General features: G+C 37.3%; 3 protein-coding genes and 1 long non-coding RNA gene across 6 annotated transcripts; 3 read left to right on the top strand and 1 right to left on the bottom strand.

Annotated features, from left to right (window-relative positions):
• The first annotated feature begins 26617 nt into the window (after window positions 1-26617).
• Window positions 26618-43395, top strand: prickle1a (prickle homolog 1a). 3 transcript variants are annotated; one of them, XM_065277322.1, is made up of 8 exons: window positions 26618-26849; window positions 37567-37749; window positions 39143-39256; window positions 39828-39965; window positions 40050-40253; window positions 40353-40539; window positions 40644-41465; window positions 42137-43395. In XM_065277322.1, the coding sequence occupies exons 2-8, from the start codon at window positions 37576-37578 to the stop codon at window positions 42967-42969; spliced, it is 2472 nt and encodes an 823-aa protein (XP_065133394.1). In that variant the 5' UTR covers window positions 26618-26849; window positions 37567-37575; the 3' UTR covers window positions 42970-43395. The 3 variants fall into 3 exon arrangements, with proteins under 3 accessions (XP_065133394.1, XP_065133392.1, XP_065133393.1); XM_065277320.2 differs by having other exon boundaries at window positions 37564-37749; XM_065277321.1 differs by lacking the exon at window positions 26618-26849 and adding an exon at window positions 34528-34724 and having other exon boundaries at window positions 37564-37749.
• Window positions 43396-43553: 158 nt separating this feature from the next.
• On the bottom strand, window positions 43554-51648 carry LOC135768157 (uncharacterized). Its single transcript, XM_065277323.2, has 9 exons — window positions 51585-51648; window positions 51255-51295; window positions 51076-51122; window positions 50799-50957; window positions 50506-50567; window positions 48353-48465; window positions 46215-46270; window positions 45833-45952; window positions 43554-43909 (listed from the first exon to the last, which is right to left on the bottom strand). Coding segments are annotated over exons 2-9 (786 nt in total). The 5' UTR covers window positions 51256-51295; window positions 51585-51648; the 3' UTR covers window positions 43554-43681.
• An 816-nt stretch (window positions 51649-52464) lies between these two features.
• Window positions 52465-59116, top strand: gxylt1a (glucoside xylosyltransferase 1a). The gene is made up of 8 exons (XM_065277319.2): window positions 52465-52739; window positions 53508-53600; window positions 54578-54764; window positions 54837-54968; window positions 55047-55298; window positions 55630-55753; window positions 56032-56204; window positions 57987-59116. The coding sequence occupies exons 1-8, from the start codon at window positions 52576-52578 to the stop codon at window positions 58146-58148; spliced, it is 1287 nt and encodes a 428-aa protein (XP_065133391.1). The 5' UTR covers window positions 52465-52575; the 3' UTR covers window positions 58149-59116.
• A 2879-nt stretch (window positions 59117-61995) lies between these two features.
• LOC135768120 (uncharacterized) lies at window positions 61996-70076 on the top strand. The gene is made up of 3 exons (XR_010542083.2): window positions 61996-62075; window positions 66244-66324; window positions 70016-70076. It is a non-coding gene; the product is annotated as an uncharacterized lncRNA (long non-coding RNA).
• Window positions 70077-72089: the final 2013 nt, after the last annotated feature.

Genomic DNA, 72089 nt, shown 5'->3' with positions numbered 1-72089 from the left:
AATCGGGCAATGGACCTTGATCGGCTCCGAAGTTCGGCCCAGATTATCCTGTAATGTGAGACGTTTAAAAGTCTAAACTTACACCTTGCGATATGCTCTCAAGCAAATCGGGGCCGCCCCGATCTTATCAAACATGTTTGATATTTAGGATTTTAAATCCGCATAATTACGTCAGTACTTTCACAATAATCAATGAGAGACGGAGATGATTGACAGCTTTCGGGACCGCGAAACAAGCTGCAGTACGGGTAGACAGCGCAGCCGGAGAAATAGTTTGTGGAAGTTAATGTTTCATTCTACTTTCATTCCGCCACAACTGCAGCTCGTTGGGGCAGACAGGCGATTTAAAATATCGAAATGAATTCCTCGCTTGATTCACGTTGTTCACTGTTTTATAAACATTATCTAAAATATCTTAAAAACAACAGAACATGATGATGGTCAGTCACATCACGCACCTGCAGCTATTCTGTGTATAGAGGAAATTTAATAAAATAAATAGGCATACACGAAATATGTTTCACTTAAATAATTAGCATATAAACAAAACGAATTTAAATTGATATGACGATTTTCAGTTCTTTTTTGTGACGTGCTCCACAAACGCACAGAAACTGATTGCTGAAACACCGCACACTTGTGAATCTGATGCGCCTCATATCCAGACTTGCAACGTTTCACATTAAATTACATATTTGTCCAGAACCATTGGTAATGTAAATACTGAATTTGACACTAGACACTACACTGCAAGATAGAATAGATTAGAATAAAATAGAAACTTTACTGTGATAATAAAACTATAATGAAATTTGTTTAGAAGCTCTCAAAGCAGTAGCCTCAGAAGAATAAATAAGAAAAATAGAATTTACATAGTATATAGCTAAAAATAATATCACTGCAGAGCAGTATATAGGCTATACAGTGGAATTAAATAATGCAAACAACAGTGCAAAATAGAGTTTAACCAAGCATAAGTCATTTAGCAGCAATGCTTATAAACCTACAATAATATTCCCGTTAGGAAGAAACAGGAAAACAGAGCATTGATAGAAATAGCATACATCACTTAATAGTAACTCCTAAATGTGCAAAAAAAAAAAAAAAAAAGTGATATATAGACTAGCCAATTATATTTAAAATATGTTTTTAAATAGATGTTTAAATTTAAATAAATCTTGCATAGGGATTAGACCTGAGTTGGTGCTAGATTGTGCATACATATACAGTATGCATTCAAACACTGCCTGCATAACACATCCTTAAAACATATCATGATCATTGCCATAAACAAGAGCTGAGGCGGAGAAATCACCTAGGTTTCAAAATGAAAGCTGATACTTTGTAAATATTTAAAAAGAAATCATAATAAATGTATCATAATCTTCATTCCTTTATATACTCTTCTCCTGAGGTGACGTGAAGTGCTTGCTCTGGCAAGATAATCCTAATAATATCCTTTAGTGTGTGATGCACTAGTATTTTAAATTCCTGTAGTGTGAGCATGTTTAAGATTTGAGAGAAGAATATCTGACAAGATTCTCCTTATGTGTGTGCTGCAACCAGATTTCATAATCTGCCAGGATTTAAAAAATCCTGTAGTGTGAGCCAGGCATTACTCATGTAGGAGTCACAGATTTCTCTATCAAACCCTCCATACAAACAGTGTGTAACTGAACAATCCTCATTTCATTGTCTTACTGCTTCACACCCAAGTTAAAAACAGCAAAATCTTTTATGAAATTATCCCGTGTGCACATGTCTGTAACACAGAAACCTTGTCTTAAAGCAACACCATGTAGTTTCCATGTAAAAATGACTTCCAGCTCCCCCATGTGGTTGAAAAGCGCAACAGTGCCTGGTATCAGGCACTCTTCTGCAGGCAGGGGGAGGGGCGGGGCTGTGTTTCCTACCCTCCACCGCCACTTTCAGAGTGTGCTTGTAGCAGCTAGGAGGCTGCTCAGGTTGCAGCAACAGTACAATTTGTCCAGTTAAAAGTTGTTCTATCACAGAAATAATTTTAGAGACATTTTTTAAAGGTAAAAAACTACATAGTGTTGCTTTAAATCAGCCTCACAGGTTTAGTTTATTCTCCCTCTCCAAACAACTGTGAAGGACTTCAAATTCAATTATGAGAAGATTTGTTCTGCACATTGTCGATAAGGTCGGCACATTAATTTTGCCTTCATGTCCTGACTTCTGATTTTAATTTCCTGCAAACATGATACACTATCAAAGACTTTAACACGCATTCTTGATCATGGAGTCGTGACAGATCTCCAGCAGGAACACAAATGAATTCAGAACAGTCCAGATACAGTCCATGATCAGATATATCATGATCCTTAGTGTTCAAAAGGCTCAAAGGTCCTAAATATCTCAGATGCCTTAGACCAATCAGGAAGCGCAACGTCATCAGAGCGTCACAGAAAGAGGAAGAAACTGTTCTAAGAGAAAAAGCAGGTGCTGCACGTGAGAAACTTATCGCGTGCAAACTAACTAATCTAAGCTTCATTTAAATCTAACTTCAAGTGTGTATTGAGTTGCTGTGTGTGTACATGCAAAAAAACCACACACAAGTTTGTAATTCAACAAAGTCTTCAGTAAAGCAAGAAAAACTTTACTATGTCCTGTAGTGCTTCTTTTCACAACTAAGCATCTCATTCAGTTCTGACCGACTGCCTGCTGCTTTCCGCACCTATAACTATTCACTACATTCCGAACCCTACACTTCACTTAGCATCTTACACTTGAAAACATCTCCAGTGCCTCCAGAACTTTTATTCAAACCTCATTACTAACTTTAAAATGTGATATAACGTACAAAATTGAACAGAAAACATGAAGCAGAAATAGAGAGAGCGCGAGAGAGAGAGACAGTGAGCGAGCGAGTGAGCATCATGCCTGTGTAATATTCCAGATGATGATCCCATGAATCCAGTCTGTGGAGTTTCATTGAGTCTTTATCATCCATGTGTGCTCATTAGAAAACTTGTGTCATATTTTTAAAGTGTTGAATACTCCAAAGAACATCAACTTAAAGGAGGGGTGCATGATCTCTGAAAGCCAATGTTGATATTTAAAATCACCTTAACAAACACACCTCTACCCCAATAGAATCTGGACCTTCTGTTGATAGACCCGCCCACACAAACGCAACCCAGGCAACGATGTCGTTCAGTAGACAGTAGACAAGACCATAACTACACAATACAAGCACAGATCCAACTACAAAATCCATACAATCAGTGTAGAATTGATCTGAGAGTGTCATTAATATTAATGAGGTGATTTAATGATCTTTGTTTTTTTTTTAAAGCTAGCTATAGACACTTTCAGCAAAAACAACTTAAACAAAAGGCTTTTGTGGACGGTCTTCAAATTCTTGTTGTCTGCCAAACCTCTCAGCACAGTTGTGATCCATGCTCGTCATCCCCAATCGTCTATTTAGCAAACTAAAAGATTTAATTTATGATAAGGTATTTGTTTCAGATATCAGTTAAGCTTCTAGTTTAAATACATAAATAAATACAGACTGGAAGTTTACATCAGTTCAGACGTGTAACCACTACAACACGCATGCGTCCGATGAAACCGTCGTCTATAATGGATTTATTTCTAGCTACCAAACTGTAAGACATCTTAAAGGATTGTGTTTTAAATGTGAAGTGAACAAGCATGTAGATTTCCAGTTGTAATGTTTACTGTACTACTGTATGCTGTGCTGGAATCATGTATGGAGTGAGAATATACAGCCACTGTTCTCAGATCTGCACACAGATGAGATCATTCAGATTTAACACAAGCGTTAACTTGAGCAGGAATAATCATTAAAACTCTTCTGAAAGTGGACCTGGACAGCATCTTTGAAACACTTTGAACTGATCTCAGATCAGTAAGATGTTTCCTCCAGTCTCTTATAGTAAAAGCATCATATATCCTCCAGGCTTGTAAATGGTCAAACTAAAGATGCATACGTCTGTCATTTGTTCTTCACTCGTCTAGAAGAGTTTGGCTAAGTGAGAAGACTTCACCCACAAATCCTTCAGTCCATGATTGCGATTTCAGGTCTTGAAGAGATGTTTGTGTTATCAGGATGATTGTTAAACGGTGTCACATCAGACGTGTTCATGTAGGATTAACTGCTGATCCATACTGTATATCTATCTCTTTATTAACCATTTACATGTCATCAGATTTGAACATAATGAGAAATGATGCTGACGCTTGAGAAATCAAGACAAGAGTTGTTGTGTAAAGATCATTCACCTGAGGTCAGAAAGCTTCACATCATTCCATCTGTGCTGTCCTCTTATACAAACCTGCTGCTCTTTTACTATCGTAACAAGACTGAGGTGCAGGAGTTTGTTAAGATGATTACACTAAAACTGTATGATACATGAGTGATGCTGACCTCAGATCATTTATATCTCATGAGTGCACTGAACTGTGTTGATGTTTCAGTTTTGTGAAGCTCTGTGATCTTTGAGCAGATGTTTGCCTGAAGGAGCTTTGAGTCAGATGATTGTTATTTTAACACCAGTATGATACAGATGTGTGCAGTAAATTCCCACCAGAAACCATACTTAATATATCTTCATATTATCCTACACAAGTGCGTGTGTGTGTGTGTGTGTGTGTGTGTGTGTGTGTGTGTGTGTGTGTGTGTGTGTGTGTGTGTGTGTGTTTAAAGTGGAAGCTTGTTAATCCACTAACATAGCAGAGCAGATTCTCATCAGTTAATGGACGCTGACCGGCTTTACAAACCGCTGACACATCAGATTCCAGTGTCTGACCACAGACTCTATAACAGATGAAAGGTGATGAGACATAAGATCTGCGTGCATGCGTGTGTGTTTATGTGTGTGTGTGTGTGTGCGTGTGTGTGTGTGTGTTTTTGTCTCTCTGTGTGCGTGATGTTTTATCTGTGGATGCTGTGGGGGTTCTGTGTTCAGTATCCCAGCGTGCCGCGGTCGCTCAGCTCCAGAACACAGATCTACTACAGGAAATAACAGTGTGATGTCCACCCTGTGTTTCCTGACCTGTGCGTGCGTGCATGTGTGTACATGATGTACATATTAACACATGAAGCGCTGTTCATTACGGTGAGGAGAAACTTTATGATGAAGTTGGCAAAGACAAATAGACCAAAGGCGATACACAAATACTCCACCAGTGTTGGGTCTGTGAGGTGTCTGATGTGTATTTGTTCTTTGAGTGTTATTTCAGGGAAATGAATAAAGAGATTAAAATCATCAGTAGTTTTTCTTTAGGCTGGTTTAACTCAGTCATGTCGTCTCAGATATAAAAATAACTTGGTTTGGTTTTAGAGTCAGCACATAAATGTTTAAAGTTTTACAAGAGACTCATCCGACACAGTGAAGCCTTTTTAGAACAGAAATGAACTTGAAATAGTTTGAAAGGTTTGTATTGTTTACTGTAGGTTGTGATTTTGTTGCAGATTAGATTTGGTATTAATTTAGATGAATCATGATTTTATATTATTACATCAATTTTATAGAAGGATTGTATGTGATTAATTTTCCATTTTAAGAAAATAGAAAAATGAGGCACACCTGCGTAAAAAAGCCTTTAATCAAAAAATGGCTACAAGCCAACGCATTTTAACTAAAGAGTTTTCATGAAGGCATGAATTGTTTGTGCATAATTTATATATTTTTTCCTTCTTCTTTTTTCTAATATTCCAGTTTATTGGACAGTTGAAGTGTTTGGGAAACCTTTAAAAATGAAGTATCAAGATTTTTGCTCTTGGCAGTCTTTTTGAGCATTTTTTTTTAAGCATAACTTACATTAAGATGACAGTAAGTCAAGAGAACAATGGCTGAAAATATGGATTTTATCTACTGATGACATTTAAATCACAGATACTGAGATTTCTGATTTCTTCCAGGGATGTGCCCCAGTATAAATGTCAAGTGTAAATTTGAACAATTGACTTGAATTGTTAGTGTATTCATTTGCACTGATAATCATGGCAAAAAATCTGAATGCATTGCAACATAGTAACCCATTTATTAAACACTTATTAAAGCGAAGCATTCACACTTTAATCGAGTACACAAAAACTGACCCAGAAGTCCATGTCCAAGCGTGACTATGTGTTGCCACGTCTGCAGCCTTCTGGCGAGTAAAAATTTGTGCTACTTTTAAACTGTTTCTATGATTTAATTTTTTTCAGTGGCTTAAAGATGAAGGGATTTTGTTCATTAGCTGTTGGTATTTGGGCTGTGAATGATCATTGGGATGCTTCTGGGCTTGTTTTCAATGGCCAATTAGGCTGGTTATGTTACGCAGATCTGGTAACCAACACATCCGTGCACACAAGTCCAGCTGACGATACATGATTGAGGTATGAGAACATGAAGAAACTAAAGTGAGTTTCTTAATCTAGATCATCTTATTTTAATTTGATTATGGCTCCTGTAGCTGGACAGAGAAGCAGAAAGGAGAGATGATGTGGAAGGTCAGGTAGACTTTATCAGATAAAAAACCCAAATTCTCAAAAATTACATTATTGCTGAGACAACACATGTTTGTGTTCTGTACTGTCTTTGATTGTGTATCAATTAATATTTTAGATCTGAAATTAATATTTAATTCACTACCTCTAGTTAAAGAACTATATGGCTGAGAGCCTCAGTATTTTTAATGCATCCATGTTTATCTGTCCTAGTACTTTCAGGATACGGAATAGTGGGCTAAGGGAAAATTGTGCTGCACGTAAACTTTTAAGAAAAAGTGATGGGGGCTTGTGCACCAGTACAGCTTTATGTCTAGCAACGCCCCTACTATTGTCACTTCTCTAGACCACAACAATCTTACAGAAAGTACATAAACCTCACTGAAATCCCCAGAATTTATTGTAAAGATTATTACTGTAGTATTATTAATATAGGCTGTAAAAGAGCAGTTTTTATGCTGGGTCATCATGGGCCGTGAGAAGAATCTGGTCCAGTATGAAGAAAACACTCATACATCCAGTTAAACAAGATCAAGATACTGTACTGTGCTTTCTTCAGGCATTACTGAAATATAACAAACATAAATTACATTTGACAGAAACAGATTAGAAGTGCTTTTGACATGAATCCCAGCTGAAAGTTTTTGAAATTGTTCTGTGACAGATGGGCTCGTCTGAAATACCGACTGTACATTAATTGTTACACAGAATCTGGAGAAAGCACGCTGATGTTTGATGCATCTTTTTTGCATCATTAACGTTTGGATGGGCATTGACACTGAGCAAACGTCAGGATTGAATGACTTTCAGGTTAAACCTCATGAATGACCTCTGCATGCGACCCATATAAAACACAACACAACTACATCTACAGTCATCCACATGAGCCTCACTTTGAGCTGTCTGATCTCATCTGTAATAGATCTTCAGAGAGGTCAAAGTTCAAGCTCATGATTTCACTGCTTCATTCTGAATCTTCATTTCTGATTAGACGTTAAGAGCCTCATCAAATCAGAGAGTGACAGCAGATCTTACCGCGGTACAAGTGGTTTTAATATAGTAAACACTGAAGCCATCACATTCATATGTAGATGTAGATATTATCATATATTTTTGAAAATGTATTTAACCTTCATATATTATCATATATTTCAAAATGTATTTCAGTGGCAATAAAATATTAAAATTTGTATAAAACTGAATAAAGTATAAAATAAATACTGTATGTATGTTAAAATATTTAAAAAAAAATTTTTTTGTTGAAGATATATTTAACTTTACCCTTTTCAAAGCTGAAAACAAAGTTTTTCCAGTGCAATGTTTATTTATAAAATATATTTCAAACTATACAAAAAATTAAAAAAAAAACAATTGATGAAAAATAATTTTTATAACCATATTTCAAAATATATTTCAGCACAAATATATTTTTAAACATATTTAAATAATATTTGAAAATATATTTTTTACTGTGTGAACTATGTAGCAAACATGACATTTTTTATTATGATTTGCTTTATGTCATTTTAACGTGTCAAAATCATTTAAAATGTACTCGCTGCTTTATTTTATTCTCATCTGCCAAAAGCTTAAGTTTAGCAAACAGTATCCAGTTATGGACTATAAAAGAGAAATGTGTGCTTTGGTTTACCAGGTGTCTAAATGAGATGCTATTCCTGAATGTTGTAGTAATCTTCAAACGGGAACTGTTGTCGTGACCCCGCGTCTGGAATGCACCTCAGGAGACGACAGAAAATAGCTGACTGAAGACAGACTAAGTGCTGCCCGAGATAAAATCTGCACGGTGCAACTGATCCGACCTTCCCTTTTTATAGTGCACAACCCAAACCCGCTTCATCCACGGCCCACCCTCACGTCTCTCTGTGCTCCTCTGAACCTTCACAAAAAAACCCACTGAAGTTAACCAGGACCATCTGATCATTGAGTCTAATGTGAGCTGATCCAGAGGACTTTTGGACTGATCAAAGTCATTTCTCAATCCTACAGTACTTAAACTGACATTTACAGCATCATTTGTTAGTTTGAAGTGACAGCTAGCGGAGATTGAGTTCAAGTTTATGGGTGTATTTCATTACAAAATGTTAAGTAATTCATGCAAACTTATCAAATAATATATCATTCAAGTTCATCAACTTTTATCCAAACAAACAATGCAACGTATTCCCGTAATGCAGGAAGTGAACCAAATGATTCTGGATGTTCATTCAAGCCAGTCAGCTTAAAATAATGAAGACATGACATCCAGTAGAGTCTTGTGTTTGTACAGTAAGACACAGCTCTATAAAGGATGTTTTAAGGATGAACACCTGGATTTACCTATGGGACGAACCAGAATAATTTACCAAAGCTAATAAACTCTGAAATCCTGCAGAAGGGTCGGCGAGCAACCTTCTGGCTCTCCATTCCTATGGGAATGTTAACAGCTTTCCACTTTTCTTTTAAAAGTAATTACATTGCTTCTAGTGAGAAGATCTTGCCAGGACTGCGGTCAAAGTTCCTGACAAAAGACAACAAACCACTGAAAGAAGTCAATGTATTCTTGACACACCAAATAGTGATTCTGAAACATGATTTTAATGAAGATCTCATAGAAATGAAGTAAGTTTAGAGCAATGAGATTCATGTGGATAGCAGGGCTCATATCATTTAGTTTTTGACTGTAAAGTTCTGGTCTTGTTTGATTTATTGTTGAAGAATAAACCACTGAACTCAGATTGTTCTTGTCCATTAAAACAGATCCCATGAGCGAGAGGAAAACAATGTTTCAATGACATCTAACTGGCACGTTTGTCCTTCACAGGCACTGACTGCTCAATGACACCTGGAGAAACTTAAGGAGAATGAGATGATCTAAACATCTACACTGTGTCAACTTATGTAAATCTTGTTTTTCCCAACCATTATGTATATGTTGTCTCATTTGCGTATGTTTAACCTTTATTTAACCAGATGGACTCTCTGAGATTAAAAATCTCTTTTCCAGGAGTGGCCTGGCCAAAATGGGCAGCAATTCAAGTAGCTTCATCACAGACAAAACGAACAAGAAAACACATTAAAATATACACTGTAATCAATTAAAACAATTACATTTCGCTGAGTCAGACTCCATGTGCCAAATAATATCCTTAAATTGAGCAAGAGACACCAGATTTCATAACTTCAATTTTGACTGAAGATAATTCCAATCAAATGAGGCTGTCATAATCAAGACTGTTTATATATACTGTATAGTGAATAAAAGGGGACCTAATACAGACCCTTGAGGAACTCCTTTAAAAATCTCCAATAAACCAAATAATTTTCTTTCCATTTGAACACACCGAGTCCATCCACTTAAAAAATTTTTGAACCATGGAATAACTCAATCTAACAGACCGATACTTTATTCTGCAGATCCTCAAAAACTGGTAAAGAAATAAAATGGGTTTTGGGATAAGTTGTTCTTACTGATCCTAGTAAAACATTTATATACCACATCATATGAGCTGGTTTAGGGTTCAACCAGGCTGTTATAAAAAGATGACGACTCTATAGATCTCAACCCCTCGGGCATGAAACGACTGTTCTTAAACAACAGACTTTCAGTTTGAATCGCTCCGTATGTCATGTAAATAAAGACCAGACGGACCTTCACGTCTTCTGGAGGTTTCTCTGGTGGGTTAATCTGTTTGGGGATTAAAAGGATTTAAAGCATCACGTCAAGCAGTAAAGAGACTCATCTTCACACACAGAGAGAAACCCTGCGGTGAGTTAAAGAGAGACTGACTGATGGACGGATGGTCTCGTCTCTTCTCTGCTGGATCTCAACTGAAGACCGCATGTCGTATGGAGGACCAGCTGCCATGAAGAGCTGTGGGGGAGATATTTCACTGCTTATGGATCGAGAGCAGAGATTCGCTGTGATGTTTGATGATGTTTCCTCAAACTCAATGACAGAAAGATATCTTTGTTTTATTTTTATAACATAGGACAACATTTCTAGACATTATTAGATAGATTACAAAAGTGTTATGGTCATATAAATGGACTACTAATACAATGCAGAAAATTCACCTATGAAGAAAAAATACTCTCATCATTATTTATTCTAACACAAATGTGAATTTCTTCTGTTCACACAAACATCTTCCACATTGAAGATATTGTTCACTGGAAATGGTCCAGAGCTGTTTAATATCATTGACATGTGTGAATATTCAGGCTTAAACTCATGAAATATCAGTGACGAAACTCTGTGTTAATTATACACAACATTAATTTAAGTACAATGATGTTACAATGCTAAAACAAAGTTGTGATTGCTGAGTTAGTGCTATATGCTAGTTAATGCTATATGCTAGCAATTAGGCTGACGTTCTACTATTGACATTAAAGTTATGTTTGCAGGTCCATACTGAAAAAACACAAACTTACCACTGAGAAACGTCCATTAACAATCTCCAAACAATTGATTATTCCTCAAAATCTGATACAGACTCAAACATAAGATCTGTTTACACACACACAGAGCTACTGAATGAGAAACAGCCAATCAGAGCAAGGCTCAACATTATTATTCATGACCCTTTCAAATAAGGTAATAATAGACCATTTCATTCTAAAGGGTTGTAAATGGACATAATAAACTGACTCTGGATCATTTTTGCACTTTATAAAGGCACAAAGCTTCTGTGTAGATATCTTAAAACAATTTAAAAGATTATTACAATGCATTCTTTGGCACCTTTAAATAAGCATCAGTAGTTTAATGACACACGCTCCAGACTCCAGCGTGTTAAACTGAGGCAATAATCTCAGTTTTATTTCTGTCTATATCATTGTGAACGCTGTGTGTGTGTGACTGTGAGTTCTGTCCCAGCGGTGAAATTTACATTTGATTGCTCATAAAGTTGTTAACCTACAGTTTTAAGGTTAATGAGTCTGGAAAAGCTATCGGGTTACTTCTCCCTCCTTCCTTAAAGAAAATAACTCATAAATAGACCTTCATAAATCCATGTGTCGTCTTGTGTAAACGTTTATTCAGAGTCGAGTCGTGAAGAACAGGGTGTTCATTCATGGCCTGCGTTCACTGCAGTTCTACAGAGCGAACTGAACGTGATGTTTACTTCATATACACACAACAGACGCATTATTACTTATATGGATTATTGATGACACTAAAACTAAGAGTATGTGTCCAAAGAAAACAACAAATGCAGAGCAAAACCTTCAAATGCTTTTATAAGATCCTGTGCTCCTGTATAGCATTAAAGATCATACACATACTGATGAAAACCTTGTAATGAACTGTGAATTTCTTTGGATTAAAGCATCTGACAGATTGCATAAATGTTATATGTATGTATGTGAGCACCCTTACGAAAAAGAAGTTTATTCAAGTGTGCTATAAGTATACTTCTTTTAAACTTAAAATAAAAAAGTATACTTTCAGTTTACTTTTTATGTACCTCTCTAAAATGTACTTTAGGTACTTCTCAGAAATATACTTAAATTGTACTAAAGTATACTTGACCTATACTGACCGAAATGTCTAAGTATATTTGGCCTATACTTGTTTACTGACATATACTTAAAAGTATTAAGTAAAAATGCAACAACGAAAGCTACATCAAGAAAGCTGCAAAAAGCCATATGAATAGCCCTGGTAAAAAATAAATATACTTTATTGTATTTCAAGTATATTTAACTTAGCATGTACCAACTTTTAATATATTGAAAGTATGCTTACAACATATTTGCTTACAATTAAACTTTTAATATATTTCAAAATAATTATAATTTAATATATTTTCTAAAAGTATACTTTAAAAAAATATACTTGGAGTTAAAGTTCTGTGCAATTTTTAAAGTATACTAATTTGAACTTATTTTAAAGTTTATTTTAGGTATACTTTATCTGTTAAAGTTATCATTATAATAATGCACTGACAGCATATTTATAAAATACATTATTTAGCATCCTTTAGAAACAGTATATTTTAAGTAAATTTTAAAAGTATATGTAGTATACAGTACAAATGTGTATTATCTTCATGGAGAATCTTTAGTGTTAGTAAACTAGTAGGTTATTAATTTGGTGCTGCAGGTATACTTGCAAGTATTCTTTTACTATACTTTTAGTTAACTAGTAGTTTACTACTCAACTTTACTTTAAGTGAACTTAACATCATACTATATATATATATATATATATATATATATATATATATATATATATATATATATATATATATTGCACTTAAAGTACAATAAATTGTTCCTGTGTATTAATTTTTATACCTGACATATACCTTAATTGTACTTTCTATTTGAAGCTAAATCTAAACCTATTTGAAGCTAAATCTTTCGGATGCTATCAGTGAGATAATCAAACAATAAAAAAAGAAAAAAATATATATATAATGGGTCACTACAGTGGACACTGTAGAAATTGTGAGTAAAAAAAGGAATGGAATAATTTGCAAATCTCATAAATTTATATTTTATTCACAATAGAATATAGACTATCTCTGCCCATCTTGACTTCTGAGAGGCACTGCCACACTTTTTATACCCAATCATGTTGCCAATTAAGTTGCAAATTGGTCCTTTAGTTGTTCCTTATGTAAATTTAACTTTTATACTCTTATTGCTACCTGTCCCAACTTTTTTGGAATGTGTAGCTCTCATAAAATCCAAATTGAGCCAATATTTGGAATGACATTTCAAAATGTCTCACTTCAACATTTTAAATGTTATCTATATTCTATTGTGAATAAAATATACGTTTATGAGATTTGTAAATTATTCCATTCCTTTTTTACTCACAATTTCTACAGTGTCCCAACTTTTTCTGATTTGAGGTTGTATATATATCTATATATATGGCTGAACCCCCTGAATATTAACTTTCGTTCTGGACTCCATTTCCCATAATCCCGCATGCCTGGACTGATTAATCTGCACCTGAAACTCATTGGACAGCCTATATAAACTCTCTGGAAACATTCAGTCAGTGCAAAGTCTTGATTTGTACCAGCTGTCATTGCTGAGTGGTTTGCCTGCCTGCTTGCTTATCTATCTGTATTTATTGATCTTTATTTGTTTTACCCGGTTTATGAGTATGTTGCCTGCCCTGACCCTTTTGCCTGTTTCACGACTACGAGATTTGCCCGACTTACATTGCTGTGTTTGCTGTTGTTTGACCTTGCCTGTTGGAATATGAGTGTGTTTAATAAAAACCTGCAGATGGATCCTCAGTGTCAAAGTGCTTTGTTACACAAGCAGTATACAATAAGTTACATACTAGTTTACTAAGAGTACACTAACAGAACACTTCTGCATGTACACTTGAAGTATATGACTAATAAACTACTAGTTAACTATAAGTATATTAAAAGAACACTTGGAAGTATACCTGCAGCACACAATAAGTAACTTCTAGTTTACTAAGAGTACACTAACAGAACACTTGCATGTACACTTGAAGTATATGACTAGTAAACTACTAGTTAACTAAAAGTATATTAAAAGAACACTTGGAAGTATACCTGCAGTATACAATAAGTAATCTACTAGTTTACTAAGAGTACACTAACAGAATATTTGCATGTACACTTGAAGTATAAGTCTAGAAAACTACTAGTATACTCATGAGTTCACTTGCATTACAAATGAAGAACTAATTGTGCACTAGTTGTACACTTAAAGTTGACTACTCTTACACTTATAGTACACTTAGAAGTATACTTTTATATACTAAAAGTGGGCCAATTTAGTCCCAAGCGGTATTCAAGCAGTACACTTACAAGTATACTACTAGAACATAAATGTTAGTACACTTACTACATAAAGTATACTTAAAACTATACTCCAACATTACTTAAGTATACCTAATAAAATTAACTTGAAGTGTACTTCTTTTTCGTAAGGGCATTGAAAGCAGCTAAACTTTGTTAAGATGAAGATGAAGGCTTTGATTTATTTCATCATCAGTAAATAAAGAGTCTCAGTGTGTTTTTCAGAAGCTGCTCATTTGTGAGGCTTTTAGTGTTTAATGTGTCAGCGGTCTCAGTGGAGTCAATTACAGCAGTGATGTATGGAGTAATTCAGTGTCAGACGTCTAAACACATCCATCTACTAATGTGCCTATTAAAAGTTTCCCAGCTGAACCCAACCACACTGAATGAGAAGACAATAAAACATCACAGCTCATCTTCTCTTCTCTTTAGGATCTCTGTTGTCTCTCCATGTGAGACGTCTCAGATGATTCAAGAGATTTTGTGAATGATAACAAACACACACAGAGCACAAACAGGATGTGATGTCATCACATGTGACACCCGTCTGCTTTTTATTATCATCTATCTATTTCATTGTATAGCATAAGTCACAACATTTATTTATTATTTAGCACGTTTGGAATGAAGCCTTGTTACAATTTTTGTTGATTTATGAGAAAATGTTGAGAATTTGTTTTTGCAAACATAAATCAGTGCCTGTGTGACATGTTAAAAGTGTTTTTGTTCAGATCCAGGGCGGGTGGCAGTAAATGAAGGCCTGAGGGTAAATGGGGTGATTACTTCTGTGTCAAAAAGGGCAAATGAAATGTTTACCCTGAAGTTACCACGGTAACACTGCACAGCATTTTACATTTTATTACTTTCCCATACGCAAAAAAAAGCATTTCTTTGGACAAAAATATGTTTAAAATACATTTTATAGAAAGTAAAGCTTAATTAAATATATTTTTGAATTAATTTGAAAATATATTTAGTTTTAATATTTCATATATTACAAAGAACAATTCCCGCACACTATCTGCTTGCTGAATTTTATTTTATTTTTTTTAAATGAAAGTTGCAACGATTCGATCAACTGGGGCCGTATTCACAAAGCATTTTATCTTACCACTAAGAGTACTCCTAAATCGCACTTAAAGATTTTAGCTAGGAGTTTTCTCTTAAAAGTTATTCACAATTCCTTTCAGACCTACTTTTAGTAAGGAAAAATGATAACTCCTAAACTAAGAGTGAGTCTTCGTTGCTACGGATGACGTCAATTCTCATGCACGAGCTGCCTCGCAATGACCACGGTGATTGGTTGTTAGATGACAGGGCTGTCATGCGTAACATAACACAGACGCATAAAATCATGGAATTACAACATCGAAATATGTCTGTGTCCTATACAAAATAATTATAATAGTAATCCCATCAAAATGCATATATAAAAGAAAAATCGTGAATGAAATTTAATTAAATCAAGGTAGCCTAATACCCAAATGAAAACCGCCAATTGCCTAATAATAAAAACGACATTACATTAACACTTCCTTGATTAATGTACATCCTATTAGCCTAAATACACTACTTAAAGCAAGGAAATGTTGCCCATATTGAAGAATCCTAATGTAATAAATAAATGACGGTGGATTATGAACTCGCCAAAACGGAAAAGAAAGCCCAACTGGATGCAGGATCAGTTACTGCTGCTGTCCCAGTTGGTGCTGGAAAAAAGAAACATAATAAAAGGGAAATTCGGCACTGAGATATCAAGCAAAACTAAGCGTGAGACATGCGAGACAATGATGCGCGGGTCAATGTACAAAACAACCGGCACCCGACCAACGTTTTCAACTAACCCGCCCGCAAGTCGGACCGCAAAAAATCCGCGGGTGACCTCAGGCATCCGCTCATTTCGGATCAACCCGCGCATTACTGATGGGAGAGGATTTGTTGCAGATCAATGCAGCATTCCCGCTTGTGTCGCGGACCCCGGACGACTGCGAGAGGCGGTGGTATATGCATTACAATCGCAGTAGAGGGTTGAGATTGCAGTCTTTAAACAGATATGCCTATAATATTAAATATTTAATTTCATTATTGTTTCATGTAATTCTAAAAAACTTCCTGCTTGTCATGAATGTAATGAATTATGAAACAAATGTTATAAACAATATGCTTACATTAAAGTGTGCTTATAAGTATGTGCAATGCTTTTGAGTTGGTGAAACTGTCCATGTTAAGGAGGATCAGCACCTAAGACATTTTAAGATCCTTTGTGAATAGGTCTTAGTGAGTTAGGAGTCCTCTCGACTTCTTTTAAGCTGTCCCAGACTTAGGTGCTACTTTTAGGGCTAAAATGCTTTGTGAATTACTCTTAGTGAAAAAAATTAGGAGTCCTAAATTTAGGAGTGACACGCCCAGTATTTTTAGGAGTTGCTCCTAAATTCGCCAGTTAGGAGCTACTTTTAGCCTTAAAATTCTTTGTGAATACGGCCCCTGATCTTCATCAGTTGCAACTTTCATTTAAAAAAAATTGTAAAAAAAACTTTCAGCAAGCAGATAGTGTGCGGGAATTGTTCTTTGTATATTTTGAGACTTTTTGTCGTCTTATCCTACGCACCTATCCATTGACTTCAGGTGTGCGACGCTAATTTGTTTGAATATTTCATATATTAACATATATTTCAAAATGTATTTCAGGGGCAACAAATACATTTAAAATTGTACAATCTATATGGCAAAAAATATAGTGTTCCTGGCCAAAATATACAAAGTATGTATAAAATATAAAATTATAAGCATATTTTTGCAGTTAAGTTTTAATCTTTTCAAGACTGTTATGTTTATACAAAGTATTTATTCCAATGCAACGTGTGTATAAATGCTTGAAAATATATTTTAAAATATACAGAAAATGGCCAAAAATTCATTTTGGTGAAAAATACATTTTGGTAAACATATTTCAAAATATTTTTGTATATTTTGAAATATATTTACAATTATATTTGAAAATATATTTTTGCTATATGTGTTGTTTGGGTTTTTATTATTTAAATGCTGACACTTCTTTGTGGCACACTTACACACAACATTTATCATAGATTTAAATCAAAAAATAATTCTCAACCTTTGCACACTCATATCTGTCACTAACTCACACAGACACAAATGTTGTTTATCAATAAACCATAGGTACTTTTAGTTGAATTTACTTCTTTTATTAAATCCTCTTGTTGTCTCAGTCGAGATGATTTGTTATTTGACAGTCTGTAGTTAAACTCAAGACTCTGATTGGATTGTTAAATGTCTCTGGATTCTGTTTGACCTTTGACCTCGCTGGACCCAGGGTTCATGTGACTTTGAACCCAGACGTTTACAGGACACAGAGACGAGAGCGAGGGGGGGGGGGTTACGCTCCTGAAGCAGATCACAGAAGGTTCAAGTGCTTTAGAAACAACTTCATATAAAAAACTTCACTTTAATATCAGAAAATATGGTTAACATAGGATGGCATATTTGTAATTAAAATGTAAAAATGTATATATTTTAGTTTTATTATTTATAAAATAAATGTTTATTACAAAAAATTAATGTAAAAAATCAATAATCCAGTACCATGTTTTTTGTGTTTATAGATTGCATGATGTCAAAGACAAGACACCTTTAAAGTAGTAATATCTTCATCTTTGTTACGTTATGATGATCCATGCAGTCACAGATCTAAACACTGAGAAGGTTTTCTGTCCGTCTGTCTGTTGAGTTCACTCCAAACTCTGTATCAGATTCACATTGAGTTCATTTGACAGCTAAAATGATTTTGTATCCAAGTAAAAGTCTCTCAGACTGACAGGTTTGAATCTTCTGCCACTACAAACACTCGTCTCTGAAGGTTTATCAATATGTGTTCAGATGTTTGGCTTGTCTCTGTAGTATTAGATTAAAACTGCTGGAACATCACATCAAACACAGCACCATGAGAATGGATAATAGTGATGCATTATTTTCATTGACTCCTCCGATGGTTTGTGTATTTGCTCTTTAAAGTTTAAAATGACTAACAGATATTGAGATGTATGTCAGAGGGAATGTGGAGACGTTCAGGTGAGATCAAACATTTGAATGTGCATCAGTCACTGAAGATCTGACAACAATCATCTCTGTAAACTCAAAATATATGGGCTGGGAGGAAAGACCCAATCTGTGTGTGTTTATGAAAGAGATTTAAAGATCTTGTGACGGCCAGCACACATTTAATTCATGGAGATAACATAGATGTTTCCTTCAGAAAAAATACCCGCTTTTGCTTGACATCCGCTACACACAGATCTGAGATCAACATTTGCCCACAGAAAGAAAGAGATGAGAAACAGGCTGTAGTTTGACCGTTCATAAGATGATTTAATTCTTGTTGTGATGTATGAGAACAGAGCCATGTGTGTTGTGTTATGCAGGTCTACTGACAGGAGATCTGAAGACTGTGTGCAGAACTCAATTTGTTGAGATATAAGTTATATTACATATGTATATATAGTTTTAGTCATAAGAGTTGTGAAGTATGTCATCTTCAAACATCTTTTAATTATTTTTGAGAATAATTTCTGGGTTGAATTGTTAGATTGTCGCGTGCTAATGAGTGTCCTCATCGTTCTCACTCTGATTGAAGTGTGGGCGTGTTTTTCCAGGGGAAGTGCCCATAAAAGGAATATGGGGTCACTGATACGTAACAGGTACCCATGTTTGAAAAAATCTTTCTGAAACTTGTAGGAAAGATGAGGAGTGAGTTTGGTCCAGAAATACTCTGTCAAACACTCAACTGCTTGTTTGACACTTTGCATTTGTTGAGCATGAGGATTACAACTCTTAATCTGTGTTAATAAGTCAAAATGCATGAAATCGCATTAAACCGCCTCTTTAAGAGCCCCTTATCCTTTATTTTTGCATTATGCTTTTGTTGCTGTTAGTTTCTCTCGCAGCAGACGTATTAAAGAAAACAGACAGCATTTAGTTACGCCCGTCCCTCCCCACCACAGGCGTCATTTTAATCTCCAGAGCATTATTGTGTTGACAGACTGTATCGCGTATGATGGACGGTGTTCTGTAAGCGAGAGGCGATGGTGTGAATCAGATGAGAGAAATCGAGCCGGTCACTTTCAGCTAAATGTCGCCTGCAGGGATGCAGGAGGTTTTCTCCCATTAATCCCCAGTCAAAGCACAATTCCCTTCAAACCACCAGCATCCATCACAGCAGGTGTTTGGACATCACATCCCAAAAACCCAAGCAGTGATTGAGAGAGGAAGCATGGAGGTCTACGATGATGGATGGACACTTTGAAATGAGAAGACATTGCTTAGTGTATATTACTGATACACACCTGGGGACTTTGGCATTCAAAGCTCCAATAAAAGATCTCATCCAAGCAGTATTTAAAGACAGTATAAAGTAGAATGCAACCTTTTGGACAAATTCGGGAGATAACAGTTCATCACTTCTGTGATTTAAAGGGATTTTTAGTGCAAAGATATTAAGGTTTGTTGTCCTGCACTACATACATACTGTTCAGTATACTGGATGTGTTTCTTTTCATTTCTGCAGATGTTTTTTTTTATACACGTAATTGTATTGGGTTTTTCCTGATGCATGATGGGTAAACTGAGCATTGTTCTCAAGACCGTTGGCTTCTGAACTCCATGCATGAGCTGCAATATACTGATGAGAGTTTATTGATTTCATATAAATCATGAATATAAAAGAGCTGAATGATATTCACACTGTGATCTATAATCAATACTCTTGATCTCTGTATTGGCATAAAAATCCCAAAGGAACTCCCCGGGCTTAACATTACATTCAACTCATTAGCTTTTAAATTACATTGTGTGTTCATTTACATTACACCTGCTAAATACAGACTTCCTGACCGGTGACATCATATACATGACCCGTGCGTCTCAAATAAATCTCACACTGAAGAAACAAATCTCACATGTGTCTCATTTAAAGACAGTGACTGTTTCAAGATCAAATGAAGAAGAAGATTTTCAGGAGAAATATTTGCGCTGTTACGAGAAACATCCCATCACTAAAATGAACTCTTACATCTCATGAGATATTAAAGATCAACATGTGAAGTCTTAATAAACAAATGTTGTCCACGTAACTTCATTCAACCACAGTCAGACACTTAAATCTCAATGAATCTTCATTCAGTTCATCTACAGGCGGATGTGATCACATGTGTCATGTTGTCTGGTCTGAATGATTCATGAGTATGTTAATGATGGACTGCAGGGTAGAAGTCGCCCGTCTGCTTGTGATCTAAACAATGAGAGAAATCAAGCGAAGTCTTGACATTATCATGTTAATCCAGAGCTTCAGGCCTCAGAGACGAGCAGCCATTCAGATGAGATGTTATTAGAAAAACACACATCAAATCTTTTATGTTGGTAATAAGAGATTGTCATCATTGTTTTAGTTGCTATATTTCTTTATTTTTTATCATGAGCAGTTGAACAGATCTATGGTTTTATTTACGCTTCATGATGGAGATACATTATTAATGGCATGTATGTTTGATTCAGTGTCCGGACACAGCTGGACGTCTCTGCTTGTGAAGTGTTATGGACGTAATGCCAAACAGTGTACAGATGGTTCAGAGATTGCACAAGAAAGACGTTTAATTCGCCAGTGAAGTCTTTTATAATGACCCAAAACCATGTGAAATGTATTTTCAGAAGATAACTGTGACGGTCTGATGAGAGGACCGGGTGTAACGTGACCCCGCTGGGCTCACAGGAACTCAGTCAATGTGTTTTATATGTCGCTGACATACTTTCCACTCATCACAGCGTGTATCTGTGTAAATTTGGGCAGGTCGAGTCTCGTACTAATAGGGAAACCATTTGCTCTCTGGTATATTTAACAGAGTTGTTTATGGCATTCATTTCATAACACCAGCGTCAGGTCAGACCTTCACCAGGAGAAATGTTTCAATGATAAAGTGAAGCAGCACAAACAAGCTGCATTTGTTTCTCTTTTAAAGGAGCATTTCACCCATAGAAACATTAATCTTTATTGAGAGTGTGTTATATTTGTAGGTGAAATTTAACATACATTTAGAATTTGGTGCCTATTTGACGGAGAAAAGGGGTGTTTGTAGTCTCACTCCCTCAACAAAGATATTGGACTTCCTTCTTTCAATGACGCAAAATTATGATTTTTACATCATTGAAAGAAGGAAATGCAACACTGAAATCTGTATTTCTCCTGTCTCAGCGGCAACTGAGAAAATGATGCATGACCATTCAAAAACATGTCTGGGGTTCTAACTATACAAAGCTTAATGCCAATGGGTGAAGTGTCCCTTTAACAACTGCCATTTAGAAAAAAGAAATAATTCACTTAATTGTTAAAACAAATAAAAAGAGGTAGAAAAAAGCAAATACAAGTGTGCTCGGTCTGAGATCAGATAATGATTTCTATTTCAAGAGCAGTTATTGTTTGTTATTTACATACTCTCTGGTTTGTTTATCCTCAAAAGTTACAGTTTATTAAACCATACAGATTTATGTTGATCTGATGAGATAATGTAAATAAAAAATATGCATATATGACAATTCAGATTGAGCTACAAAAAACTCAAGTCCATCAGAACATCACAGAGACATCGACTAACGTCAGATGAATGAATGATGAAAGTGGTTGAACTTGTAGCTGTGCTGAAGTTTCTTCTTCTCGTCTGGCTCATATCCAGGATCCATCCAGAACCCTCAGGAAAACTATTATCTCCAGAGTCTCGTCCCAAACTCCAGACATGAAGTGTAGACAGATCTTTCCTGGCACAGAGCCGATCCCAGCGCTCTGAAAGCTGAAGTATTTCATGGCCACAGATTCCACAGACAGAACTGATTTCCGAGTCTTTTCTAAACACATTGTGCATGCAGCTTGTGACACACAGAGGTGATTTTCATTTCCAGTAAATCCAGTTAGTTGGCTTTGCAGCACATCGAGGTCAGTGAATGTAACGCTTGTGCAATGATGGTTTTTATTTAACGTCTGAGGAATTTGATGATTTTGTTTTGCTGTGCTGAATACCGAGAGCGACCATTAAATTACAGAGTTTGACTCAACATATATACACCAGACACAGACTCAACCCTGTGCACCTTTACTAAAACACTGCCTGAACGTTTATTTTTGAACGTCAAAGACAGAAAAATGTTTGAAAGAATGAAAGAGGGATTTCAGCCATTCCAGAGTTTGACTGCAAAGGTAATTTATGTACAGCATGAATCAAATAAAACACTGAAGATTTATTACACACGTTCACTGCATTAAACACACTAATGTTTAGATCTGTTCTCGTGAATAAACACACACACACACACACACACACACACACACACACACACACACACACAAACGCACTTCAAAAGAGGTTTCTGACAGTTTAACAGCCTGACATTTATTATCAGTAAGATATTTTGCAGACAGGGCCTGCGTTCAACAACTTTCTCATGAGGAAATAACCTCAATTATTCTAACAGTTACCTAACAAAAACTAGAGCTAGATTTAACCTTCATTTTACTTCAAACAAACAGAACAACAACGTATAAAAAATCTGAAGCACTTTCACAAAGAGATTATGGAAAATACAAGGAATGTGATTCTGGTATTTGTTCGGGATGATTTGATTTTTGGTTTATTCATACTGACAATGATTTTCTGGAATCTGTGCATGCATTCACAAACATATCGTAAAGATCCCGTAAAGACACGTGGTGTGTTTAAATATATTTATTTTTATATATTTAAATATATATACATTTGTGAGTCTTTTCCGTAATACTGACACGTTTTTGTTACTCAACTGTTTTGTCCTTTTTTCAAACCATTGACGCTTTTTGTTCACACAGAATGCTTTCTGTGAATGTTACCAATGTAGGTCCTCTTTACGGAGTAATCCCAAAACATTTACAGGATGTGTTTGTGTTCACACAGAAGAATCTCTGAGAATTTAACGGGAATTTTCTGGGACCAAAGTGCTGTGTGAATGAGGTTTTATTGTGGAGCAAAATGCAGTGAGGCACTACCGTAATATTTCATGAAGAGATTGTTGAAGTTAAAAGACATTACCATATGTGCTTTAATAATACAAACTCATTAGTCAATTGGTGATAATCTGTACATACAAACACACACACGTGAGATCAGTCTGGGCTGAAGGTTTGATGGTAAAGTGAAACAGATTCTCATTGACTTCGGTGCTTCAACTTTGTTTGTTTGACTTTCTGTCTTTGTTTATTCTGGAGACTTGTGTGTAAACTCCATCACTGTGTTTCTGAAAGGTTTACAGTCACTGATGGTCAGTTTGTGTAATTCATCATTAGTACTATAGAGTCAATGTTGATGAAGAACATCTCTCTGAGGCTCTGAGTTCATGCTAAACATGTCTTATATATCTGCTCTTTAACATTTTGTTCAGGATTATTGTCCTGAAGGCCTTCTGTAGTTTTTCCATGAGCCATTTCAGATCATAAACCTCTAAATGAATTATTGGACGGGGGATAAAAAGAGCTTTAAGTTGACTATGGTAGGGACAAACCCACCTAGTGTTTCTCCATGCAGAAAATGAACCAAGATGAAAATCCTTTCATCATTTCTTCACCCTTGTGTTGATCTGAACCTGAATAAGTTTCTTAACTTTGTTGAACATAAAAGAAGATATTTTGATAAATGATGTAAACACCCTATTGATTTCCACAGTATTTGTTTGTCCTATATGGGAGTCAATGTGTACCATTAACTGTGCTTACCATGATCAGGTGATGAGGGTGAATAAATGATGATGGGACCATGAGAAGCTCTCAGTGGTTTAATGACATCTTTGGTTTATTAGCGGTGTGAGTTTGTTGAAGCTCTTACACTGCAGGAGTCTCAAACACATTTAAAGGATTAAAGATTTAATCCACACATTTACTGCACTCATCAATCCAGCCAACATCAGTCTGACCGACCCATACTAATTCAAAACAGTTAACTGAGTCTCAACATAAACCATCCTTTCATGTCATTTCAATATTATGAGTGGAGCAGTGCAACAGAAATTATCACAGGTTCAACTTTTTATTTATTTGTATAGCACATTTCAGTGCTCCACAATTTGAATAATAAGGGAAGAAGTACACTATAAGTCTAAGATACATAACTACACATGCACACACAAAGAAAACTTAGTAACATGACTACAAAACACAACTTTACACTTATAAAGACTTCTCAGGCTAAACAGATAACCTTAAAACCTCAATACATGGTGCTTGCCGAATATAAAGAGGAAGATTGTTTCACAATTTAGGGTCAGCTACTAAGAAAGCTCGGTCGTCCTTTGACTTCTTCTTTAATGATGGACTATGATCTGATAATCTCAGCAGCCTAACAGATCCTAAGAGCTTCCTGATATAAGCTGGAGACATTTTATGATAAAATTACCCAGATTCATTTTTATATTACAAATGGAAATTTCTCAGATGTTTCTCCTGAGTAATCTCCTGTGTGTCTCTTCTAGACTTCCTCAATGTCTCAGACACCAAAGCCTGCAATAAAAAGTCAGAGATCTCAATATGAACTCAAATATTCTCATCAAAATCTATCAAGAGCGAATGATTTTATTTCCCATCTGGAAACACTTACTGTATGTCAACAGTTGACTGTTTAACTTCAGGAGATCTTCACATGTTATGACTTTAACGATAGCATTAATGGTTTTAAATTCTGCTTTATTATTCTGACATCACTGCTTGACTTTGCTTGTGTAAAATTGTCACTTTTATTTCTGTAGTCCATAAAAGTGAAGATAAATGAGCGTGGTACAAGAGAAGTCCATTAGAAAACAGTGTAAGTGAAGGCAGTCTTTAGTTTATAGCTCTATCATGTTGTTGAAAGCATTTTTACAACCCTCGGCTGTAGATTTTGAGGCAGATAAAGCGCAGAGCAGATCGTTTATGTAAATTCTTTCTCATGTCTTTGTAGTAAATCAGCACGTTTTGGTTGATGTGATGGATAAATTTATCACAGATTGTGTGTTATTGTCAGAATAATGAAGTAAATGTTTTAAGATCTCTGGCATATTTACCACAGCGAGTGCAGGAATGCCTCACATTTCCCAATGAACTCTTCATTCCAGCTGTTTATCTTCTTGTGTATTCAGACTTCATGTGAAACTACTGAGACCACAATTATCCTCATTAAACCAGATGTGTTACTAGATGACTATAATCGTTTCACCAGTTCAACTAACTTTAACTTCTAATCATGATTCTCTTCACACTGTTACTCAGCTATGACACTACTAGTTAATCTAAACTAACAGAAGATCCTCTGCCTTTCCCCCTCTTTTCCAGGACACAAAATTCCTGACACACAAATCTCTGCTCTGTGGTCAGCTGCTCCAGATGAATCTGATTTAAAACAATCACATCTGTTGTTGACCCACAGAATCCAGATCAAGCAATATTTGATTGACAGATTGTGACGGCTCTCACTTAAACGATGCTGACGGCGATTGCTAGAGAAAGTTCAACGGGTCAAAACCGTGAATTCACCTCAACTGAACAGACACACAAGCATGCATGCACGCACACACACACACACACACACACACACACACACACACACACACACACACACACACACACACACACACACACACACACACACACACACACACACACACACACACACACACACACACACACCTCTGTATCTGAATCCCTGAGTCACTTTATCTAAATCACTTTTTTTGGGTCACTTTCTCTGAGTCACTTATGAGTGACTGTAGCTTACTTTTTGCATCATTTTATCCGAATCACTTTATCTAAATCAATTTATCTTTGTTACTGTATCTAATTCACTTCATCTGAGTCAGTGAGTCAGTTTGTCTGGATCAGACAAAACTCAGATGAACAAGTCATGTCAATTTATTATTATTTATCTTGACTAGAGATGTGTTGTTACAATTTATAAAATAAAGTTGACATATTTTAACTATACTTTAAAAGTTTCAAAGTGTGTGTCCCTCACAAGGTCAAACACTGATCACTGAACAATCATATTTTACAAATATTTTAGCATTCTGGCCGCACCCCATGCCGATATTTGGCAATAAAGAGGAACCATGGCATAACTTCTCAGACAATAAGTTCTTATGTATAATAAAACCAACCACCTCAAAAGTATTGCTGCACCTCCGAATGTGTAGAGCTCGTGCTCGTGTTCTCGTGACGCAAAGGCGTTGCGCGCAAGAGGAACCTGAACCTCCCACCGCCGCTGCGCCACAGCTCTCTGTTAACTCACAGCTCTGTTAACTCCACACTGAACAGAGACACACAAACACAGACACGAGCTTCATTTCTCTTTCTTTATCATGATTTAAACTCTGGATCTGCGCTCATCGACGCGTTCGTGCACGTGTGGACACTTTACTGAATCCAATGTACGCGGACGCGGATCTGTTGTTCACATAGAGGAGATCTGAGCTGGAGACGCGAGAATTTGCGCTTCTTCTTAAGAAAAAGCGTTCAGGTAAGATGTGTTATAATGTAACGAGTGATGAAGATCTACAACATTTATATCCAGTGAAGTTTTTATGGGATGAAATTGCGCAGTAGATGTCTGGAGAGCTTCACTATCCAGATCATTCTTTCAGAAATGTAAAATAGAATGTGTGTCTGTGTGTGTACTTGTGTCCGTGTGTGTGTGTGTGGTTTGGAGTTGTTTAAACTGAGATGTTTGGATTGAGATGTTTGGACTCAGCTGTGCATGTCACTTCAATGACAACTGGTGTGTAACCAGTCTGAGTTATCTACCATCTCCAGCTTAACCACAAGGCTTTTTATGTTAATCTTCAGAGATTCCCATTCAATTCCTCAGGAGTTTTGTCCTCTGTTTATATTCTATATCTCAGTGTCTCTCTTTTGGGAACATTCACCCTAAAACAAAACTTCTCTTTATTTGCTTATCTCTGTGACAGATCTGAAATGATGTATGGTTTTATTCTTTAAACAGTCAGTTTTTTTCATGTTGGTAGTCTGATGTGAACATAAAACAACCAGATATCAGTAAGAAAAGTTTGAATTGTATGTGAAGAACAAAGCTCGTGTTTTTCTTACCTTATAAATGTCGTTTGACCTTTTATTTTTACAATACTTTTATTGTTCTGTGTTTAATTCCTGCTGTTATTGTGTGGAAAAGAACTGTATAAAGTAATTGATTGAAATCAACACGAGTTTCCATATTTAGGGGCTGAACTTTTCCCTTAATCCTTTAGTTTTATTTTGGTAGCAAGCAAGCATTTAAACGTGACGTGATGTTTCTATGAGATTTACTTTGGTACAGTAGTTTATCTTTACAGTCTCTGACAGCGATCATTAAGCTGTTTGTCTTGATGCCAACTGGCAGAGGGTTTGAGCCCCACACATGTCAACAGGACTCAGTTTCCATATGGAGACTCATTTAACAACAACAAACAGATTCTTTCTTCACTGAGTTTGATTCACAAACTGATTCCTCTCCATCCTCCTGCTGTTGAATGAATGTGTTTGATTCAGTTTTAAATCTGTTTTGTATGCTATAATGATGATTGTAACAGTATGGGTAGAGTTTACCTGCAATAGATAAAGTTGATGTGATGGCGCTCTCTAGTGGTGGGGTTGATCATTGCATGCAGGGCTTGTTCCAGTGTATTTCAACTAGATTCACTTTTAGCATTTTCAACCCTGGTAGTGTATTTGTTTATCTTCTGAATGTGTTTGGTAGTTATGTGACATTGGCATGTGCTATCATCAGGGCTAAAGCGTGATCTGTCTCTGTGATCGGATCATCTGATCTGGATCTTAATAGCTGCTGTAATTGACCTGATGTTCACATATGATTACAGTACTGTGTGTCTGAGGTGTGGGATTGATGCTATTACAGGAGATTACAGGAAATCATCTGTCATCAGTGACAGTAACAGATTGTGTGTGCATGTGTGTGTCTGTCTGTGCCCATGCATGCGTGTGTGTGTTTTGTGCATGTGTTATATGATGAACCAGAAACTCATCACTCATCAGTATGATCCTCTCTAACAAAGAGAATTGTGGGGAATAATACTAAACATCAATTTGTGTGAAGAAACGCAATAGAAACCATCACAAATTCTGTTGTTGTTTTGTCATTAGGGACCATTAGCTTTTACCATTAAAACCATTACAAAAGTCTTTTCTGTAGTGTGTTTTGGGCATTATTTCAGTAGGATTTAATGGTACAACCAATAGAACCCAACACATACCTGTAGAGACCCACAGCAACCATTATAGTTTACATTACAACCAATACAATTCCTATTAAAACCATTCAATCCAATATCATATCTGATGGTTTTTATAGTTTTTTCTTGTAGTAGAGATAAACCGCTATGGTACACATTAGTAAATTGTTCAGTTTGTTTGCTCATTGCTGTGGGGTTGAGGACCCTTTGCCCCAACAATGCATACATTTTTCAGCTTTATCATCACGGTTTCTCATGGGCTTAAATGTAATCTACAAACACAAAATATTTCAAGAGCAATTTTTGAGGGGGGGGGGGCATAAATAATGCAGCCAAAATTTCACTACTAAGAATATTTGCAGACACAGAGGAAGACCATGATACTACTTTTAGTGTGAGATTGAGACTCTGCCATTATCTTTAAAAATAACTCTGGAGTCGCATCAATCTGATTGGCTGTTCGGCTTGGCCAACTAGTGCACAAGAAGATAAACAGAAGTGACAAAGCAAGCAAATGACAGAATGCACAGAATGGTCATCTTATTTTATCTAACACGTAAATATTTTAAAGATACGAATTAAAAGACATTACAAATATATCACGAATCCGTCTGCGGTGAGCGAGATTTGTGCGAAACTTGTAAGTGAGCGCTACTTTGTTTATATTTTGTATCCCACTGGTCACTAGCTCTTCCAGTTTTGAGTAAAGAACAAGAACTACTGCCACCTGCTGGTACAGAAAGTTATCTCATCTCACGCAGACAGGTGCTTCATGGCCACCGTCCATTTGCTGTGGTGTGCTTTGGACTCAGTGTGAAAGATCTTTGTATGTTTCTGTATATAAGAAGACACGCTGTGATGGCCGTAGATCTGTGTGCGTGTGTTTATAATACTGTATGTGTGATGTGGTCAGAGGTCACTACTGTACAGGTGAGTCAATATTGACTGAGTTTCAGTGTGAACAGAACCGGATTCAGACTGATGGTACAGCGCTGATGGAGAATAACAGAGGGTTTGTAGATGATCAAAGAGCGGAGGTTTGTTTGGAGTGAACACGCCGTCTTCCTGCTCCAAGCTAAAGAAACATTCAAACTGCAGAAAACCAGATGTGCGCTTAGACACAAACACGCACGCACACATTGTACACGCAAACACACACAGAGACACTGTTATATAATAACTGAGTTGAGTTTGAGGATATTGAATGAAATGGATTCAGATATGCATGTTTCTCTCCCATCATCAGAATTTATTTAAGCTTTGAACATCATTTGACGTATCCTAACACTATTTTTAATTAAACATGAAGTAAATCAGATTAAGCGTGAGATTGATCAGTAGTGGTTATAAAGTTTTCATAAAGTTATCTTAGGCTGCATTAACACTTCATATTTGATGTGACTCAATTAGATTTTCCCCTTATGTGGCACAGATTGGATGTGACGCACAAATGTGTAAGCAGGAAAAAAATGCATAAAATCCGATATTCTTCCACTGGTTTCAGGTCTCATTCATATGTGGAAATAAATCTGATATGAATCAGATACATGCATTCACGTTTGCATTGTTAAGCGGAGAGATCGGATATTAAAAATGCGATGCTGGCAAATGAGGTCAACTCAAGTGGACACCACCTGTGATCACATGACTCTTCCAACCGCGCAAGGTTGACATGTTTGAAAAGTTTTATGTGTTGTTCCAGAAATAAAGCTCTATAATCTTGTATAATCATTTCGTCCATTGTATATCGCAACATTTTTCTTCCTCTGTGGTTTAAGCTGTTCTGGGTCTGTATGTCTACCTTGAATAGTTTTGCCATGTGTTTCGTGTAAATGCAGAAATCAGATACGAGTCGCTTTTAAAAGATAATGTAAGTGGGGTGTCAAAAAATAAAAAATCAGAATTGGGCATGAAGATTTTCAGTGTAAATCCAGGCTTCGACTTCTAACTGTTCTCTGTTTCTGCATGAAATGCGACGTGATTCAGTATAGTTCACCTGCAGTTTCTTTATTGTTACAAATTTCATTTCTTTAATTTTAACATGATGGTGTTGTCAAAAGTTGTTGTTTTGATCAGATGAAAAAAGTATTTGGAGTTTAATCTTCATTGATTAAAGTTAGATAAGTAAAGAAGGGTCAATCTTTAGGGTCAGTAACTCAAAGAGACTCCAGCTGTTTTTAAGGGACACGAGGGAGTTGATAACTCTCTTTTAAAGGTCCAGTATAGCAGCGCAGGTCAAAGGTCACTGAGTAAAACACCTCTGTACCTCTCAACCATTGCCACGGTCAGCAGATCTGTGTGTTGTGATGGATGCTGCTTTGGGTCAAATCCATTATGAGTCTCAATTAATGAAGCTTGTAGTGTTTTAGTTGAGAAGGGGATTGTGGGTATTTTTGTCTCGTACCTGATGATGACATCAGAGCTGATCTGAGGTTCAACAGTAAGTCTGTAATTCATTCAGTGAGTTAAATCCATCAGTCGTGTGGTGTAATACACATGCACAGTTTACTGTAATGAATCTGTCTGATAGACAGGAGTTTAGTTAAATGTCCTCGTGTTTATTAGACCTTCATGAGCACACGTCTGTCACAAACCCCCCACCCCAGAAAAATCTTTCTTGATGAATCTCAGTTTCTCATTATTGTAGTCGTCACCAATACTAAATCTAAACATACTGTACTTAAACATTTGTTGTACATGAGCAACAATCTTTATCATGAATGATAATGTCATTGTAATGTTTTATATTCCTGAGACTGCAGAAGTTTATTATTCAGCTCTGATTGACTGAAGTGTTTCTGCTTATTTATAAAGATACAACTATTGTGTGTGCGCGTGTGCATGTATGTATAAGTGTGTGTGTGTGTGTCTGTGCATGTGTGTGTGCGCGTGTGCATGCATGTATAAGTGTGTGTGTGTGTCTGTGCATGTGTGTGTGCGCGTGTGCATGCATGTATGAGTGTGTGTGCATCTGTGTTTGTGTGCATGTATGTGTGTTTCATTTCATCTTTATAGAGGTTTCTTTTCTTTTGTTGTGATCATTTATGATATTTGATGTGTAGTTTAAATTCTTCTGTAGTGATAAACTGATGGATGGATTTAGGAAACGGTTTGTGTATAACCCCCATTATGTGCTGCTTTGTATAAACTGTATGAATGCTTTGAGTTTAAAGGTGTTGCTGTAGCCCAGCTGGTAGAGCATTGTGTTAGCATGGCAAAGGTCATGGGTTCAATTCCCAGGAAACACAAATACTGATGTATAGCTTGAATGCACTGTAAGTAATATGGGATTAAAGTGTCTGAAAAATGCATGAATGTAAATGATTTAGGAGAAATGAACTCAAGATCTGTCCATTAACTTTGAATGATTCTGTCTGAAGCAGAGATGCTTGATATATCTTTGAGTTTTAACATGTTGGCCATGTGATGTAAAAGTAATAAAGCCCCTTTATTGGTTGAAATCTTTTGATGTAATATTGCTCACTATTTTCCAGATAAAAATATCTGGACGTTCTTCATGTTGTTTATGAGGATTTGTTTTATCTTGTCTGAAAGTTTTGTGTTGGTCTGTCTGTGTTTGTCAGTCAATATCAGCGTGATGAGGATTGAGCCGTTGACCTCTGCCTGTTCTCCGGGGCTGTTGGGTTTTTTACAGTAGAATAACACAGTTTTATTGTTTTTTATGACCGTTTCTTTGTCAGTCTTGTTTTCTGATAACGGCCATTGGCGGGTCATTAAAGTCACAGAACAGTCTCACTTTTATGAGAAGGAGTGCTCTATGTGAAACAATAGCTCTCATAAATAGCTGCCAATGACCCTCAAAGCTGAACTCACAAAGCATGATGGGATATCTCCAGCCAATACACATGACCTGACTTCACACATCAGTCCTTTAACATCACAACTCTCATGCTAATACCCTACTGACTGTACTGTATATATATATATATATATATATATATATGTTTATTCACTCCAGAGATGATCTCACACCAGTTGGCTAAAATAATTTCCATAGGTCCACGTGATTGTTGGCCCACATTAAGTGTCTGAATTTAGGACGTAGGCAGATGTAGGTCAGTCCTCCGGGGCTGAAGTAGAGAACGTTAAAGAGAGGAATGTGACTCCAGCTTTGGATTTTCTTCAGGTTTGGGTTCGGCATACGTCCGGACGTGCCGGTCTTTCTGTTTTACAGCCCGACAGGGTCGAGCCAGGTGTTAGGTGCTTGGTAAATCCCTGTGACCGTGAGGGGTGGAGAGATGAACGGGTGGGGGGTGATTTATGAGCCCTCTCTTCTCAGAAAGGATCTCAGGTCATGGATGTGTGACTTATTCTACAAGAATCCTCACTTTAACCCTGAACTGTGAAACCAGAGCTAACTTTACCTCAGCAGAAAAGACAGCGCTAAAAGGTTTAAGGAAACTATAGTCAAGTATTTTTGGAGCAGGATGACTTCATTGGCATCAGACAGTGTTTGCTGGGGTCAGAGATCAACGACCTGTGATGTGTCTCAAATGGCAAAGTTTGACATTGTGTTTAGATTCTTTACTTTATTTCATCTAGTCCTTAAATCACAGCTTGAGCAAACATACTGCTCAGTTTCCCAAGCATTAAAACTTAACCTAACCAAACCAGAATGACCAAATGATGACAGTAAATGTGCTTGGGTTTTCATTCAAACATTCACTGTTAAATCACATGATTGTTCATTTGGACTCAGAAAAGCACTTCTACCATCTGCATTCAGAAGTTTTGTCCTGGTGTTTCTCAGTAGGTGTCTGAACTTTTCACATTCATGAATAGTCTCTCAGTAAGGTTTGTTTATCTTTCTACAAACCGCTAATACCAGGGAGAACAAATCCCTTCTTCCTTTTTGTTTCAGTAACAATAAGTGCTGTGATTCGCCTCGAGTCCTGCTGTGTTTACATCTCTGTGGACTTGACTGCAACAATGGCGTTGTCCTCCAAAAAACCTCCACGACCATCGTCCCATTAGCTGGCTTTTCTTCAGGGAAACCATCATAAAACTCTTTGTAGAGTTTCTGTATTTTTAGGTTTGAGAGATGAACTGAATGGATTTAACAGTAGTTCTTCTACAGTAGATCACATCATCGGCCAATTAACCGAGCTGTTGAATCGGACACGTCGTGAAGATCCCAAGGGAAGTTTTCCGTTTCATGAAATGTTAAGGGTCACCAATAAAGACCACCCTGAGGTTGAATCAGTTTCATAACGTCCTCCGTCCTCTGTCCTGAACCCAACACAAATCTGTGCTTTCTTTATTTCATCAATTCTTCAGCTTTTGAACATTCCAGAGATGAAGTTTGATTCACTTTCAGTTTACAGCCAGGAGGACTCAATTTGAGGTCAAGTGTCACATTTTAAGATGTTTGTGTCACTGTATGAATGTCGGATGTCTTGTTCTTCAGGGTCTCCTGGTGGTTTGGCAAGGAACATGAAAGCTTTTGTTCATCTAACAGCACACGTTATTTCACCAAACAGCACTTATAAATAACAAAACATCCATGTGGAAGTGGATTGTGTGATAAAGACAGACTGTGGTTTATATGTTAAACAGTTTGTAATAGTGTGGATGTTTTCAGATCTGATGGCATCACTGTGGACTTTCACTCATAAAGAGTTATTTTGATTTGTGACAACGCTGCTTTCAGGACAGAGAGAATCTAAATCTGATGAAATAAATGTCTAATAAGATTCATCTGTGTAGTTTTGCTTATCAGATAAATGTATCTTCAATGTAATCTCAACAAGACAAAAAGGATTTTCTTTGACATTAGTGTCTGATTGTAAAAGTGATAACGCGAGATGTCAGGATTGTGAATGAGGTATTTTCTGTGAAGGGGGATGTGAGTGAGTTTGTGAATGGTCAGGTTGGAGTTTTAGGGGTGTGGCTCTACAGCAGTAGATGAAGATCTTTCTCCACAGATCCTCTGTGTGTTTGTGTTTGACTCATGAGCGTTGTGTCAGCTCACAGATGTGAATGAGAATCACAAGATCTCGTCTGGTTTGGATTTAGATGGGAAAAGTCTGGATAAGACTGAGAACATGTAGTCAAGGGACCAGAGGACTTTTGGAGACTTTTATCTTTTGAAAGCATTGAATTAGTTGAAGACATTGCTAAAGAAGGAGGTGAGTGAAATTATTTTTTAAATCTGAGTGCTGTATGAAGGTTTATCTCACAGGATTAAACAGACATGGGGAGAAAATCATGTAACCTATATTTTACTGTGTCAAGTCCTACTTTATGGAGTTATATTTGGAAGCTGTGAGATCTAGGACTCACTGTAGGTCTCGATGAGATGGACGAGGATCTGTTGAGAGGTGTGAAGGAGCTGTTGTGTGTGTAAATATCTGAAGGTTTCAGTCATTCAGTCTCCAGTGGCTCAGTATGCAGGTGGTCTTCCTCAGAAGTTTGCTGGAATGAAGCCTTGAAACCATTTGGTCTTCTAGGAATAACATTCACAGCGATGAATCAAGTTTGGCCAAAAGTTTGTGAGGATCGCCCAAATGCTCTCGAATGAGTCAGAGCTGTTGGACGTCCAACATCTAGAAATCTGATGACTTTAACCTTCAAAATCTGTTTTATATACCCTATTTATCTTTTCAGGTAGCATAGTATAGTATTATAGTATGTTGTTTGTGAGTCATTATTGGCTTTGTCCAGTTGATTATTGAACATAATTGAAAGTCTTGCTTAATGTAGATTCTCATACATTATCATGCATTAAGATCATGCATAATGTGAATTTTTAAAGTATTGAATATTTTGCATGTCAATTTAGCATCCATTTTTAGATTTCTGCATTGATAGAAAAATACTGATGGCTGTCAAATACTTTAGGAAAAGCAATGGCAGAGATCTTAGTTTAAGTTCTTGTTCTGTATGATTGTTAATGCTTGTCTGAAAAGATTCACAGAGTTTTATACAACTCGCTTTTTTTTGAAAGAGAAATTATGTTTTTACTGCCACAACAGAAGTAGAAGAAACCTTTAAACTGTTAGTTTGTATCATCCAGAAACTTTCAAACACTCAATCAGAATTTTAGCAGGGACTCAAGCCAGGGTGGACTCTGAGACAAATCAACCAGATTAATAAAACTGCTGAACTGGAACCAGTCACATTCACTAGATGAAAATGATTTTTTAGCATAACCCATTCTCACATTTTATGGATTTATGAAAATCAGCTAGCAGAGTCAGGAATGTCATGTGTTGGGTCTGAACCTGATGCCATCAGGATTTATATGCAAAACAGTCCCAGAGAGTTTGAATCTTCTTTGGTTACTACACCAGACATTTCTTCATTTGTGTAAATGGTTCTGTGCTATTTTGATGGTCCATTACCATATGAGTTGTTGGTAGTTAGCCCTGCATGATCTCCTCCTTCCCCCCAACACCCCTATCTGCCCCCCATTGAGTGGCATTCAGGGCTCTTGTGGGTGGATCTAAAGAGATATGCATCTCTCAAACCTCCAAAGCCATGTTAACAAGCAACCCTACAAGGGCCTGTTAAACATCAGAGCTCCAGGGTTGTTCTGCAGAACACACAGGAACCGCCGTTGATTCCCTGAGGTTCACACAAAACCGCTCGCTTGTGAAATAACTGTTTATTTTGGATGAAACGGGACTGTAGTTTCTCTTAAACTCAATTGTAGATTAGATCAGGAAGTTGAGGAAATGATGCTGATGGGATCTGAACGGATATTAGCATTCTTATAAAGGGTGTTGATCACTAATCGGTCTCACTCATTGACCTCCTGTCTAATACGCAATGCTTATATTGTTGTTTTCTTTTAAAAGCTTATAGAGAAAAACTTCAACTTGTTTGACACATAACATTGGTCTGTTCTGCATGAAATAAGCTGATTTATAAATGATAACTCTTTCTCACAGACGTGTTTTTCTTTCTATTTCTGGTGGTGATTATTCTGGTCTCAAGATTTGACAAGTGTTTTACAGTCATTATCTGTGTTGAAACAAGAACATTAAAACTTCACTTACTGGTAAATATCAAATAGATTTGATATGTTGTTGTGTAAATAACACAGAAAAGAAATCAGTGAGAATTTCAGGCCTGAACACTTCAAAGAAAGCACAAGTGTGTTGAGTTATTTCAGTTGTGTGCCATCTGTAGGCTGATGTATGTTTGTTTATCTGCTCAATACCCATCATAAATGTACAGTTAATCCATCTGATGGTGGGGTTTTCTCATAAACTCTCATTGGTTTTAAGGAAGGAAGGTGCTTTTTTTTGGGAATCGAGAAAATAAGGTTTTAAGTTAATTAAAGAAAACGAAGCTTAAAGATTTTGCTTCATTGTGATCTTCTGTTCTTCACATTGTTGATGGTTTCTGGTGTCGGTCCACCTGTCGGTGTCTTCAGTTCATCATCTCACCTGTTTTCATTCCACACACAGCAGTTGTGAGATGAAAGCGTCTGATGTCGCTCAGCAGGCCTTGATGCAGTGTGACAGGTTCTGGGTTTGGAGAAAGACACGCGCTTCAAGCGTTACCATATGGCTTTGTTGTGCTTTGTGTAGTGAAAGATCTTCAAAGGGGCTGAGAGAAGGACATCATGAGAGATCTCGTCTTGAGATGTTCTTACTGAATCCATCATGAGAAACAACCAGAAGCTTCTCAAGTGACGATCAGTCAGAAAAATAGATGAAAGTAAATCAAAAAGAGTCAGAATAGATGAAGATCTGACCACATCATCATCATCACAATCAAAGCTCAGTCTGATTCATCAACATGATCACAATAAAGCTCACCATCAGTTTATCAGCAGACTCTCCACTACTGGAGTTTTGGACACTTGTTTGGTCGATAACATTTTCTGTTAAATATATCAATCATTGAATGTTTAAAAATGAATTATTTTACAGTTTTTAATGCTAGAGAATAAACATAAATTGAGTTAGTGTCCATTTCAATCTTACTGTAGGTGATAACACCTTCTTCTCTCTCCAGCAGGTCTATCTGATGAACTCTGAGATGAAGTCTGGTGGTTTCCGTGGTGACGTGAGGCGACGGGACATGGAGCTGAAGATCGACAAGCAAACGTTCGGTTTCCAGCGGAGCTCCACGTCAGATGATGACTCTGGTTGTGTTCTTGAGGAATACGCCTGGGTACCGCCAGGACTAAGACCAGAACAGGTAAAGCATCATACTGAACTGAAGACATCTGAGGGGGGTTTGGTTTCTGTTAGGAAGATAATCGGCTCTCTTTTTCTGCTGGTCATATTTCAACACAATATGTAAGCTGTTAGACAATGAATATGTATGACTTCTGATGCAATTCCATGTGTGGAGAGATTTAGGGTTTTTGCAGCCGCAGCGAAGCCCACAGGCATTTTGGAAACAGGAAATGCTGCTTTTTATTTACAAACTGCTTCATGGAAAATCTGTAAGTCATTATGTCAGAGATGCCAGACGGGGGCTCGAAATGGTGAAGAGCGCAGGGGTTTGCTAGGGGTTTCCTGATGTTTGTGCAGTCGCTCTCCTCTCATACTTGATGTGAATCTGATCCCAGTTAGCACATGAGAAACGCCTTCCCATCCTCTTGAAGGGCACCAAATAAAAAACTTTTTTAAAGCACAGCTTTTGTGTTAAATGCAAGAGGCAACTGTAATGTCTTTATAGCAGTCGTTGTGTGAATTGCCCCGTGTATTATAGGTGATGATTGTGTGTTGTTGAATTAGCCGGGGGCAGTGAAGGTAACGCATCGGCTGGATATTGAGTCTGTGATTTATGAGCTCATGATTGTCAGCTTTAAATAGCTTTCCAGTAGAGCAGCTCAACATCAGCAGGGTTCTTCTCAAAGCTCGTTCCAGCTGTTACGACCGCTACTCGTAAAGCCCCCCATCCTCTTCACAAGGCAAAGGTCAAAGTGTCAAAGAAACACAATAGATTACAGTAAAAAGCCTCTGTGATGATAAACAGGTTTCTGTAAAGGTCAATGAGATCACAACAAGACCTGGTGCTTCCTTTGACAAGTCTTAGGAAAACTATTTCATGTGCATTGCTTTCAGTAAATATGTAGGACGAAACCAGCGATGTGCCGATAAATCAGCCTATAATCGGTATCGGCAGATATTTTCCTGCTTTCAGACATTGGGCGATTATCCCCAATGTCTGATTATCTCTCAAAAGCCGATGATCAGGCCAGATTTGATCTTGACAATTAAATGCATCAGAAGCAAGGATTTAAAAGATAAACTACTGGTGTGTATTTGTATTTGAAGATGTCATTCTCAGTCCTTTTGTAGCGGTGCATCCCTGGACAAAACCATCAGATTCATCTACACCTGGTTTTAACATTGGTCTCATGTGTTTTGTTTTGATCTGAAGTGGACAGCTGAGAGTGATTGACATTCACACCATGTGTTTGAAATGCTCCTCATGTGAACACTTGTGACACATCCATGGGAACCAGACTCTTGATGCAGCATTACATCTTGTTGATAATCCACTGTTGCATCCACACAACATTACACTGCTGATAAACACTTTTATTAACTCTTCTGATCTCTCTTTATCTTAACTCCAGGTCCAGCTTTACTTCTCTTGTCTACCTGAGGATAAAGTGCCGTATGTGAACAGCCCGGGTGAGAAGAATCGTATCAAACAGCTTCTGTATCAGCTGCCTCCTCATGACAATGAAGTGAGTTTATAAAACAAACAGTCTGTTGTTGTTTCTCAGCATTGCTGCATTTTTAAACCCCCTCAGATATCTTTATATGTGGCACATGGTGTGGGTGTTTTAGCTTCATCACGTCCTCTGCATTCCTTACACCATCACAGAAAGATGCTTTGTTTCTTCAGATCTCTGGAGGTGTTTCTACAATGAGACGCTTGAGAACTCGATGTGACTCAATGTGTGTTGTTGTGTTTGTGGTTCCGTTACTCTCGAGTCTGAGTGTGATTCTTGATTTTGCTGTAAACATGAAGGTTGTTTAATTTCCTCTCATTTAAGTTGAGTTAAACAAAAGTAATCAGTAAGTTTAAGAGTAGATGGGCTGAGTCAGAGGTTTTCATCCCTTCTCCAAATTTCCATCAAAAGTCCAAATTTTTTAAAAATCACTTTTACAGTCTCAGTAGACGATGTGCTCGATATCAAGAATGAGCTTGTCAGGAAAACGAATCTTGTGCGTTCCTATAAATTCTCCAGTGTGTAGATGATCTGAAGAAACACTCGTTCTGAACGTTATTGTGTTAATTTGTGTCTTCTTCAGGTGCGATACTGCCAATCTCTCAGTGAAGAGGAGAAGAACGAGCTTCATATGTTTAGCACGCAGAGAAAGAAAGAGGCTCTTGGACGAGGAACATTAAAACTGCTGCCGAGGACGATCCAACGTGCCACGTGTGAACATGTACGTTTATAAATAAAGAGTTGTGTGAAGGCAATCTGATGCCGATTGTATTTTTCTTTAAAATATTGTTTTGTACATTTGTAGTGTGGAGAGAACGTCAGCGGAGGAGAGATGGTGGTGTCTGCATCACGGGCCAAACCTGGACAGTGTTGGCACCCGGCATGCTTTAGATGTTCCACCTGCAGTGAACTCCTAGTGGATCTCATTTACTTCTGTCATGAGGGGAAGATCCACTGTGGAAGACATCACGCTGAACTGCTTAAGCCACGCTGTTCTTCCTGCGATGAGGTGATTTAAATTCTCTATAATGCATCATAGCGGCTCGTAGCTTATCGTTTTGTAAGTGAAGTAAGTGACAGCTTTATCATTGTTATTCTTCTGTTTTAGATTATATTCGCAGATGAATGCACAGAAGCAGAAGGCCGTCACTGGCACATGAAGCACTTTTCATGTTTTGAATGTGAGACCTTACTGGGTGGTCAGCGGTACATCATGAAAGACGGTCGGCCCTACTGTTGCGGTTGCTTCGAGTCTCTGTATGCAGAATACTGTGAGGCCTGCGGTGAACACATCGGTATGCACAGAAGTCACTTTTAGACGTCATTTACCACAAACTATGTTCCACTATTGCCTGTGAAACGCCTTTTTGACCTTTTACTCCTGTTTATTTTTCTTCAGGGGTGGACCATGCCCAAATGACGTATGATGGCCTCCATTGGCACGCCACAGATGCTTGCTTCAGCTGTGCTCAATGTAAGAGCTCATTGCTCGGTTGTCCCTTTCTCCCCAGGCAAGGCAGAATCTACTGCTCTAAAGCCTGTAGTCTGGGTGAAGACATCCACGCCTCAGATTCTTCAGACTCGGCCTTCCTGTCGGCGAGATCTCAGGAATCACGTCGCAGCGTGAAGATGGGAAAGAGTAGCCGCTCCGACCAATGTCGACAGTCGCTTCTCTTCTCCCCCGCAAGTAACTACAAGTTCCCCGGACTGTCCGGGAACGCGGACGACACCTTGTCTGACAAGCTGTCGCAGCTAAACTTTGCAGACAACCACTTTTGGAGGAACGGGGAGGAGCAGGAAGCACCTGAAGACCACGAGGAATGGGCGGAGCACGAGGACTACATGACCCAGCTGCTCCTCAAGTTTGGCGAACATGGAATGTTCCAGCAGCCGGAGGACGGCAGACCGGCTGACTCGTGGACGACGGACTCCGAGGTCAAAAACGAAAGCCAGCGAAGGCACCAGGCCCGTGCCGAGAGCGAGAGTCTTGCCAGTAAAAAGTACAAGGCAGACATGTACTGGGCCCAGTCTCAGGATGGACTGGGTGATTCTGCGTACGGTAGTCACCCCGGACCTGCTAGCAGCAGGAAAATCCAGGAGCTTGAACATGAAGATAAACTGTGGTATAATGACTCGCTAGAGTGCATCACAGATGAATTTAAACAAGCAGAGCAGAACGTCAGAGACTCCATGGATTCCTTAGCACTCTCCAATATCACAGGTGAGACTAAAAGAACTCAATGACGCATAATTGATATTGAATGGTTATATTAGAGTTTCTTCACGGGTCCACTTAGAACTGAAACCGAGCAGGTTTTGGGTCTAAAAGTGTCAATATTAGTGTCTTTGGGTCTTGGCTGATTTAAAATGACAGTGTTTTGCCAAACATACCCAAGATGACCCTAACTATCTTGCATGTGTGCATCGGGTCCTTTTCCAACCCCCCCTACTCCCCCCCCCCCCCCGGGTTTGCCAAGAGCGCTTGCAAAATCATGTGGCTAGCGGTAGGTTATTTTTCGTTTAGCCAGACCTGTCATTCATTTGAATGCACATTTTAGCGGTCACCTTGGTGTCAAATAAATGGAGCAGCTGGCCTATGCACACATTGCTGCCATTTACATTCGAGGTCAGTCGGGTTAAAAATACTGGACCGGGTCAGACTCGTGTCTAATTTTCTAGGGTTTGTCTCAGGTGGGGTCTTTCTTTAAAAAATGTATGCACGTCGGGTTCGGATAAAAAGTGATTCTGGTCATTTTGGGTCGAGTACATTTCTTTAGACCTGAGAAGAAGACCTCTAGGTTACATGTGTGAAGTCTGCAGCGTTGCATTTGTACTTCTAGAAAGTTGAATGTAGGCTTTGTTTCTTACATGATGTGCTTCTGATCATTACAGGTGTTTCGATTGATGGAGATATTAAAGAGAAAACAATGCTCTACTCGTTTCAAAAGTTCTCTGAGTTTCGAAAAGAGAACGTTGAGAACACGAGTAACATGGGGACGCTGAACTCTTCAATGCTACACAGGAGCTCCAACTCTCTGAAGAGTCTTACCTCTGACCTGGAGCGTGTGGAGATCATCGAGGAGGAGGATGAAGAACAAGAGCAGGTGGTTCCTCTTCCAGAAGAGAGGCCAAAACCGGCTCACATACCAGTTTTAAGAAGGAGCAAGTCCCAGTCCAAACCGCAGCAGGTTAAATTTTCAGACGATGTCATAGACAACGGACACTACGATGACTTGAAGGTGCGGCAGCCTCCCATGAGCGAGCGGACACGGAGACGAGCGTACCACTTTGACGAACAAGACCAACAGCGCCATCGCCATCACCACAGACGGAGAAGTCGGAAATCTCGTTCGGACAACGCGCTTCACATGGTTCCCAAAGAGAAAGCCAGAATGAACTTTAAGGAGGACCGTCGGCACTACGGCCCAGGACCTGACGCTCGATACGGACGGCACCCGCGCACTCACGCCGACTCACAAAACTACGGATTGCACAGCCAAGCCATGGAGAGATTTCCTCGTTTGTATGGGGAAGACGATGACTGGTGCTCTACCTGCTCTTCTTCATCATCCGAGTCAGAGGAGGAAGGATTTTTCCTGGGTCAGCCTATTCCACAACCGAGACAACCTCGATACCAGTATTACGCTGATGAACTTCCCTTTGGTACACGAACAAAGTCCAAACAGAAGAGAGGACGTAAGGGCAAAAACTGTATCATTTCATAGAGTCGGTGTGGAAAATGAAACTGCATATTAAAGCGAGTGCCAGTATTAAACCTGCTTTAAGCTGCTTACTGTTAAATATACAATACAACTCGGTCACGATGACACAGCGGTCATCAAAGTTCTTGCCAAGCAGTGACGTTAAACTCCGGTTTAACTTTAGCAGTAATGCATTATCTGAAATACGTCATCATTACAGTCTTTGAAAGAAACAAATAAATACAATATTTATAAAGCCGCTTTTTAGAGACTAACAGAGAGAATAATTTAACTATGCATATATGAATGTATATATTGTAAAATGTCGAGTTAAAGCTAATATTTTTATATCCCTGAGTTTCAAAAGATTTTTTTGTGTGTATGTAATACAGAGCGAAGGTCTGCAGCGATTCCACTTTTGTTAATCAGGGTTTTAAAAATAAATACATAACATGCCACAGTCAGTTAAGTTTCTTTTGTGAACATCTTTATATGCCTTTTATTAAATACAAATGTCTGCTCTGCTGTCGTACATTCAAATAACCCTTTAAACAGCAGACACAAAGTAAAAGATTTGAGTTCTTCAGCATCTTTATAACACTGTGCCAAAATCAATTAACAGGAAAACAATGCAACACTTTGAAAATGTGAAATTAGTTAGATATTAAAACTTAAAGCTTAAACTATGAAGTTGTACTAACATAACAACTGAGTAAAGAACAGAAGTGTTGTGTGTTTATTGCTGGTGTCTGCTGGTGATATTATGGTAAAGTTTGATAATTTCTTCAGGTTTCAGCGGTGCAGTCACATCAGAGATGAAGTGCTGAAGCTCCTGCAGATTTTCTTTTTTGAGATCAATCAGAATCTTCTTCATTGTGGTCAGAAGTTTCTGTTCAAGGGTCGTATCTTTGTAAATCAGCATCTTCACCACGAGTCCAAAAGTCTCACAGTCCTGTTTGTACAACTAACAAAAAAACAAAGAGAGAAGAAGTGGAGATGTTTTCTAGTATAAACGCAGAGACAGAAGTGTTAAACTAGTTACTAAACTACAGCAGCTGTCTTATAATGCCAAACATATTCCCCCTGAGATTTAAAGGCGTTAAAGGCGTGTGATGTCAGAGGTCTGTCATTACCTGAAGGTATCAGTAAAGGTGTGATTGACTTAAGGTGACCCGGTCTAGAGATCATATAGACACATAACCTTTCTAAGGGTTTAATGAGAATACATCTAAAGAGAAAGGGTTCAGAGGTCACATTTAACCGAGATGGCATTCATTTCACTTATAAAGTTGATGTTTGGCCTCTAAAGAGGTTTTCCTAAACTGCGTCTGGCACTCGGTTTAATCTGAGCGCAAGAGAAAAGACAGAACGGTTTTCAGGCCAAATAGATTATCATAGCGGCGGGTTCAACAGAGGACGAGGTCTGTTTCCTCTTATCGATAGTGTCTGCATAGTCATGTCCAGTTTAAAAACAGACCTGAGAGATTGCAGGGGAATCTGGGCTCTGTCACGAGCCAAAAAGAACAAAACCATCTGAGAAAGAAAGACAGACTTGTATATTCCCGTCTGGAGCCGTTCTGCATGTTTCCACTGAAGAAACTAAAACTATTAGTTCAACCCCTAAAACCGTTAACATCATAACAACAGCAACTAAACATCTTTCCATACATTCATCTGTAATATGAACTCAATCCAGAGGAACATAAAGCCACTGATCTTAAACCTGTAAAACTACAGACAATCTTCCCAAAAAGACACGATGAGCGCAGTGACATCATCCATCCCTTATGACTCAGGACACTCATTCATTAAGAGTTTTTATATCCAAACACAAATTTAAACACATAAAATCACTTCATGATGTCTGCTAGATCTTCAGAGCAAACCCAGCCGTTGTATTATTTGAAAATAATGCACACACATTAATACAAACTCTACTTCACATCATACCGTTACACAGCGGGTGTGCATTATTTTTGATTATACCACGGGGATGTTGAATGCTTTATTCTGATTGGTTGAGAAATGTTCCATGGGTGTTGATTAGTTTTTAATAACCGCACACCTGACCTGTCAAATGTCTTAAAATAACCACCAGAGCAATGTTTGTGGAAAATGTGGTATAACAGGAATAATTGACTCCAATCCTTTGAATTATTTAAAAATAATGCACACCGGTGTAACTCTGCTTCATGTCGTGCCGCATTACCGCCTTGGGTGTGTGTTATTTTCTAATAATTCAACGGCCCCTCATCAATTATTCCTGTTATACCACGGTTACCACAAACATTTCTCTGGTGGTTATTTAAAGAGATTTGACAGATCATGTGGGTGTTTTACAGAAAAATAATCAACACTCATAAAACATTTCTCAACCAATAAGAGTACAGCATTCAACAGCACTGTGGTATAAAGCAAATGTATTTTCCTGACCTATTACTTTACTTCTCAGCGTGTGGATTTGCAATGCTTGTATTTAGGAGTGAATGTTTGTGTGTCTCCAGATGAAATGTTTGACTGTGGTGTGATTTGCTTTTCTTTTGTTTGGTGTGGTAAAGTTTGTGTTGTTTTTACCCCCGATTGGAGGAAGAGAAAGATGCGATCTCAAGGTTTGATAACAGAGGACCACACAAACAAACAGATGGTCCAAAACACACAACACACGGTGCTGTATATACTGTAGAGTTAAACGGTAATGGTCTGTAAAACTACAAATAAAACACACAACTGTGACTGTATGTGAAGAGGCCAAACACTAGAAGAAATCAGAGAGAAAGATACTGAAACACATTAGGAGGGATTATATCACTGATGTATTTTGTTGAGGGTGACTAAAGTAATTTCAAATCATGACAGAGATCAGAGAGTAAGAAAGAAATGTGTTTACCTTCTTCATGTCCAGAGCTTTGGCAGTGATGGCTTCAGCCCAATCTTCTTCTGGAGTCTCAACGGGTTCTTCTAGTTCTCCATCTAAACCTGGAATCTCATCCAGATCTGAAAAACACATCTGCAAACACACTACTTCAGTCATATCATAGTTGCTAGCTTGTTGTTTTAGTTGCTTCTTAACCAGTAAGATATACTTTAGTATTCATTAACTGGCTCATATTAGCTCTGGTACACTGAGATCTCTGAGTTAAATTTAAAGTAAACCTCATGTGTTTAACATCAATACAGACACATGTCCAAAACTCTTCTAGACTTCTCTAAACTTGTTTGTTCACTGAACTATTGTGATGTTTACTGTAGTTTTGTCTGATATTTGATACCTTGTTGGCCTCTGTAGAAGCGTCTTCAGATCCTCCAGTGAGATGATTGTGTTTCTCTGTGTGAAGAGATTCATCTATAAACATCAAACTGAGCTGAAGGAATCAGTCCAGATCTTTGAATCATTCGATCAGTAAGGTCAGTCTCACTTTATATTTGTGTGCCTGCAGGAGAACAGACGTCTGCGCAGTCGTGCTGCTGTGGGTTTGATGTGTTTTTTACACACAGATGTTCAATGCATTTACAGCTGTATCTCAATCTTCAGAAATCTTACAAAAGTCACAGTGTGTTAAAAACAAGTTTATACACTGTTAAACCAGATCGTGGGTCTCATTCACAAAACATGCACGAATTTGTTCGTGAAATGTGTGTTCGGACGTTTTAACTTACAAATCATGACTAAAATTTATTTTAAATGTATGCAAAAATGTAAGAACAATTGACCACACGTGCACAATAATCATCATCATCATCAATGATCATAAACGCATGCTTAGTGAATGAGACCCATTCTCTTTACTTAAACAGTGAAGTAAACATTACATAATATTTTAAGAGTTATACTTAAAAAATGTTTAGTTCATTTAACTCTTACGTTTATAAACACCAATAAACTAAAACATATAAGTTAAACTTAAAATGATCAGTACATGTTGTGATGGATACCCATAATCCTTTGCGCCTAAATATTTAGATTATTTGAAGCTTTATTACAGAATAAGAACTGGTAAGAACTTTAAATACTTGAATATTTGTTAATAAAATGTCATAAAGGTTTAAGCTCTTTTATTATTGATGTTGTTTTGTTGTAAATGATCATTTTGTAAAGTTACTGTTCAGGTAATCAGTGTTTCCTTATTTGAACCCTGTTCAGAACATTTTATTTCTCTCCACTGAACATTTCCTTAAGATGTTTAAATACAGCAAATGCACAAACACACAATTAATTCAAACAAATCTTTTCCTCATCAGATGAATAACTGAAGACTAAACTGATGTGATTCTTTCATCAGTGTAATGTGAGGTTTCGTTTTAATCTCAGCACATTCCTGATGTCTTTTATGTGTGTGTTAATGAACAGAGCTGCTGTTTGCCTGGACTTTTATTGTGTCTTTAAAACAAGGTGACACATTCCATCTGTATGTGTGAGGACTGAAACACAACACCAAGACTTTATAGTTCACAGACTACAAAAACTGCTTTAATTGAGATGTACGTCATGTGTCCAATTATACCTGAAGGAAAAAAACGACATATATAGGGATTTGTGTTGTTGATGTCTAAAGTTTCATTCATGTTGGGTCAGAATGAAGTTTGCATTAAATGTTTTTTTCTCTTTTCCAATTGTAAATGATTTAGCATACAGTCACATTAGCCTTTATGTGTGATGACTTAAAATACAGCCTTTGCAACACAGTAAGTGTTTTTTTCTACACTAAAGTTTATGGATTTGATGTTAAATAATTTTGTGCTTTTCCTGAACTACACTATATGAATTCTGCACTGTTATATAAAAATCCTCAAGAGTAAGACAAATATATAACATAACATGTTATGTGTGAACATTATCTTTTCTCTATTTGATGTGTTTAATAATAGTTAATAATGTTTACTGCTTGTAATTGGAAGGGTCCTGCATTGATCAATTAAAGAACACAGTGGTTACTAACCACCCTAACCACCAGGATCCAGAGGGATTAACAGCAAAATCATGCAAACAAACTCCATCAAGAAAACCCAGTGTCTCTCTTTTGAACTTCTGCAAAGGTTTGACCTGAATCTGCTCTCATCAGACTTCACTGATCTAGAATCAGACGATTAGACGCGCCTGCTCCTCAACAGATCCAATCCAGAACTCAACTCTCATGACTGCTTACAAGATGAAGATCATGAACTTCACCAAAGTGACTGCTACAGTGAAACCAGGTTGAGAATATTCTGATCCCACATCAGTACTGAGAACCAAATCACATTACAGTGGTGTGTGTGTGTGCGTGTTTGTGTGCATGCGTGTTTGTGTGCATGTGTGTGATCTACTGTACACTGCTTTTCTAAACGTTTCCAAGACATGTCTTAGAAATAAAACACAAGTGATTCAGTCTGAGACAATAAAAAGACAAGAAGAGAAGAGTTATCTGACCTGATGTGATGCTGCTGAGGTCGGGGAAGAGCTTCTGGTTTTGTATGAAGATGCTGTCAGATCTAGAAGGATTGTAGTGATCACTAGATAGGGAGGATCTTCTAGCATAACTCCTGAAACATGACAGAGGGTAACATTTCACTTTAGACTCACTAGACTAACATTATAAGTGGACTCAATAATAAAATGCGACAAAGGTTTGACTCGGTCTCTCCAGACGTCATCTTCTGCTGTGAGATGCATTACAAGCATTTAGTCAACGGATAAAACGGACAAATCAATGAATGAAGCAACACTGAGATCTCCTGAGGTTTTCTCTCAAGCACAACTCTTGAATTCTTAATGAAACGGGTTAGTTGAGATTTTGACCTCTGGGTTTGCAGACTAATGCAGGTTAAAAAGCAGTCGTGCAGGAGAAAGCATGGATTTCTCTTTAACCTCTCATTTAATTGTTTGTTTTAAGAGTTCACGCTGGGTTTTGTGGCTTTTCTGTGGAGTCTACAGGGCTGTGGGACGCTGACATGAGCAGGTGACCTCTTAACCTTTGGGCTGTTTGGAGGGAATGAGATCAGATCTGTTAGATGAAACCCAGATGTGCTGTTTTACAGACCTAAGACGTCTGTTTTGACCGAATCACAGATCTATGGGTCTGAATTGGTCAACCCAACATCAGTGAGCAGCATTATAAAGAAATAAGTGTCGCATCATTGTGAGATATTTGAATGTTTGATGCGCAGACGCAGCTGTTGTTTACATGGCTTTGATCGAGCAGCTGGTTATCAGTCGTATAGATCCGCTCTATAACTTTACACTAAATGAACAGAAACTCCACAACCCAACGATGAACTCTGACCCAGGATCAGAAAACAAAGACGTCTGAAGGTGCCAGGATTTTTAATGAGTCCGTCTGAGCCACCATTTGTTACTCAGGGTCACCTTGAGAAAGTCACTTAAACACTTCATCACAACTTTAATGTACAGAATAAAAACACATATGAATCCTGTTAAACATGTATGAAAACATCCTCAGATAAAATTATAAACAAACCAATGCTTTCACTTTATATCTGATTTTACACACGTGACTAATATGAGGGTTTGTGTGTGTGTGCATGTGCGTGTGACCTCAGACAGGATATAAACACAAAGACAAAACTGCAGGTAGACACACACACACACACACACACACACACACACACACACACACACACACACACACAAAGCAAACATTCAATCTCTTTATAGACAGCATGACAGATGACTGCTGGGATCTATGAGGGTAAGATGAGGTACAGGGAGTCCACGGTTAACCCTAACCTACATCAACACCAGTCACCAACAACATGCCTGGGTCACAGTCACTATGAGGCTGATAAGATGTCATCAATGTTCCTATGCATTTCTTCATAGATTGTGTTGATATTCACACCGCACAAATGACACAGAAAGAGTTAGATGTGAGTTTAATGACCTGGTCTAGTGAATAAGGTGAAGTTAAACTGATTTAAGTTAAGATAGGGCTGAATGTTTGGTTTTAAGAGCTGACGAGGTCTGTGGTGTGATATGGGTCCACACAGGAAGTACTGACACACCCTCTCTGACCACACAGCGGGATCAGACGCCCCAGAGATCTGTGAGGTCTGACTACAATCTCCACCCACACAGACCCATGTGTCCGATAAACACAAACACTCCAGACTTTATCTTCAAAAACACATTTATTTATAGGACACATACACCCCACCACATAAATGACCTGACATAAAACAAAATTCATGTTTGAGGTATAACTGTGTGTAATTTATGTTATGTGTGTAGTTTAGGTTTAATAACTAGTTCTCTGTTGTTAACTGTTATAGGTTACTAATAGGACAACAGAGTGAAAATCTGTTTGTGAATCAGACATTATGCTGTTTGTCACTGACACACAGCTGAGTGGACAGACACAAATATCTCAGATGTCTGATTATTGTTAGAAACATGATATTAAAACTGCAGATAAAGCTGAAAATGTTTCATTCTGTTAAATCCTCTAGTGCTGTACTGTCACCTGCTGGATGACCCCTGACATTACACTTTCATCTTTCATTTAACAATGTCACGTAGAGACACAACAGTCTGAACTGAAAACAATCTGAATGTTTTGTTTTTACCTCGAATCGAGCTGTTGTCCTGCTGGAGAATCTTCGTGTCTGTTATGGTTGTACAGCGTCTCCTGCCGATCAAATCAAAACTCACACTTACACCCAACACTGACTGATGTGGCTTTACTTCATAAACACATTTTTATTTGAATGTGGTTCTCATTACTGTGATGCAGATATGTGATCTTTTCACTTATTTTGATTTATGCAGATGTAAATGAAATAAAAACATAAGCAGTAATGGAAATCACATTCAGAGTAATATATAAAGAAATAATCGAAGTAAAGAAAGCCCCTCGTACCCTCTCCATGTGGAGTTTCTCTCCTGTAGAGATCATCATCTGATCAGAATAAGACTGAGCATCACAGATGCGTCTGTATTCATCATAATCATTCTGCTTGAGTTTCTCTTCTGATAAACAGCTGTCAATCTTCAACACTTTCTCTCTATCATACAGCACCTGTACATAAACAGACATTAGATCAAGAGCCCTAAAGAGACAACACTGATCTCTTTAGCTTTTTAAGTGTCATTAACACATGATTCAGAGAAATGAATGTGTTTGTGTTTAATCTTACTGATGTGAAGTGTCTCTCATAAAGCTCTCTGATCTTACTGTACGCCACTGTAACACAACATACACAATGACGTCACTTTCTGTCTAATAATGAAACTTATGAAAATAATGAAAGTTAAATTGATAGCTCAACAAAATGCAAATGTAATGCATCTGCGGTCTTTATCATAAAATACTCACTTATATCATTCTTCTTTCTTTACTGTTAATAGCGGGTTTATCTGGAACAGTGAAGAAACAAATCATGTTTAATTATTATTAATTACTAACACCAACAAGTTTATCTTTAACAATATCATCTCCCCTGAAGGAAACTTCAAACCCAACTACCAACTTAGAAAACATGTAATTAATTAACAGTCAGTTAGTACAATTTCACGTGTCAATAACGTTAAAGTTTGTACGCCGTTTAATATTTACTAATTGTACTTAAAAGAAAGGTTGCTTAAACAGAAAAGCTTCCTTAAACAAATATAGTGCCAGTTGAAAGTTCTTTTGTTTATGCAATACCTGGTAAATAGTAAATCAAGTTTAATAAAAATATTAAAATAAACGTTTTTTTTGTTGCGCAGACTCTTCTTCTGAACGCGCGCGGGCCCGGCTTTAATGAGACTCATTGACTCACTGGCGCCCCTACAGACTAACAGCTGCACTCACTGTATTCTGCACTTAATAATACATTTGGATGATTTGGATTTTTATTTTTATTTGGATTTTGTAATATTTACTGCAGAATAAATACCTCTGTGTTTGCTTTATTTGATGACAAAAATGTAAATACAGACTGATATTTATAGAAATAATTATATTAATTTTTGGTTTATTAAGCAGCTATTACAATTTGTGTATGTATATTTAATAGCATAATAATAAAAAATACTGTGACTGTGCTGTGACGCAGCAGGAAAGTGTAAAGTTTGAAATGAAATGATAAACTTTGGATGTATGAAGGGGGACACAATAAATACTCTGTATTGGTACAGCGCTTAATCAATCATTATTTATTATTGGTAAACATGACTCGGGTAATTGCAGTAATAACTGTGGTATAGCAGAGATTGTAAAGCATATGAAAGAGAAAGAATGCAATTAATTGAGAAATTAAGTGATGAACATTAAAAATATAACAATTAAAAAGACAATATTAGAGAATGCTCCAGACAGTAATAAAATCTATAACGCAATTATTAATTATATGAAAACAATCAAGGTCTAATAGCTAGAATTAAAAGATCACATAATGAAGTAAATACGTATTTAAATATGAAATATATATTAATATTTTCTTTTTTAATATGAATATAACAACCATACTCCACACTCCAGTACAGTAGGTGGCGGAAATGCGCCTTTAAGTGGGTTTGCCAACCGCCATTAAAAAGAAAAGAAGAAGAAGAAGGAAGTGTAGAGTGGTTTATTAATATTCATGAGATACAGTAGGATTAGTGAAGGTCTCTTGTGCATTATGATTTATCTTCATGGCAGCTTGTTTAGGTAGAAAATGCGTCGCTATATTCGCGCGTTGCTCGTTTGCACGTTATTCATCTTCGGTTCGCTCTTGTACACATTTAATCAACTCGTGTCGTCGCTGGAGAGCGACAATCATCAGGCGCGAGCACACCGGACACGCGCAGCAGATCCGGGGCCACGCGAGAGCAATGACAGGTACACACAACACAACACACAGAGAGACAGACCACACTACACACACATACAAACAAACAGTACTACACTACACAACACAATCAAATATACTGTACAAAACAAACAACAACATTGCTGTAAACATACTGTACACACAACATTATTATTATTATTCACAAAACGTAAACTGTAAAACACAACATGAATTACACACAGACTTTACAAATAACAGTACACAATACTGTACACAGTACACACAAAATTATACACGCAAATAAAGGTACACAAATAAAAATTCAGTACATATCAGATGTTAGATGTGCTAATGAAGGGATGCAGCTGAACTCTGATCAGTCAGTGTTTGTTTACAGATCTGCTGAATATTTCATACCAACTTTAAGTCTGCACATTTGATATCATTCACCTGAATCTGATCTGAACCTTTGCAGGATTTTATCACTGAGTGTTTTTTTAAAGACAGCTCTCACTGTGGCGTTTAGTCATAAAAATGAAATTAATTTAATATTAATTGATTACAGTGTTCGGTTGTCTAATCATTAATATTCATGAGTTTTCTCAACACAACAATTTTTAAAAAATGCTGGCTGACTTGCTAGCATTTGCCTTTCAGCCAATCACTGAACACCTCACAATTAATATTTATCAGCATATTCAAGTATTTAAAGTCAGACTACATTTCATCATCTCTGTAGTGGATTATTATGTTAAGTTTAGGATCTCTGTAATCTGTCAGGTGTGTTTATGTGGAGCATGTTTGTTTTCTGTCAGGTGTAATTCAGGTTTGGTCACACATTGGGACCCATATCAGATGACGCCCTCTGCTGTTTGTGGACAGAAGTGCTTTATGGAGACGGCTGTTAGGTAGGCCGTGTTGACCCTCGATCAGCCTTCAGTTTAGATTAGAGATTAGTAAAGTCAATTTGTCATGTGTCGGTGGGATTGAGTGTTTTTGTTGTTGCATTATTCATCTTTATTAAAAATAAACACACTGATAGTTCAAGTGGCTTAAAGGTGCTGTAGAATGTAAAACTGTACTTATGTAGGCATAGATGAATAATAAGAGTTGTGTACATGATTATGAGACATTATGAGCCTCAAACACGACTGTTTCCTCCTTCTTATGTAAACATCGTGCATGCAAAAGACCGCTGGAAAACAGACCAAACTCAAAATAACACCAACTGTGACGTTACAGTCATGATGTACACCCCAACATTAAATTACACATTAAATTAATTACAATGTTGTTACAATTGTTAAAGTTAGCACTTTCTGCTAGTTAATAGTATATGTTAGTTAATGCTATATGCTTGTGTTTAGGCTGAAGTTCTACTATTGACTATCTACAAACTTATCACTCAGAAACGTCCATTAACAATCTCCAAACAATTGATTATTCCTTAAAATCTGATACAGACTCAAACATAAGATCTGTTTACACACACACAGAGCTACTGAAAGAGAAACAGCCAATCAGAGCAGGGCTCAACATTATTATTCATGACCCTTTCAAATAAGATAATAATAGACCACTTCATTATAAAGGGTATAAATGGACATGAAAACTGACTCTGGATCATTTTTGCACTTAATAAAGCCACAAACCTTCTGTGTAGATATCAGAGAACTATTTAACAGATTATTATAATGCATTCTTTTGCACCTTTGATATAAACTTATAGTCTGTCATTTCAGATTGACTAACATGACCAAACAAACAGGTTTCTAAACAGGTTTCTTTATTGATTCGTGTCTGTGGATTACTCTACAGATGTCCAGGAGTTTAAGGTTTGTGTAGTTTTGTGTAGTGTGTCATGTTTTATCTGTGTTTTGTGCAGGTACACGATGGCTCCAGCGTTCGTGGGACATCAGCGATCAGAGCCCGTCAGACTGGCTGTAGTGACGTGTGGTTCCCGACTGAACGAATCTCTTACTATGCTAAAATCTGCCGTCCTCTTCAGCTACACAAATCTTCACTTTTATATTTTCGCAGAGGACGAGTTACACGCCGGCTTCAGACAGACGGTGAGCGTTACGCTGAACGTGATCTTTTTTGCATGCTAATGTTCACGTGTATTAAATTCTGTCTCTGTACAGCTGGAGTCGTGGCCGCCGAAATATCGCTCCAAGTTTAACTACAGCATTTATCCCATCACATTCCCCAGTGAGAACGGCAGAGAGTGGAAGAAACTCTTTAAACCGTGTGCATCGCAAAGACTTTTTCTTCCGGTGAGTAACGAAATCTAACACATATGATAGATTACAATCATCAGTTATTGATCAGCGTGACGTTTGTATTTGATTCAGCTGATCCTGAAAGAAGTGGACTCTTTACTGTATGTGGACACGGACATCTTGTTCCTGCGGCCGGTGGAGGATCTCTGGAAATTTCTTTCAGGCTTTAACGGCAGTCACGTGGCTGCCATGGCACCGGAGCACGAGGAGCCACGGATCGGATGGTACAATCGTTTCGCTCGACACCCGTACTACGGCCGGACCGGAGTAAACTCAGGAGTCATGCTGATGAACCTGACACGAATCAGAGCCAAACATTTTAAGGTCCTGAAACACATCATCATCATCATCTTCATCATCATCATCATCTGTGTGTCCTGGTTTATTCTGTGACTGCAGTTTTTAGTTTATAATCTAGTGATAGAGTGTTGTGTGTGTATATATATATCACACAGTCAGTGTTACCAGCAGGTGTCAGTGTTGTTGTGTATTACTGCGTTGTGTATTACTGCGTGTTTCTCCATTACTGTACAGCTCTCTTCTGTATTTCATCTCTGTCATATATATTTGAAATCCCACCTGAGATCCTTTATATCTGCTGCTCAGTAAAGTTAGTGGTGTTGTTTGACTGACTGCTTTAGTTTGTTTTAAACAGAATGACATGACAAGAGTGAATCTGAAGTGGCATGAGCTGTTGATGCCTCTACTACACAAATATAAACTCAACATCACCTGGGGTGACCAAGACCTGCTCAACATCATATTTCACTATAACCCAGGTACGCTCAGATTTACAATCGTGCTGATGTTAAACATGACTGCAACTTTATGCATGCATTTGTCAAACGCTCCCATCTAAAAGACTTCAATTCAACTCATTATCAGTAGTGTGGTCGAACCCATGACCTTTGAGTTGCTAACACAATGCTTTAACAGTTGAGCTCCAGGAACACGTCACTTATTGTTGTATATTGTGTAGTGTTATATTGTTAGTATAAAGTGTGTTTGTGTTTATTGTGAATCAGAATGTCTATTGTTGTTCCCTCTGGATCCACAGAGAGTCTGTCGGTGTTCCCGTGTCAGTGGAATTATCGTCCGGATCACTGTATCTACGGCAGTAACTGTGTCGCCGCCGAACAACACGGCATTTACATTCTCCATGGAAACCGAGGTGTTTATCACGACGATAAGCAGCCGGTATTCAGAGCCGTATATGATGTCATTCAGAAGGTATCTTACCTTTAATTCAACCTCTCATGTATGATCTCATTTCTAGTTATAAGATGGATTAACATCATTCAGACACGAACAGGTTATTTTTAGCGTTATTTATTTAGCCTTTAGCCGCGGTCCCCTAACGTGGGTGTTTAATATCACGTTGATGAGATTTCATTAGGTGTGTTTGTATAACCTGTAAAATCTAATTAGACGCTGTTAATTTGGGAAAACTCCTTTGGGTGCTCGGCTCGCTCGCACACATTTTGCCGTTCAGAATCAAAGACTGCTGGAGTCAAAACGCTTTACTGATCACAGATGTCTGGTTGGATTCAGTCGCTCATTGGCCTTTTGGTTATTTTATTGAATCTTACTGCCGGCTTTGTCACAGTTTATTTGCTATCATATGGGATTAGTTTTCGTAAGGAATAATTGATGACGGGCTGTTTAATTATTTGAATATAATGCAGACCCGAAGTGGTAATGCGGCACGACATGAAGTGGAGTTACACTGCTGGTGTGCATTATTTTCAAATAATTCAAAGACCTGTGTGTGTGTGTGTGTGTGTGTGTGTGTGTGTGTGTGTGTGTGTGTGTGTGTGTGTGTCATTATGGTCATTGTTGTGTTCATATGACAGGAAGAGCTGTGGACCATTAGCTAAATGAGAGCTGCCATTAGCACAGGCACATGATTCAACTCCTCAATGTGTGCACATCACTCCTATACACACACACACACACACACACACACAACAACACACAAAGTTCACAATCAGACCAACAACACATGATAATGACACATATCTGCTTTAAGGTTTTCACTTTAATCCTGTATCATCCACATCATTGTGTCATATTCTGTCTGTCTGTTATTAAGACATTAAAGTGTGTGTCTGTGTATAATCCTCATCTACACACACTTTTGATGTTCCCTACAGATTTAGGTTTATAGCTTGAGTTTGGCTGACAGTAAAAGGTCTCGGCATTACCGACCAAGTGCCACCAAAGAGCAGTAAAATGTTTAGTGCCTCTGCTGCATTTGGTCGGCTTGTATCGCTCATTTTCTCGTAAATAAACCTTGAGCTACGGTAAATGTGGCCCATCGCGACCTGACGCACACTCCATGAAGACGACACAGATTTAATGACCTCATGTTGGGTCAAAATAAGTGCTTATCAGTGGTTTGATACGATCAGATTTACTGTCCTGCTTGTGAGATCAGATTGCTTTTTCCCTAAATGAGACTGAATGTGAGCGGTAATGAGAGGATGGGTGGTTACACTTTATTTTGATAGTCCACTTTAGACATTCTACTAACTATAAACAACTTTGCAACTACATGTCAACTAACTTTCAATAATTTGCAACTATACGTCAACTAACTGTCATTAGAGTATTAGTAGACTGTAAGTGTTGGGGTTAGGGAAGAGGTTTGGGTTAGTGGAATAAGTTGACATGCACCTGCAAAGATACTTATAGACAGTTGAATGTCTGTTGAGATATCATCACAATAAAGTGTTAGTAGATATTAAGCAGACAGTCTACTAATTCTCTAAAGATTGGTAGTTGATAAGTAGTTGCAAAGTTACTTATAATTAGTAAAATGTCTAAAGTGGACTATCGAAATAAAGTGTTACCGGATGGGTTATTTTATAGAGAAAAAGATTTTCTTTCTTTGTATTAGGGTTAGCGTTTCAATTATATTGGATGAATGTGTTATGATTCTGTTACACACACATTATAGTTTGTTTGTCAGATTATCCGATTCAGATCTGTTCTGTATTTATCTGTCTTTAGTATCCGTTTGGAGGAGATGCAGTCCACGGTTTACTTCTCCCGCTGGAGGAAAAGTTAAAGGACGGTGAGCACACGTACTGCGGGAGAGTCCGGCACATCTTCACCAAACAATTACAAGAAAGTGTCAAAGGATTACAGCGAGATCGAGAGAAAACAAGATGAGTTTTAAAAACCAAATCCATCAGAAACTGACAATCATTCATCATAATCTTACTTGTAAACACTGAGATCTGTTGAATATCTTCTACCTCATGATATCAGTGATCAGCGTTCAGTTTTAATCACGAGCTTTGACAGAATTGACTTTAGTGTTGTGTATGAAGAGATATGAGACTACAAACACACACGTGTCCTAAACAAATACATCTCTCACGTTACTGTTGTTCAAAGATTTACAGTTTATCTCCTCGGGGTAAACGGATGAAAAGTATTGATGACTACACAGATTAGTGTCTAATGAAAGTCTCTTCAGGTGTCATCAGCACTAAACCTGCTGACTGTTTCCTAATAGACACATTAACTCAGAAAGCAACTAACTAGCTGTATAAAATAATACACAAACACATGACTGTGAACTGAATCAATGAGGTTTTATTGTGCCATTGCAGGGAATTTAAAAATGAAATGCTCTCATCACTTTATTGTGTCACTCACGTCTGGATAGGATGAAATGTGACGGGTACAGATGGTAATATATGTGTAAATTACATTGAGTATATATATTTAATATAAAAATACAGATTTTAAGATCAAATTACAATTAGTAAAGAACAAATCTTTGAGTCTTAAATGTTGAATATTATAATAATAGGGTTGTCATGTTCCTGAGAGGTTAAAGGACAAACTCTCTTCATGCAGGTAATACATTACACATTATACAGTCACGTGTTCATATACTATATGTTTATTACACTGATATTTCTATATGTAACATTCTTACAGTGCTACATATTATTTCTTAAATTATTAAATGAGAGTATCGCCACATTTTATAAAATGTGAAAATGTGTTAGTGACCCAGAATAATAATTTTTTATTCATTATATTTTTATCATCATTGTGTCTCAAAAATACAACAACATTTTTGTATCATCAACATTGAAATAACTTCAGTGTATTTTTGAAATAAACATTTTTGCTAGTATTTCTGAGTCATTTGAATCTAGAGTTTGTGTCATTGTGATATTTCTGTACAGTATAGTGATCCTCAGGCAGAAAATCTAATCATCAATACTAGACTTTGGTTCGTTGTTATAAATTATTTGAATAATGAAATGTGTGAATTGTGAAAGTGGAATTAACAGAGAAAGATCAGACAGCATCAGATTAGTGAACAGATTATTACCATCAGCATGGTTCCTTGAGTTCTCCAGACTTTAGTTCTACTTTAATAATCTCATTACACTGCATCATGTGAACAGTGAACCTGTTAGTTACAGTAGCATTATTTACAGTAGTATAAGTTACAGTAGTATTAGTTACAGTAGCACTGGTTACAGTATATTTACATAAACACTGCTTACGGTAGCATCAGTTGCAGTAGGATTAGTTAAAGTATAGTTACAGTAAAATTGTTTACAGTAACAGTTACAGTGGTATTAGTTACAGTACAGTTACAGTATTATTGTTTACAGTAGCATTAGTTACAGTAGCACTGGTTACAGTATAGTTACAGTAACATTGCTTGCAGTAGCATTAGTTACAGTATAGGGACATTAACATTGTTTACAGTAGCATCAGTTACAGTAGCACTGGTTACAGGATAGTTAGGGCGGCAGTGGCCTAGTGGTTCATGTACCGGAAGGTTATTAAGTCCATTTACCATTTACAGTAACATTGTTTACAGTAGCATTAGTTACAGTATAGTTACAGTAACATTGTTTACAGTAGCATTAGTTACAGTATAGTTACAGTAGCATTGTTTACAGTAGCATTAGTTACAGTAGCATTAGTTACAGTATAGTTACAGTAGCATTGTTTACAGTAGCATTAGTTACAGTAGCATTAGTTACAGTATAGTTACAGTAGCATTGTTTACAGTAGCATTAGATACAGTAGCATTAGTTACAGTAGCATTAGTTACAGTAACATTGTTTACAGTAGCATTAGTTACAGTAGCATTAGTTACAGTATAGTTACAGTAACATTGTTTACAGTAGCATTAGTTACAATAGCACTTGTTACAGTGTAGTTACAGTAGGATCAGTTACAGTAGCGCTGGTTATGGTTACATTAGCACTAGTTACAGTATAGGTACAGTAGCATTAGATACTGTAACATGAGTTGTACTTTTATTTTAATTTTTAAGAATTCGTACTTCCTGTTTAATGGCCTGTTATCACCGGGGATGATAACAATAACTAAACTATATTTGCTATCAACAGTTATAGGAAAAGTATATAAGAAGAATAAAACAGAGAAAGAATATTGTTATGATCACATTTAGAACAATTATTTTCAGTTAATGAATAGTAAAACACTGTTGGTGTGGACGCATATCAAGTTATCATTAAAGTTGTGAACAAGTCTTAATGCTTAACCTGTACTCAAAACAAGCTGTTGAATAAAGATCTGGAGCAGATCAGCTCTAGCAGTGAACTATTATGAGATCAGTTAAATACCAACAAGGGTTTGTAGGAATGTTTCAGAGATACAGATGGTGAAGTGATGCTGCCCACGGCTGAATCACACCTGTGACTGAATCACACCCGCAGACAAACATAGATGATGCTGATGATGATGATGAACGTGCTGTGAATCTGTAAAGGTGTCAGATCTTCAGAAGGAATTAAAAGATAAACAGACAGACATCAGAGGTCAGTGATGTCTTTTATCTGTACTGCATGTCTGTCTGTCTGTCTGTCGGTTATACACTGCAACTTTCCAGAAAGACAGACAAGTTTCATTCAAGAAAATTCCTGATAATAATGATGCTATGGCAAAAAAAAAATGAATTGATTATTAATACTGTTTGCTAATGATTGACAGATCGGGTGGCTTAAGGAGAGATTGATTTGATCACCATTATTCATTTATTTAGCATGTGCAACATTAATGAACATTTATAAATACAGAAAATGTTCACATTATCAGTGAAGTTTATAACATTCAAGAAGACTCATAGTTTTATGTAAGAGAAACGTTGAGTTTCATGTTAAGGTTTCTGATTCAGTTCTGAAATAAATCTCCTGGTTTCATCACACAAAACTCTTTTGTGTTGTTGAGGTTTTTAATCATGATGGTCCAGACCGGACCGGCGGTGGTCTTTGACCTCAGGCTGCAGGACTACAGGTTTTAATCAATGACTCGCACGTGCTGTAGGTCTTAGAAAACAATCATCTCAAGATTCAATATTTGACCTCTCTGTTATTGTATGTGAATAGGTTTAAATAAGTTACAGATGATTTATGAGCCCTAAATTGTGATTAGAAATCATTTAAAGATGTTTGATCAATTCTGTTGCCTTTAAATAGATCTCTAACAATTCATTGCAATTGTTTACCATTGATGTGTTTCTCATTGTTGATGTAAGACTTGCTTTCAGGTTTTAGTAAAAATAAAATTTAAGTGAACATTAATAAAATTAAAATTAATACAACAGTCCTGGTCTTATCTCTTACTGATATATCATGTTGTTCTGAAAATCTCTTTATTTAAAGCTCATTTGTTTTTTGCAGTTCTGTAAAACAGAAATGATTTGACTAAAGCAACATTAGACCCATATACATTTAAATATGAATATTCAATATAATTCAGGTAACACATCCCACTCTTCTCTATAGGATCTGTGACTGGAGGTCCTCTATAATATTTTCCTAGCTCTTAACTAGTCAGTTAGTAAGCCACACGTGTCCTGATAGCTTTGTCTCATTATAAATGCTCTTCTGAGGGATTTTTCCAGATGTTTGCCGCAGGGTTGAGTTAATGAAGCAATAATTCATCTACAGGACATCTTAAACTTTCACCTGATCTATATCTGTTCTTGTATTTGAAGGGTTTTACAATGAATCTAATGACGGTCTTCAGTATGATTGATTGAAGCGATCGTCCACTCATGAAGTTCAGAAGAGATGCCTGGAGGGAGAAAATGTAAGTTTAAGACCTCAGAGACACAAAACTGAGTTGATCTGAATAAAGCAACTCAATACAGTGATTCACATTTAAACTCTTTTATGATTTGAATCGAGAGGTAGTGTGAACTTCAAACATACGTCTTGAATCATTAATTGACTTTCTCAGGGTTTAAAGACTAGATGATGATGTATATGTGATGAAGGTTTAACACTCATTAAACATACAGTACTGTACCGAGGTCTTAGGTCATCATTAGACTGTTTAATGCTAGATGTTGTTTAAGCAATAGTATGATTACTGTATATACTGTATAATTATTCTCTTTATTACAATACCACCAGAAAATACAGCAAATTTGCATTCAGTATTAATTAGGGATGTGCATCTCCATAACTGAGGCCGATGCGATATGCAGCTTCATGATACAATGCATTAAAGATACATATGAAGCAGCTACCCATGTGATACGATTCACCCCATTAAGATGCAGTGCGGACCAATTTTGATTCGGTTCAACACAATGTCATTCAATGCAGTATGATGCAATAAAAACTATGATGCTATGCAATTTAATATGAGACAGATAGTTTCCACACATTAGATTTGTAATTACTTTGTGGAGGATGCAGATCTACCTTTACCATGTTATGCTTTACGATGTGACTTTCATGGCACGCCTCTATTGTGTTTCTATAGTGTTTATGCCGATGCACCGAGCAAATTATATGGAGGATCTCATAAACCTAAATGAAATGAAATCGTAATTTTTAATTCTAATCTAAAGACTTCAGTCTCTTCAAAAGAGTTAAAGATGTGTTTAGTGTCAAGAGAGAAAAAGTGAGGTTTGTACAGTGTTGCAGTTTAAAGCAGAAGTTTCATCTTCAATTGAAGAATCACCCAGACGTGCTCATGCTTTTGTTGCCCAACAGCTAAACTATTTCATTTCCACATCATGTCTCGAGTTCATGCTTCAGTAATGTGTGTTCAGTGGATCTGACCTCAGGAACATCATTAGTCAAACCTTCTTTTCATTTTACAGACGTTTCAGAGCTAATTTCCCCTCGACCCCACATCTCGCTCTATTCGTCCTCTACAGAACCATCAGTGTTATTTATGTCCGCTGTAGGACACGTCCTCATTCAGACTCTTTAGAAATGATGTTCGCTGAAGGCCATTAAAATAACACCAGTTCACACCCATGAGTGCATTCCCAGCAGTCTATTGTAGTTTTTCTCAGAGATATAAAGTGTGTTAGATCTTCTCAGAAGTGTTGTTTAACAACAGATGCCCATATAAAGAATGAAGTGATGTCAACATTTTACCCTTACATCTTCAATTTATTAATGTTATAGTATACCTCCAGTGCTCCAGTATTTAGTTGTTTTGATGTTTATAGATTATATATAGATTATAATGCCATTAGGTTGCCTATGAAAGCTTGCTTGGGTTTTAAAGTGTTTTAACGGTGGTGAATTGTTTCTATTATGAATATGTATGATATTAAAGGTGCCATTTTTGTGATCCCATTTTTAAACTTTAGTTAGGGTGTTTTCACATCTGTAGTTCGGTTCATTTGGTCCGGACCGAAAGCAAAAAAATGATACATTGTAGCTTTTTTAGAAATTTGGTTCCTTTTCACACCACACGGATTGGTCTGATCCGCACCAGTTGAAACAAACCAAAATTCTGTCATGGGATAAGATCAACATCACTCATTGGCCACATGTGTTTGAACATATTTCCTAAACTGCTTCACGATTGGTCAGAATCAACGTGCGCGATATTCCAACGGAACCCTGGAAGTAAACAAAAAGGAGGAAAATACAGCAGACACCGTGGACAGACGGCTGCGTGCTGTAATTATGTCCATGGTTGTTATACATACAGCACTCTACACAAACCATTCATTTTCAGAATGAATCACGTATTCGGCTTGAAAAAAAGTTTTAATACACTACAAACGGTGAAGACCCCAAATTTCTGAGTCTCCACCCAGACCTCCCCACAACTCCAGGTCCGCAATCTGTCATTGTGCTAATATTGCTAATAGAAACTGTCAACAAACACTTCCTCATCCGATAATGCACTGTGCAGCTGATTTCGTCAGCTGGTTTAGTCCAAAATGCGCAGTACTTTTGCAGTTAGGTCGGTTTGATCTAGGATTGTGTTATCACCACAAACGAACCGCTTTAGAGTTCATTTGAACGCGTACCGGGACCACCTCTTCAAGGAGTTCTTGGTGCCCTTGTTTGGTCCGCTTTTGGTGCGCACCAGAGTTTGATGGCTGCATTCTCACCTGCCCAAACGAACTGCATCAACTGAGCAATCGAACTCTGGTACGATTCATCCGAAGTAAACAAGGCAGGTGTGAAAGCACCCTAAGCGTGTAATGTTGCTGTTAGAGCATGAATAATACCTGTAAAATTATAAAGCTCAATGCCAAATATTTTCTTTACAGGATTCACTTTTCATGGACTACAGTCCTGTACTTCCCGGATATATGACGTCCTTATAAGAGTTTTTGACTAAACTCCGCCCACAGGAATAAGTAGCGGTATAAGTAAATTGTGTGAAATATATTTCATTTTTAGGAAACATCAAAACATTATATTGCCCACCGTAACGGTACGTTCAAACAGGGCCTAAGAGTTAAAGCTTTCCATTCACTTTAAATGGGTGACGGTCATGCGTTGCCGAACTGAATTGTGGATCCGTCGGCACCACGTCAGTGCCCTTACTCGCGGCAGAAGATGAACATTTCTCAACTTTCAAGCAGCAATGCGTGCGTCAGCCAATCAGATCGGCGTATGCAAATAACGTAGGCAAAGTCAGCCAATAACATTTATGGAAGACCGGAGCATGTGTTGTGGCCACTGTGATTGGCTGTTGGCCACGCTTCAGACAAGCCTTCCGTTAAGTGTTAACGTTTTTGTCCCGTGTGAATGTACTGTAAACACAATAAGCACACAGGAAAAACGGCCCCTTTAACTAACACTAACTAGGAGGAAATGTAAAAGTGATTCAGATTGTTTAAGTGAGAGGAATTTAAAGGTTTCCTGTAATCTTTCTTCACTATAGGATAAATGACTTTACGCTTTATGGAGCATAAGTGATTGGGTGTGTGTCTTCACTTCTCTTTGTGCATCTGCTGTATTGAGTGTGTCACTGATTCAACCCCAAGGTGAATCTGTGTAAGACAGAGAGAGTTAATCAAATCCGAAATGGAACGAGTGCCTCCGGCGCCGGAGCGATTCAGCGCTGCCGTTCCCATGGTGATAAAATCTCTTGTTTTAATTGAAAGCTGGTCTCTGGTGACGGACAGCTCTTAAACTCGCTTTGAGGCGATGAGGAATCGATGCATTAGGAAGCGTTTGTCACACGTGTGTGTGTGAATTGAATTGATTTGTTAAGTCAGAGGTATTTTAATGACAGCCCATTATCACACATAATACATCTGAAACAAAATACATTTACCTGCTGATTTACCTCTGAATATCTGTCACAAGTACAATGAGTCTTCATCGGCTGACACAGGGTTAAGAACTGTTCTGAGGTCATGAGACATACAGTACAGAGATGTTTAATAATGAGTCTGATCTAAACACAAACCTTTGATTTCTAACATCTTAAAGTGTCAGATGAACAGATCTCAGTTCAGTATCATAAACAGATGGATGACTAAACATGATCCCAGCTGAGCTCTTTTGTCATTTTAACACGCTTTAGATGTATCCACATAAACAAAGACAGTTTTACTTGTATATATTGCTGTGTTTCAGTATAAAATTGTGGTAATGGGATCATTCTGCAAGTCACACCATGAAAACAATTTATAAGCTTCATTTTACAATACGATCTCAGGGACTCAAAAACATAAACTTGTTTGTCAGGGCTGTGTGTGTAATCTTCTAGTGAATAAATGTAAATGAATGTTCAGATAAATGGCTGTTCTCATCTCTCGCTTTCTCTGAATAAATGAATCTGACATTCAGTCTGTATGATATATCAAAGCTTTATTTACACACGTCTGTCTGATAGAAAACTCAATGAGGGATTTTAAAGCTCAATGAGATGTTTGAGGGCTGAAATATCACACGGTTAAGATGCTTGACTTGCTTCAGTTATTGATGGTCTTGTAAGCTTGTTGACATGACATTAATCAGTTTCATTTTGTTCTGTTTAGTCCAAACCCTGAACCAACTGTGGGTTTACAGGCTGATGTCTTTTTAAACATGAAAAACCATCAACAAAACTACAACACAAGGTAAAGAATCCATCATGTGTGAAATTATTTCAGTTTTTACATCAACAAAATGATCAATACTCCTTTTTTGTTATCATATAGCATTTAGTCATTGTAATATTAATATTTTTGCATAAGGATCAGTGTAGTTTCATTAATGATAGTGGTTAAGTTTGAGGATCAGGTCTTGAGTTTTCATAAAGGAACTTCTTTACAATACAGATAATGAAATAAGGTGCTTAAGATGTCTCCTTATTTGAAACACCTGAACTAACTCATCAGCCTCCTTCCAGAATGTCTCCCTAACAAGTTAATGAGTTAAATCAGGTGTGTTAATTACGGTGACATCTAAACTTTCTGGAAGGGTTCAAGGACCAGGTTTAAAGAGCACTACACTGTGTGTTTTTTTTTTGTCTTAATTTGGCCACAACTTTCTCTGCGTTTCAGCAAATTGAATGAATTTTGTTGACAAATTTTATATTGATACAAATTTTGGGAAAATGCTTTGACATACCAAATGTTTACAATAATTCCATGATTTTAACCCATTAATTGGCATGTTCATAAGTGTTACCTAACCCTAACCCTGTGGTGAAACTTTACAGACACATTCTGGGGATACCAGAGACTATTTTTATATTGCTGAAAACATCTAGGTTAGCAGCCCTTTAAAATAATCCAGTGCAGTGCCATTGATTTGTCTCAAGATACACTCCAGTAACATCTTCTTCTAAGGCATGTTATACAAGGCCTAGTCCTGGCTTTAGCTAGTGTATAAGCCTTGTCTGTGAATCCAAGCCTTAATCAAAAACTAGACTAGATTCTCATTTCATTGCACAAGTCTTTGCATCATGTTTATTTAAAGTGTCTGTCAGATGCTTGTTGAATATTCATGAGACATGTAAGTGACCCCATTTACCATCCACAAACAAGCCCCTCCTCTTTCTCTGTGACACGCGCTGCTGTCATTCATTATTCATGATCTGAATATCTGCACAATGCACTGATAGATCAGATTCATCACACGAGCCAAATCACAGACAGATGAATTATTGTGCACACACTTTTAGAAATGTGTAAATATACATTCCAGATATAAAACACTTTAGTCAGTTTAGCTGTAATGTGTCTGAAGCATGTCATGATTTAAAAAAAAACAGAAACTGACATAATTTTTATTTATAAAATTACTGTCACCTATAAAGTCACTAAAAATAAGATGTGTGTGTGCGCGCGTGTGTGTGTTAAATGTAAGGAGTTTTGTGATGCGGGTCGTCAGGGTTCAGGTAAAATCTCACCGCCCGCTGGCGACTTCACACTCAGAGATTATAAATGTTAGTAATACAATTCGGCCACTGGCGATTTCACCTAAAATTGAAGTCTTGTCTTTGGTATTTACCCAATTTATAAAGCAGGTGACAGTGAGGTATAACTACAGGCATGAGGTGGGAATAAAACGATCCACAGTGACCTCAGTGAGGAAGCAGATCATCTGAGTTTAGTTTAAACAAACCTGAAGAGTGACGTCTCTGGAGAAATCATCCAGCGTTCCTACAGATACTTCACTATAAAGTCAAGATGAAGTCTGAGGTGTTTTACTGAAGGGCTGATAGAGATCTGAAGAAGCAAACATCAACCTAACTATACAATACAACACAATAATCATATTTAATTTCCATTTATATAGAACATAATACATATCAACATAAACGGCAGTATTAACTGCATATTAATGCATTTGGCAGATACCAATTGTAATGCCTGGGTTCAAACCCATGAGCTTTGCGATGTTAACCCAATACTCTACCACTAAGCTATACAGGAGCACTATATAAACTCAGATGTTTAAATGCATGAAAAAGCCATACAAAAATGATGAAATCAGGTTCTTTAAAGGTTTAACAAGTGCATTTCTATCTTTAACAAGTGCAAGTACTTCTCTTTGTAGACATTAGAAGACTTTCCCAGCATGCACTGGGTTTAAAGAACTGAAAATAATTGTCGAGGTCATTTTAATTTAATTGTAAATCTCATTCACTTCTGTTTACAGTCGTATTATAATGATTGTAATTACTCTAGCAAACTTTCATAAACGCTCTGTCGTTTTCTAAATATTTCTATTTAATGACGTTCATAAAGTCAGAGGTTGTGATGTATCGGCACATTCGCTCTCTCAATGATAACTGAGCAATTATTTTTAAAGTGCGTGCATGAACAATAAAGAAGTGATGAAGTATTGATCATCTGTTGCTCTGTAAGTCTTCATCTTTATATACAGTGAAATGAAATGAATGACTTTATACACCTCAATCAATTCATGAGACAACATCTCATAATCCATCAAATTATACAACTATTGAGATATAAAAGAGATTTGTGTATCATTTGTTGTGATTCTTTCACATGGACAAAACTACATTGACTTAATGTGTGTTTAAGTGCGTTTGTGTTTGTGTTTGTGTGTGCTTTAACTTTGAGCTGATATGAGAAGAACGTTTGTGTTCAGTAAAGTCAGATGAGATCAAACACAAGCAGAATAACTGACTGATATAAAACAAAGACATTTAAAGACATCTAAACATTTCAGAATTAAGTCTTAATTTATTTTTTCTCTCCTCAAATCATTTCTATGCTGGTTATGTGACTGAAGTTTACCAACCACTCATGTATAGACATTCATGATGTTTACTTGACAGTTAATCTGATGTTGTATTTTAAGGGGACACCTTCATCCGGTTTCTCCCATGCATTAATATCAGTATAATCTCTGTGAGGTTTGTGTTCTCCTGTCCTGTGTGTTTTGGCTTTAGGAAACACGAGGCTGTGTTGTAATGCATTTGAAAATGATTTAATCGTGCTTCATCATTATCCAATTCTGAGAGTCTAATAGCAGCATGCTGCACATTATGCTAAAGTGAGCCACCCAAGGACGGGCTGGAGAGAAAGATGGGGATTATTCTTCATTTGCATATAGATTATGCGCGCATGCATTGTATTCTGTGCGTCCGTGTGCACGCTTCGGTCGTATAATTGGATGATGTCATGTTTTCTGTCGGGTTGTTTCTGAACGTTCAAAATGTTTCAGACAAACACGAATCTTCCCTGCGGTCCGTACAGAAAAGAGGATTAGGAAACCGGATCTTCCCTGTGACCCCATTAACAAATGGAAGATGAATTGAACGTACAGATGGAATATGAATTAGGACAGAAACTTCACTTTCCACTGTGCTCTTTGGAAAATCACACACTTTTATTTATGAAATAATTGTGTCAACAGGACAGATATTGTTTAATGTTATATAGATATAGTGCTGCGTTGTAAATCATTTTATAATAAAGACATACCTTCTGTAATCATGTATTGAAATAATGTTATCTGTCATCTGTAAACGCCTACAGTTAGAAGATTTGTTTATTGTAATAATGATTTATAATAAGTTGGTGCTTTACAGTGATTTGACCATGTTTAAGAGGGAGCTTAGTTTAACTGTGGAAAATGTACTGTCATTTTGAGACTCAAGTAGTTTATTTCTTTATTTTGATCTGATGGAGAGATGATGCTGCTGTTGTAGATCATCTGTTTGCATTCATATGTTTGGTCATTTGTGCAAATATTTAGCTGAAAATATTTAGATGAGCTTTATAAAGAAACAGATCTCAACATAAAGTGGGTTTTATCATTTATTAACCCGTATGACTTCTGTTCTTCCAGGAAACACGAGAGGAGAACATTACAGATGCCTTCAGACAAACAGCAACAGTGAATGATGATGGATGCTGGTGAGTTCCCAAAAAGCACCAAGAAGTTTATAGAAAATAATTTATTTATGCACAATACAGATGCAAAATAAATCAACAAGACTTTCTTTATGCACACCTGTGTTGTATTGAGAAACATTAGAAATGAAGGTTGTCTTGTATTTAAATCTCAGGTTCTGTCTCTTTCCTCTTGTGGTTTAATAAGTCAGTGATGTATTTTCCTCATTGCTTGAGTTGAATGGTGTATCAGTCAAACAGCTCTTATATCAAGTGTGATGGATGTTTCATGACTGTTAAAGTCAATAGAAATGAGATTTTTACACAGATTGATGTGTTAAAGAGCTTATCTGTCTTGACTTCATGCTCACGGTTATCAGCAGATGTCCACACCATCCTGACATTACAGTAGTGATGGATCCGTGTGATTTATTATCAGTTTGATGTTGAGTTTAAGGGATATGAGAAGAGACTTTAAGATCTTAAACTGGACCCATGTCTGCTTGTATCTGATATTAGAGGATTATTCCGGTTTTAACAAGATGTGTTGGACATCAAACCTTAAATATGATATAAGAATAAGACACATATGAGTCTTAAACATGCAGAAAATGAATTAAACAGCACAAGGATAATAAACTTATGTTGGAGAGCAGGATCTGTCTTCTGTATCTTCAGTGTTTATGATGGGATGTTTTGGAGATGAGCTGCTGTTGTCTTTTGATTTGAATACATGAAGACATTCAAGAGATTTTTAATGAATCGTCTGACAGCAGGAGATATTTCACTGAATCAGATAAATCAGTGTGTGTGTGTGTGTGTGTGTGCGTGCGTGCGTGCGTGCGTGCGTGCGTGCGTGCGTGCGTGCGTGCGTGCGTGCGTGCGTGCGTGCGTGCGTGCGTGCGTGCGTATCTGTGGCACACTAACAGCAAGCATAAGCCATTTAAATGTGAGTTGTTATGTTGGTGTCTGGGGATGAGCAGCTATTGATCTGTGATTCAGGAAAGTGTCGAATCTTTTTCCTGTCGTTGTTTGTGTTTCTGAAGGTCTTGTGTTGTTCTGGGTGAGGTGACAATAACAGCAGCAGATGACAGAAAGACTTTGATCAGATTCTGTCTAACTGTGTATCTGCTGAGATGGGCTGGTTATATCTGTAACCAGCTTAACCAGACATATCTTCAGTACAGTAAGGCTCAGACAGATGTATGAAGACTCTAGACAAAGAGATTTTTCATTAATAGCTCAAGAGATTTGACTGATATTGATTTGACTTTCAGGTTTTTCTCCTTGAATGAATGTAGATTATATCTCAGATACAAAGATAATCGGGTTTTGGATGAATTTGCTGTCCCAGTGAACACAAACAGATAAACATTAAATGTGCTGTGAGTTTGGATCAAAGTGAAAAGATTTGATTTTGTAATCTTCAAAAATATTGCTGTGTGTCAGTCTGAGGTCAGGAGATTCTGGGTTTATTTACACTTTATTTGTATGTTTCTATGTGCAGCAAATACACTTCTGTACTATATATACTGTATGCACATGTTTATTACATATATATAAAGCATGTTTACATATAAAATGATAAAAATTATATAAAATTGATCATATTGATATATAGGATTTGAGGCAGTCTGGCCTGGTTAGTTTAATCTGGTTTAATCTGTCAAATGGTCAGTACAGCTGAATGTTCAGCAAAACCCGCTGAGAGCAAACCTTCAGACCGGTTGATGTCGTTTTATTTTTGTAATGGTGTCAGGTGAATGTTGTACAGTGTGTCTGAAACAGAAATGAGTTTTCTGTCATGCGAAATAAAAACATCTCTGTCTTTCTGTTCCTCCAGCTGCGTGTTTCTACACCTGAAGTGTTTGACTCAGAGTTTAATCTCAAACCACACGACAGGAGCGCTGTCACTCAAGAGTTTAATACACTAACAGTATGGGTTTCATGTTGATCTCTTGGGTTCGCACCTGTTTACACACAATTATACAAACACACACACATGACACAAACACAAAACTCACAGACTA

The sequence above is a fragment of the Paramisgurnus dabryanus genome, chromosome 23, assembly GCF_030506205.2.
Source record: "Paramisgurnus dabryanus chromosome 23, PD_genome_1.1, whole genome shotgun sequence".
Taxonomy (NCBI): domain Eukaryota; kingdom Metazoa; phylum Chordata; class Actinopteri; order Cypriniformes; family Cobitidae; genus Paramisgurnus; species Paramisgurnus dabryanus.
The sequence above is the reverse complement of the archived record's forward strand: the minus strand, read 5'-3'. Positions and strand labels throughout refer to the sequence as shown.

Bases quoted from the DNA above. Each gene is read 5' to 3' on its own strand.
- LOC135768157 (XM_065277323.2), bottom strand. The intron at 50,958-51,075 runs GTAAGATTAAAC...GTTTATGTACAG, and splicing joins ATGAGAGACACTTCACATCA to GTGCTGTATGATAGAGAGAA. The intron at 45,953-46,214 runs GTATCAAATATC...GTGTGTTTGCAG, and splicing joins CTTCTACAGAGGCCAACAAG to ATGTGTTTTTCAGATCTGGA.
- prickle1a (XM_065277322.1), top strand. From the start codon at position 37,576: ATGAACTCTGAGATGAAGTCTGGTGGTTTCCGTGGTGACGTGAGGCGA. The intron at 39,966-40,049 runs GTACGTTTATAA...GTACATTTGTAG, and splicing joins AACGTGCCACGTGTGAACAT to TGTGGAGAGAACGTCAGCGG. The intron at 40,540-40,643 runs GTATGCACAGAA...ATTTTTCTTCAG, and splicing joins GGCCTGCGGTGAACACATCG to GGGTGGACCATGCCCAAATG.
- gxylt1a (XM_065277319.2), top strand. From the start codon at position 52,576: ATGCGTCGCTATATTCGCGCGTTGCTCGTTTGCACGTTATTCATCTTC. The intron at 52,740-53,507 runs GTACACACAACA...GTTTTCTGTCAG, and splicing joins CCACGCGAGAGCAATGACAG to GTGTAATTCAGGTTTGGTCA. The intron at 54,969-55,046 runs GTGAGTAACGAA...TATTTGATTCAG, and splicing joins CGCAAAGACTTTTTCTTCCG to CTGATCCTGAAAGAAGTGGA.